Source organism: Vanellus vanellus (assembly GCF_965231255.1).
Source record: "Vanellus vanellus genome assembly, chromosome: 1".
NCBI classification, from domain to species: domain Eukaryota; kingdom Metazoa; phylum Chordata; class Aves; order Charadriiformes; family Charadriidae; genus Vanellus; species Vanellus vanellus.
In genome coordinates, this window is record NC_138905.1 from 12,403,485 (window position 1) to 12,475,573 (window position 72,089).

Sequence of the window (72,089 nt, forward strand, 5' to 3'; positions counted from 1 at the left end):
AACTCTTTTTCCAGGCTCTTAAAAATTGTCATCAATTAATGAAACAATTGGAGATGGGAGGGAAGGAAGATTAGGAGCAATAAAATGAGTACATCGCCATAAATACAAGGAGGTTTCAGCCCACCACCTGTGTTTCATATCACTACCTAAGCAATGTTCTAGTTTTTTATTAAAGGCTCAACAAAAGAAGGAAACAGACAGAAAATAGCTAAACAATTTCCTTACCTTAATAGCTGTTTTGAAGTCTTCGAGACATCCTTATAAAGCAAAACCTCGTAGGAATTTCTGAAGTAAAGTTCCATTCATAGGTAATAAGGTAATAAGACTCACCCAAATTTATTTGCTCCTATTATGAAAAAAACACAGGATAAGACTGACACCACCTACTTTGGTGCCAGTGATAAACCTGAAGAGCAATTAAGAAGTTTGAGATGAATAAAGACAATCCAAACGTTCACTGTCCAGCACGATCAAACTCAGAACCCCAGGTGCCGATGACATTTAGATTTTATGCCATAAGGTCATTCAAATTATCTTGATCAGAGCAGCCACAGAGGTTCCCAGCCAAATCGCAATTCATACCTGAAAAACTGAGCTCAATGTCCAAAACAGAAGGGAGAAAACCCTTCTTCTGTTGTTTTTACTAGTTGGTAAGTGCTGAATAAAAAAGATCTATTCTTGAGTGCCTATCCACTGTTGAGTACCCAACCACTAGCTTACGGAGACACCTTACTTTATGATCTCCTTCTTACCATCTTCTGTTCTTTTTGGAAAAGTCTAAACTAAATTTCACACTCAGCACCCCTTTGGAGAGTTCAGCATCTCTTCTGGAGGTGACAGCCTCCTGCCATTGACTCTAACATGTATGTTGGTGCCCAGTTTCAGCGCTCTGACTCACCTCACAGGTCCAGGCGAGCCCCCCACGCACCAGGGTGGCCAATTCAGATGGTCAGAGTCTGCATTTTGAATCTGCATCAGATCAACAACTGCACACTGAGATAACTAGGCACTCCTCAGTTATTCTGGGTGAATTTCATGCTCAGCTTTCTATTTCTTTGATACTGCTTTGTTTCCTCTGGTCTTCCGTTCGAGCCCTGGAGTCCTGTTAAAAGTAGTGCATAACCACATGATTGGAGGCTGTAAGAGAAATCTTCAGCCTAAAAAAGGTTCTGAAATCCTTGTCATTTTCTTTAAAGTAAGTAAACAGCTATGTTTTAATCTGGCACTCATCATTAAGGCATGTGGTATATTTCAGTGTAACATTCAGGAAGGAAAGGGAAACTATTGTGAGGATCTTTGCAAGTAGCCAAAAAGACTATTTGAGGAAGAAGAGGACATTGAGCAAGCTAAATATGTGTAAAGGCATTCACATGAATAAGGAGAGAAATCATGTTGTTGATACAAAATCTTCAGTTTTGCCCTATTTCTTATAAAGACGTCACAGGTAATGAAATGAAGGAGTACACAGGACATCAAAAGCAGTTCCATTCTGTCTCTCTCAGTTAAATATGACTGGATTTAGTGTGCTGTAACAGTTTCTGGTAGAAATTAATCCCATTTGTTCCTATAAAACAAAGGGATTTCCATAACCTTCATATATAGCTTGTCCCACTGCTTAACTACCAGTACAGTTAGAAGGTTTTCATAAGATGCAATAGAAACTTTCTTTGTTTTAAATTATTACTATCTTTTTTTTTTTTTTTCCTGACCTGAACATCTGATCTCCATTCTCCTCAAAATGCATGCTTTGTATTTTTAGGCTATCATGACCACTTCCCCACCTCATTTCCTTGTTAGTCTATTTGCCAAACTTAAAGAGAGATCTGATTTTTTATTTTTTTTTCACTATGACCACTAGTTCCATAAGCTCATTTTTTCCTAATGCTTAATACAACTTGTCTTGGCTTTTAAACACCCTTGGCTTTTAAACACCATACCCCCTTGTATATTCTTCATTAATTAATAATGGAAAAATGTATCTAAGCTGTCACAACTATTACAAATGAAAGAATTTTCATGGTCATACTTTCACATGTTAGTGTGACATGTTACTTAGACAAACATGTCAGTGCAATTTTGCTGTATGTTTCTTGTAAAAATTAGGACTTAGTGGAGGTCTGTTGCCCGTTACATTCACCTGGTCTTTGCTTGCAAAGCGGTAAGTTGAATGTATACATTTTAGTCCAGAATGCCCCTGACATTTTCAATCAGAAAATGTGTAACAAAGAGAAAGAAGGATATTTCTCGACTTTTGTCTCCATTATGAGCTTCTGCACTTGGCTCTAAGAGGCTTCTCAAAGGAGATGATGGAACTGAGCACTGTCTTACATGAAACTCCTCTTGTATTTCAGCAGTGTAATGTTATCCCTGGGAAGAACTCTCCTTGACTATGTTGACTTGGATATTATCAGCTATGATTCCTTTCTGGTATGCCTGTTATGAAAAATCTTCAATAGGCATCATATTCAGAAAATGTTTATAAATCCACTTCTTTCCCTTAGTATATATGGATAACTGAGGCATTCACCATTTTCCTGACCCTAGAGCTATGTCTCTATCTTTTTTCCATATAATTTCCATGTACACCCACACAGACTCAAAACATTTCAGGACTTGGCCTGTAGTAAACCAGAAGTTTTTGTCATGGACTGTAAGTCTGTCTAGTCAGACACACAGTAGCCAATTTTGCTTGCCTGTAAAGTTTTGTTTTCTGCTACAGAAAAGAGTTCTGTATAATTTATTTTTGTTTGTTTTGTTGTTTGGTTTTCTTTTTCCATTTTGAAAGCCATGAGTTCTGAACAGATGTTTTAATATTCAGACTACAGGCCAAGGCAGCAGGTAGAAATTATTCTAGAGATCAATTTCATTCTTGGTTATTAATTAGATATAATCTCTGACATAGAAATGTCCTTTCAAAAGTGAGACCTAGAGGGATGGTTAGACTATACAATTAATCTAGTAAACTTATCTTGTATGCAGGTTAGGGAAAAAAAAACAACCACCTCACACACAAAAGAGCTCTTGTGAACACAAAGATGGACATGGCTGTCATCACAGGGACACTCCCTGTCTCCCACTGCTCTTGATCACTGTTTCCTCATTTTGTGTTTGTAGATCAACCACTGGACTATTGTAATGAAATATGTGTTTATATCAATAAAATTATTTATCTTGTCACTCCCATTCCAGTATGTTGGAAATTATCACTGGCTTTGGCCGTTTTTCAACTTTCTGACAGTTTTCTGAACTTTTTTGGAGCCACTCATGAGCTTCGCGTGGATCTTTTGCACAGCAATTTTCCTCAGCATTTATGAGGACATCTCCAGAATGACTGCCACTAACCACTGCAAGCAACTTCCAGTAACAACTCAAACATGTTCATGCACTGGTCTGGAAAGGCTCCTAAGCTCAAGACCTTTACACAGCGCTTTCTTAAAATGACAAATTGAACTTCGGCCCTTCGAGTCTCACTGGGCGTTGATGACACTGTCATTTGTCTGATGACTTTGAGAAAAACAGTTCATCCTTAGCTTCTGTGGTAAAGACATTTGCATGGGAGAGGGTCACTATTCAACTTCTCCCTGGAGAAATGCTGAATTTGGAATTGTAGCAGCGAAAAAAAAGAGGGTTCTGATGCAAAAGATATGCTTCTGATGAGAACCATGCTCAGAAGAACCTTTGTGACAATAACAGTGAGAGCACTGCAGGTGGAGATACAAAAGATTTTAGCATTCTTGCTGAAGACTTTTAGCGGCAAAAGATGAGGCCTCTATACTATAAGCTGCAAGTGTGAGAGAGGAAAGTGAACTCTGCAAATGCCTATTATTTTTCATTGCCTATAAAAAGGAGACTAGTCCAGATGTAGACTTGTACACTGTAGGCATCTGCAGGCGGTTGCAACTAATGTCAACAAATATACTTCAACATTGTAACAGCAGTGACAGAATGTAGTTTTATTAAGCATTCATGATTCTAATGAAGTATCAATAAAGAACACACAACATAAAAATGAAAAAAAAAAAAATTTATTTATATTCATTTTTGGTGCCTCTACATACACAACTGTACACTTTTAAAAAATATGATATAATCTACAAACATTGATTTGTTTTCATAGATACAAACTTGTGCAAACAGAGTGCTGAAATGGCATCTTGGGCTATCAAATGGTGATAAAGTAAGAGGATCTTTCAGTTCTTTTTTGCATAGTGTCACATAATTAGAAATGCCCCTGGAGAACATGAGGAGCATTTCCCAAAGCACACACATGTCAGAGAAATATCCTCTTCTGTCTTTGGGTATGTCTCTCGGGAATCTTTTAAAAGCTACATCTCTTCCTCCTTCTCTTACAGTTCTCACACAACTCATGAGATTTTTACCCTTGGCCACTGTGACATCTCTGATATATAAAAAGAAAGAGAGGAAAAGGACAGTATTGCCCACACTGTAGGTCTCTGTTCACAATGATTTATCATCTGTTTTCCTTTGCTATTTTGTGTTCTTGTTCTTTTCCCAAAAACTCTCCTCAGTCTTGGATCTTGGAAGTGGCAAGACATTTTCACAACTTACTCCTACTATACAGGATCATATGATCCAAGAGGATGATACGGGGAGGATGCTGAGCAGTTGGCTGATCAGCACCTTGACCGAAAAATGCTAGTTGTGGATACTGATGCAACCACAGACCCGAGGCAGACTAACAGTTTCAACAGAGTAGCAGGGAGCTCATCATTGCTTATGCACTTCTGAAGGCACCGCTTTTCCAGATGTTAACCTCGAGCTTTCCCCACATATCAGAGAAGGATATTATGAAATAAACTGGTGGGCAAACTAGGAAAGTAGGCTGCTCTGCTTCTCGCTTGATAGTGCTTAGGGATGCGGCAGGAGTGGAAGGAGCTGCAAGGTGCCCAAACAGCACTGAAAGGACCACATATTGTTAAAGAGTCTGTGTTCCTATGGGACACAGGTATTGGCTTCCTCATGTACACAGATCAGCATAGATTGTACTGTAAAATAAATAGGATGCTGCAGCCAACTGAAGAGAAATGCATTCTTGAAAGTGTTTGTCTGTCATTTATTGACTAATTTGCTCTAACAGTTGAAGATATTAATGACGCCACATGACAAATAATGCTTCTACTGACCTTTTGTTTTCTAAGTCTCTTAATTCAAGGGATTTCAGCAGATGGGGAGAGAGAAGAGATGGCTATAATAAAGGTTAAAAAATCCAGGAAGCTAAAGCGTCTTAGCAGTCAGCATCCTGACATAAAGGAACTAAGTGATATAATATTATGTTAGTATCACGTAACATACTGGAAAGACTTCCTCTAAAGTTTGGATCACACCTGTGATCTAAGCGGTTCTTCTGCTGTAAGCGAAACTCCCATCCCTAATGTTGCAGATTTGTGCGTACTGTGGGCATAGACACCACCTCAGCTTCTTCTCACCCTCTAAGGTTAACTTAGGAGGCACAGGAAGGTGTAATGCGGAACAAGGCTTTGAGAGTCAAGATCCAGCATGGCTGATCTAAAGACAGCTTGCAAACACTTTGTCCTTTACATCATGTCAGCTTCAGAACGTATGGTTTATACCTGTAGGAACCGAGAACAATTATCACAGTCTACCTCGAGTATTAATAAACTGTCACAGCCTTCAAACCAAACAGGTTGTAAGTAATATGCCTTTAGTTGTGCCAATTTTCTTTGGCAAGCCAAGTCTATGAATTGTCCAGGGAATGTCATAAACACACCAAATTCTTTACTGGGACTGTCCTAACAATTTATAAGCACAGACAATCCAATTCCAGGATAATTGCCAGGCATGCTTGAATTTACTAATATAGCTGCTGCCTATAAATTCAACAGATAACTGAGCGTAGAGGACAAATACTGACTGAGGAGACATTTCTTTCTGTCACATGCCACAAGATAATCCAGGAGAGGTGGTCATCTGGAAAAGCAACCTTCATTGCTAAGCTATATACGTAGGGAACGGTTCAATTCCAAAGTGGAAATCTGAACAGAATATGGGGTTGAATATATATGAGGAGTTTTATCACAACTGCTTGGAGTCCAGCCCTGCAGTGTCTGCAGTTCAGAGGGACTTAAAAACTGAGCAGGCACAAATGAAATCTAAGACCCAAGCAGAGCACCACGTTGAAGCACGAGGCATGACTGCTCAGCCAGCAGGACCGTGACAGGTATGTGACCCCCCCTCCTCCACGGAGCTGGAATCACACAGGGCAATGCATGGCGTCCGGCCAACACTTCAACCCAGAGATGACTTTCCATCAGGGTGACTCTGGAGCAGCAGAGGGCATGCAGATAAATAAAGACTCTGACAGAGCTGTGCGAAATATCAGTAACGCAGCTTGCCAGCTGCACAACACTTTAAAATAAGGGATGGGCCCTACAATGACTTCTGGAGGAAATCTCACCCTGCACCCCATGAAAGTACTGCCGCAATAGATTTAAAGATACATATGAAAACACAAAATTAATTGCCAGAACAAAAAAAAAAAAAACAAAAAAAAAACACATTTGGGACACAGGACATGATAACATAGGATAGCTCAAGTATCTTAAATAGCTGCAGCCCTACCTTGCAGAATCTCTAATGAGAAAAATGCACACATAAGTAAATGGGAAAACACAGTCACTATCCAATGAACTTTCGGATTCTGGTCCGCACTTCACTTAGTGACAGACTCAGATAAAGCCAGCTTTGAGACATGACAAATGCTGGAAAGAGAAGAAAGTAAGGAGAGAGACATTTGCACAAAGCATCTGTAGACACCAAGAGAACAAGACCTCAGGAGGCTAGAAAGTAATTCTATTTAAGGTTATTTACTACTTTATTCTCAACTGTGAGAATAAAACCGGAAGGATAATATTTAAATCTGGAAATGTGATTTTGAGTACCAAAGTCATCATTCTTGAAGGCACAAACTAATGTTGCTGCCTGAAGGTACACAGGCGTTCCCCACATCAACATGTTATTCTATAATTACCAAATAAGGGTCACACTTCCTTTTAGGCAGTTGAAGTTGGACACCATCGAAGCTGGAGACCCACTCCCAGCTGTGATCTGTTATGGAACAACACTTAGACACTATTGGCATTCACAAAATGTCTGGCTAGTCTTGTAGGCTCTTCCATTTCCTTTGCACCTAAGTCCTAACCTCACTACTTATGAGACCTGAGCATTCAGAGGCTTACTTTTTTTCCATCAACTTATTGTATGTGGGTGGAGTTCTTAACATATGTGCTTAGGATCTCCTTTCCCAAATACCCAGGGAGTCTGATCTGTGCTTATTCCATTCAGGAGAGTAGTAAAAACATTTTGTTTTTGTTTTTCCTTCCCTCTCTAAGAACAGAACATTTTTGGGGCGGAGGCCGGCCCAGCTCAGGAAGAAATGCTCAGCTTTTAAGTTCCTCTTTAAGGGGAGTGGGAGCTGAGAAGAATGAGATAATTTCCATTTTCCCTTGAATTCTTCCCAGGACAATACGTATTTTTCTAGGGGAAGTGTCAGCTAGAGCTGTATTAATTAGAACACTGCTTTATAAGCAGAATGGAAGAATACTAAAAACATCATTAATTATTACAACCCCCAAAGAGTGAAAAGTCCCAGTACTTCCTCCACATGCTGCTATCTCACAGTATTTCAGAATACCATCAAGATGGGAATTCTTTTAGGCATCTTGGTTGAAGACATTTGAAAGTTAAGCAGATCTGACCACAGAAGAAGACAATGCATAGGGCTCAGTTGGAGATGAAAATGGTTATAAGCTACAAAGAAAATGAGAGACAACTTTGCTCCTCTGGAGAAATAACTTTCCTTACAGAAGTTACCCTGAGCAGGTGGCAGAGTTTTCCCAGAATAATTTCAATATTATAGACTGATTTCCCTAGGAAATCTCTCTCTCTCTTTTGCCTTACCACATTTTGCTGCCATGCTCCATTCTTTGAACTAATCAGGTCTAACACAGAGTTACAGTCAAATGTATCTTTAAAAAATTTAACACCACCATCCTCTCTAAAAACCTACCAAAATAAGGATCTTATTTAGTTATTACTATGGACTGGAGTGCAGATGAAAGAACAAATATCATGCAGCAGATGTTAACCAGCTTCCATAAATATGTAGTGTAAGAATCCATATAGAACAAAACAGATCTCTTCCGATACCATGCAGTATCTCAGCAGCAGAACAATCTCTTCTACACACTTTTCCACAGAGATTATTACAACATGGCAACAGCTATTATGGAAAAGAAATTTTGTGGATGAACTCTTCATGCAGCATAGTTCAATTCAGCCGATATCCTGGAAATCGCTCCAAGCTCCGAAGCTACCTACTTACGTTCTCTTCAGTGCTCAGAAATCAGATTTTACCCAGTCGCTACACCGCTCCGTTACAGTACAGAGCTGCTCGTATTCTGCTGAAGGGACTGCAGTCACAGGCTGGCTTAGCTGGAACAATTCTGCCAAACAAAAGGGAAGGAATTCTAGCCTGTTGGGAAAAATGTCTTTTTGTCTTTTCCATATTTTTCCCCATGTGTTAGCTTGACACCAAAAGGAAGGGTTAAAATGTTTGTTATTCAAGGAGTTCTACAAGTTAAATCAGAATTGTGTTTGCTTTTACTCTTCGTTCATTACTGGCTGTGCAAGGCACTGTGGGACTTGGCAGGTTTTAACATATGAGTCCACTGGGAATTGGAAATGTTCAGAGTGGGATGTTGACAAAATATTCTCCATTGTTTTAAGCTTTTTTTTAACGTACTATGTTGACTGTTCACCTTGTACTAGAAATTAAATCCTTTTAGCAGAGATAGCAGGCATCGCCCATTTTCTCGCTAAGATTCCCTTTTTCTTTCCTTTTTCTTTTTTTTTTTATTTCCAAAAATATGAGATGCACTTCTTGCAGGAGTCAGTTGGAATGAGTGTCAGACACTTCAGTGGAAAATACACATGAATCAGTTCAAAGACCTCAAATCATTTATTTATTATAACGCGTTACATTCTGACTGTTCTTTTTAATTTTCTCGGGTGAATCAGCAATAAGACAGGAGAAAATTTTAACTCACCATAGCAGAGAGATCATTTATTAGTCTTTGTAGAAAGGTCAGGCCCTGAGATATTTGCTGTCCTCATATGAGAAATCTGGGAAATCAGCAGTGCTCAGTGCAGTTCATAGCTCTTTCAAATACATCGCAGTCATCCCATAAGCATGGCCTGGAGCTAGAGTATTGGTTCAGGAGAGACTGAAGGGTTTGGGCTTCTTTTATAGCTTTGCATTGGATGTTTCTTTTTCACTGGAGAGCCAAAACTATACATCAAGTTTCAAACTTTTGGAATGACCAGTTCTTAATCTGAACATAGTAGCTCAGCCACACATCTACTGTCACAAAATTGGCACAGGTTCACTGAGAACACAGCCTATGTTCAGCTGAAGTATTTGTAAACATGCCAAAATTATGTGAGCCTTATCTGGACTGATACTCAGCCAGCGAGCCCCCACCCAGCGCTCAATAATCTTTGCTCACACAATGTCACATATTCCATTGCATCAGCATGGGTTGCAAATATAGAACCCAGGATAATGAGTGTACTGAAGCTAGTACAGTTCATGTATCTCAGAGTGAGTCTGACATTATCACAAAAGAAAAAGGGAAAAGAATAATTGGATATGTCAATATTTTGGGAAAAAATCTGTTAGGGTTGAAAATGAAAAAACTCTTTATTATTTTAATAATATTTTCTCTTGACATTTGTAATGTTGTTTCTTCTACTTCCTTTTCTTTGCACCTCTGTAAGTAGTAAAAATGAATGAATACACCATTCCTTTTCCCTTCCTTGTATAACTAAATGGATTTGCAAATGTTACAGTATCATTCCTGTGATACTACTATAGAGCTAAGGGACAAGATTTCCTTTTTTCTCCAGCTATTTGATAAAGTTTCCTCGAGAGAAGATGAGAAACTGTTGTGAGGGAAACCAGAAAATCTTAGATTGAACTCACATATTTATATCCAGTGCAGAAAAAGGAAACGGAAAGATGAGGAAGGAGTAGAGCAAATAAAAAGAAAAGAATCCGAATTTTATAGTTTTTTAATATTTTGAGAAAACCAGGAAAAATTTTCAATTTAAGTAAGCTATCAAGATATTGTTTACATTTCAATGTTTTTCTCAGAAACAATATTTTCCTCCCCATGTTTTTTTTTTATTTTATTTGGAAAATTTCAGGAACCTGCATGTTAAGAATAATATTGCTTATAAAGGAAGCCACAGAGCTGAAGATCCGGCAATCATATCTACTTTTTCCACGTGAATACAGTTAACAGGGATATTAGATCTGCAAAATATTCTTCCTTTGTCAAAATGTGGAGATATTATGAAAAAAAGCACAAAAATGTTAAGTATTGATAGAGTTCTAGCTGTCTCATATGATATTAACCACATCATTTTCTTCTTACCAATTATCAGCACATTAGTTATTCTTCCTTTAATAAGGCTTTTTTCCATAGCATGAAAAATACAGTTGATAGTTCACCACGCAAACATCCAGGATGATATCTAGAATGCTCAATTCAGTTATGTGATCCTACTGAAGCAGCTATGCTAGAGTTATTTTACTTTCTGAAAAATCATGAGGAGAGCTACCTAGACCTGAATTTTTATTTTTTTTTTTTTATTGAAGCAAGAGGATAAATAGCAGGATTCATCAATACATGGAATGTGAAGTAAATATGGATGATTACAGGCACCAGGACTACAAGAAGCTTACCTTTCGTGTAACAGAATATTTAAATCGCTGTGGAATCATGCGGTGCATACAGAAAAGGCTTCACAATGGGTACATAACAGGAATAACATTAAGGAACTGTTAGATCATATACTTGAGTTGCTCTGAGTTTAATGCTCATCTGTTTTATGAGGATATGCTTTCAATTGTGCTTGAAAAGACTCGAGTAACTTGTTAACTTTTTCCAGTGCTGTTGCCCAAACACTGAATTTCAAGTGCACTTGCATATTGCTCTGGGTTAACTTACTTAACGTGAACTTTGGACAGTGCTTATTAGTGGGTGGTGTGCTACCGGGCAGGGCCGCCTTTCAGACAAACCTCAGTAAGCAGTGGGCCAACATGAACCTCACGCAGCTCAGGGGCAAATGCAAACTCCTGCATCTGGAGCAGAGTAACTCCATGAAACACTACGAGCTGGGAGCCGACTACAGAGAAAGTGGCTTTGCAGAAAAGGACCTGGACGGTGGGCAGTAAGTTGAGTATAAATAGCAACATGCCCTTAGGCAGGGCCAGCCACATACTGGGCTGCCTTAAGAATACAGACATCAGGTCAAGGGACGTCTCCACTGAGCTCTCCTGAGGGCACATCCAGAGAAATGTTTCTAGGTTTCGGATCACTAATTTAAAAAAAGAGATTGTCATGAGCCAATGAAGAAGATTAGAAGGCTGAAGCACATGGGTAAGATGGTGCTGGGTTTGCTCAGCCTGGCTAAGGAGGGGATGTAACTGTAGTCTTCCATTCCGAAAAAGGGGAGCTGACAGAGCTAAACTCCCCTGAGAAAAGAGTCAACAGTCATGTGCTCCAGCAAAGGAAATTCCAACCAGAGAAATGGAAAAAATTCTTCACACTAAGTGTTTAAGCGCTGAAACAGGCTAACTGGAGAGGCTGTGAAACTTTCATCTTTCAATACTTCATAATTTAGCAATGCAAAGCCCTGAGAAACTTTAACTTTGAACTTTTCTCTGCTTTGAGGTGAGGGTTAGACTAGAGACCTCTAGAGATCCCTTCCCACCTAAATCGTTCCATTTTGTTAGAGAAGCTCAACTAATTTTACCTTTAATTTATGAAGCCGGTCTATGAGTTCCTAAAACCTCAAGGAGTTTGACATGACACTCTGCAATGCTTCTTTCTGAAGGAATCTCTATATTTTAATATAAAATCATTTCAGTAAAAGACCACTTACCTGTGTGTCTGGAGAAGGGGGGGGGTAGGAAAAGATGAGCCATCTTTGCTGGTGAATGATATATCTCAGGTATCACCTGACTTTCACATCAGTGTATTCTGTTTTGACTCCTCCAGCATAAGTACCTGAAGCATAAATGGACCTCCATCCCATAACATCTTGACCTTCTCTGTCAATAAACTCTGTGGATCCCACTTTATAATTGTGCACATTCACAAACAGAACTACTGCTTCTCCGGAACAGAACACAGGAGACTGACCTGCGAACTTGATCTGCAACCACAAATTTCAATATATTCCCCTGCTGTGGTCGACAGACGGTCCAGAGGGGTTTTCCTGATTACGCCACCTGATCTTATAAGATATCTGAACAGGGGGTAGTAGCATGGTAAGATCTAAATAGTCACTGCTCCATCAAATCTTGTGGCCAAATTCTAAAATGTAATGTGCCCAAAGGAGTATGTCTGGATTCCTCAGAAGGAAACTGAGGAAGTTGGAGCTCTGCCTACCCTCGAGTCAACAAGATTGAGTGTGTCACATATGTGCACTGGCAGAACAGATGGCAGTAGTGCTACAGGGAAAACCAGGGAACCTGGAGAACCTACTGCCAGGTAGGTCTGGAAGGTCTGCTTCCATCATGGAAACAGAATGATGAATAACAGAAGAATTAATTCAGTCTCCCACTGTCACTTCTATAAACATTTACAGTAGTACAAACCTGGCTGGTAACACCAGTTTGATGGTTGTCACATTTACTTGGTCTATGCCAGATATCTCAGTGCCACAGTACAGTTGGTGTTGAGACCGATACATTTCCCTTTGGCTTGAGGTATATGGATATGATTCTTAAGAGGAGCTAGATACTTATCTGGACAATTTTTTGTGGGCTTCACATCACACTCAAGCTTCAACAGTTTCAGTTTTGCGACTGAGCCACAATACCTTGGAAGTAGATCAGAGCGGTAAGAGCAGAGAGAGCTTGAGAAGCACTCCATGGCCAATCTACTACCCAAAGATTCTCCAGCTGTTAGACTTTACTGCCAGGATAGATGGCCACTTCTGAAGTCAACCCTAGCAGCTTCTTCCAGGTCCATTTTACATTCTTGTGAGTCTGAGAGCTGAAAAGCTCACAGAAGGATTAATATCCACCTCATATATCACCTATAGCAGTCAAGCAGTATGGGCATGCCTACACCGCACAAGGCAGATGACAATCCAAACTAGACACCACATGGTGAAACATGGCCCTCTGCGGACATAGTACCTCGGATCCACAAACATTTCAGCCCCATGACTGTGGCCGAGTGCCAGAGGTAATAAACCTTGACTCTTAATAGGTTTCAAAAGTTCTGGCTTTGTGCCAAGCTAATGCAGCTTGCCATGGATCCAAGCTAATACCAGTGCTGACTGGGAGCATATACGGAGTCTCTGTACTTGCTTTGTTATGTCTCTAGAATATTGGTCATTCAGCAGATATCTCCGCACATCAGTAGTTACAAAAGTCTAGATGGGCTGGTCAATGTTCAGGGTGGAAGGGAAACTTTTTTTTTCTCCACTAAAATGTTGCCAATGAGCAACAGAGTAATTCGGAGCTGTTTTGTTTCTTCTTGTGCATCGGAAACAATTTAGTAGCCAACCGAAAGAGCCGAAGAGTTTCCTTTGATTGTAACAGGCATTGTACTGAAGATTTTTCAGACTTCCTTTATTTACTGAAGGAAATGTATTGAAAGTTCCTAAATTTAGAGAATTCTATTCTTACTAAAACTTCCTCCTTTTTCAATGTCATTCCTCCAAATTTTATCAGGGAAAAGGGAAAACATTAGTTATAGTGAAACGTGGAAAAGATGAACAGACTCCAGTTGGAACAGTTTGTAAATGCAAAGACCTAGAAAGAAAATAAGAGAAAAAAACTTAGAAGGTGTGAATTTCCTAAGCTATTCCACTTTCTTTGACTGTGAAGTGTATAGTACTTTCAGAAGAAACCAAAAAGGAAAACCTAAGTTAATTGAAAGAAAAAATTAACAGAACAATCAATATTATTTGCCAAACAAAAATCCCAAACCAGTATACCTTTAATATATGTTCCAAAATAAGAATTTGGAATTGGAATCCAGAATCTCAAATCTATGACTTCTGAACAGATCATGTGAAAAAAGCCTTCCAGAAAGTCTCTTATAACTCTTACTGGCTACAGCCTGCCTCTGGTTTACACTCTATATTATCAGCACCACCTAGAGTGCATCACTAGAAATAACTAATAATATAAAACTAATATTCTTTACAAAGCGTGACTGCATTTCAAAGGAGCATTTTCCAGACTTAGTCTCTTTCAAAGACTTCCAGATCAAATATACATGGTTAATACATTAGAAGAGGCACAGGGAGAGACCATAATTTTATTATTGCACCTAGAAGAGATGGAGAAAAGATAGCACAAAACTTTAGATTCAGCTGAACCCTGTAAGGCAGTGTCTATTGTTTCCGGCTTAACCATCAGCAGAAATTTCCTCAATCAAAATATAGTTAGTGATGATGATGATGACGGCGGCGATGATGAAGTTGTCCAAAGCAGAACAGAATCCTGTTCACTTTCCAGAGAAACAGAAACAGATTGCTGTGTTTTTTCAATAACTATTTAGTTAAGAGTTTGAAGGCAGAAATGAGTAAATCAAATGGAAAAGATGTTAGAGATATTGCATGTTTATGAGGTTATTATCTTTATTTCTGTACACAGACTGTTTACAGCCTGCTTCTATCAGACACCTACTTATTTAAAGCCAATTCCTGTATGTAGTCATTATAGCAACAGAGAATGTTAGGAAACATGATATGGGACGCACATTTGATTTTCCATTGCTTTCCATCAAGGAAAAATTATGTAAAGCTTTCATCTTGATTTATTTACACTCATTTTCTCCCAGTATAACTGAATGGGACCAGTTTACCACTACACTATTCCAGTTCGATACTGTAAAAACTGAATGCAAAATGAATAGAGTTATATTAGTATATGTCTGGAACAACTCAGAAGTGAAATGGGCCCTTAATCTAGAGATTATGTTCATCTCCGTGATTTATGACTATATCAGTTAATTTGTAAATTCTGTTAGTGTTCACAAATGCTCAAACAGACTTTCTTTTCAAACCCACTGAAATCCATGGGAGCACTGGACTTGCCTACGGTTTGGATAAAGCGACACCTGGCACTGATATCATACTTCTGAAGCTGCTTATTTTCATTTTTTAAACAAACCAGTTGTTACTGTGGCTGCATAAAGATCTTATTTGAGCCTATGTTAAAGAATAAACAAAGTAGGAATGCAGGCTTAACAAAACATTTTCTTGCATTGTAAAGTGACATGCAAAAATTCAGCTGTTAACAAGTACTGATTATTCATTTCTGGCAAAGCAGTGCGAGGGGATTGAAAACGGGGCTTCCAGCTCTGCTGATTGAGAAGCATATACTGAAAAACACAACTTCAGATCTTTATTGCAATATATAGTCTGAGAAGACACTATTGAATGGGACGAGCACAGCATGGACCCGTCTTCTCTGAGAAGACAGCTGTCTCCCGCTCTAATGGCACCGAACTCATTAGTACCACTGGTGATCTTTATTCCTCTCACTCCCACCTTCCCCATCCAGTACCAGTTGCCCTCCTGTTACATCTGGGGTCCACCTACCTCTGCCATGGGAAAGCTGCTTTTCTATAGGACAGGATGAGTTAAATGCTTTGCCTCTTCCTCATTTATCTTCTGGCCTAAAAATATGTCTAACATCACTCAAGCTGACCTGTATGCATGTATTTCCCTTCAACATTATTTCCAGGCTAAACTTTATTTGCTTACATACTGTAAAGTCAGGGCGTTATTGACTATTACTAGTCAATAATTTTAAAATTGTAATATCATTTGTATGTTTTTAAATTTTATATAATTGAAATACTTTATAAAGTGAATACGTATAACATTACAATTAAGTATAGCGTTGCACTCTAATAAGATTTATTTTATTGAAATTCTTCACCTAAAGAAAAGGCACAAAAACCAAAGTATATTGTATCTTTTAGTCCTGGCAGTAATTCTACTCTTACACACTATCACACTATTACAGTAGAGTATATTTTCTCAATATACTGCTGACACGACATGCAAAGTAATATTTCCACCGAATTGCATAAAATACTTCTATATTACTATTGCATTATGAAGAAACTCAGAACAAATTATTACATCAGTGGGGAGAATCTGACCTGTGTCCTGTCTTACACAAAAATGCTATGGTGCCGTCAGCCAAAACTTATAACTGCTAAAAACATCAAAGAAAAATGGAAAAGGCTATGACATTCATCAAGGAATGGCTGCACAAAATTATCCCAAAGATGTTACAAATTGCAGTAAATTGCCCATTACAAGAAAATAAACGCACTTATAATACAAAAATGCAGCAAACATTCTGCATGTTAACTAATAATTCAAAACAAAATATGTCTTAACTATATAAATCCAAATTCTGTTGTTTTAAAATAAAGAATACATATATTTAGAGCTACAACCACTGAGAAAGATTAAAAATAACAAATATGCAAATGTCCTGAAGACATATAAACCTGGTTTTGCTTCAGGGCACCAACACTGATTCACAAGCTGAAATTTTTTTCCTTGAGCTGAGTTATTCCCAATTTTATTGTTTCAAGATATTCTGCACATTTCTTTGAAGCATGTAAAGCTGGAACCTGTCTGAAGAAGGAGAGAGATCTATCCGGACCTTGGTTTTGCTCTTGAATGCATCATTTTAATTCTATGACATCACAATAGTATGTTTTTACATCCTTATATAAATCCTTGACTGTAGCATCCCCGGATCATGTGACAGGTGAAAAGGAACTGTTTGATTTGAAGGCTGAACCCAGAAGTTGAATGGGATTTTTAAATTTTCTTGAAGCACAGGCTGTTGTCCTTCTGAATTAAAGCAACTGGTCTGATAAGAAGCAAATCAGCTGGACAAATCGAGGAGTTTTAACACCTCAAGATGGGCAGCGGAGCCAGTTCTGAGAGCAAGGAGTCGGCCAGGAGATCCAGGGAACTGGAAAAGAAACTCCAGGCAGATGCAGAGCGGGAAGCCAGGACAGTCAAACTACTGCTCTTGGGTAAATAGAATAAATATTGCTCATAATGCTTTTCCGTTGATGGGTTATCTTGCTCTGGAATTACATTTCAGTACTGTCAATTTCCCACCTCTCACTATTTTATTTGAAGAAGACAATCCTGTAATAATTGTTCAACATGTTTTCTAGTTATGAACACTTGTGAAACAACTAATTAAATCACAGTGGACAGGCTGGAAATGGCCATGTCATTGCATGTACTCAATTTTAAATATTATTAATCATTGACTTTGAAAAGATTTGAGAAAATAAGAACCTACTGTTAGAACAAATGTTATGATGCTTACTTACACAGCATGTAGCACAGACTTATCTTTTTTTTTTTTTTCATGGCTCTATAAGCATTCATTTGCAGCAGGATTAAGTGAGATAACTAGTTACACAGAAAATCCACAGGTGTCACAATGTATTGATATTGTTTATTTGCCAAACTGTTGCACTTCATTTTTTTACAGAAGCAGAAAGTGACTTAGAAGGGCTTTTTTTCAATGTATAAAAATGACACTGTGGAGAGTGGAATAGAAAGTAATGAAATAAGATGAAAACAGATGAATATGCTCACAGACTACTACTTCTAACCCACACTATGATCAATTTATCAGCAGCCAGCGGGTGTAATGGCAAAAGAAAAACTAATTTTTTTTCTTGATACAGCTTTATTTTTCTCTCTTTTTTTTCCATGGTACTGCGTGGCCTACAAGAAATATCCAAAAGCACAGTAACACTGCCACTGTCTTAATATTTTTCTTCTAACAGTACGATGCCTTCTATGAGAGTACACATTTGTTTCACCAAATGAGTAGAAAAAAAGCCTTTGATCATTGAAATGTTATTTTTTTCTTCACTGTAACTGCAATGTTTACAAATGCTTTTAAACTGACATTGATTCACACTTAGCTAGATCCCTTCAATAAAGTAAATCAGCTTAACTCTGTTGTATCTTGTGCAAAAAGTCTATTTATACCTGCTGAGAATCTAACTATTATTAATAAAGAAATAAGAGAAAAACACAAGCACGCAGGTTTCTCAAATCATAACAGGAAAGTAGCAGTTTGATACCCTTTATATACTCTCACTATTCAGATTGAAGTTTACAAAGCTTTTCAGTCCAGTGGAGAATATGAAGATTTTCTGTGCCACATTAATACAAAATATTGCCCCTACTGAGACAAGCTTGAGTTGGTAAAAAAAAAAAAAAAAAAAACCAACAGAATAATACTTTCATTTGAACTTTCATAAAGTTTCAATACTTTTCTATCTACTCTTACAAAAAGGAATTGGCATATTGAGTTAGAATCAGGGTCCGTCTACTCCAGCATCCTGTCTCTGACCTTAACTAACACTGATCCATGAGGAAGATGTAAGAAATCCTTTAAGAGGAATTTATAGGATAAAGATGAATTTATAAGATAAAGAGGAATTTATAAGATAAGCAGTTTCATGATGTATTTTGATCTTCAAGCCTTCATGTCTCGGCACTAGCACTAGAGCCTGTCTTACAGTAGGACACAGACTAAATTACCCCTCCCAGAACACATGCATGTATTTAGTATTAAGAACTTCAGTTCTTAATGTTTCCGAATGCATATTATCAGTCTTTTTCTGACACTATTTATATCACATTCTTAAGACAACCTTAGTAAAACACTTTGAGATTAATTGCAAGCTATATGAAAAAGACTTCTAGTTCATTTATTTCAAATCTGAACATGTTTCAGTTTCATCAACCATACAAGCACTATTTTCATGAGACAAGCATCAGAATCTAAAATACTTTTGCTGAAGTCTTCTTTATAGTATATATTTCTATAGTATCTTCCTTTATTCATGTCCCACATGATAAATATTAAAATTTGTCAGTGGGCAGTGTTTTGGAAGATCTTTTCTCCTGGGAACTGTTACGACAAATCACAAGGAACAAAAGACTTGGCAAAAAAGCCTGTTGGGGAAAAAAAAATATAGAGGCAACAGCTTGAATTTTCTTATTCTTAAAAAGGCAAGAGATGAATAAAATGTGAATCCGTTTTGAGCCTATTGCACATTTAGAGTGAAAGTGTCTCCTCAACACCTGGAATCACAGCTGCTGAAGCAACGTATATAAGGGGCACCATATAGCCCCTTCCATAGTCAACCAGTGAAATGGCCAGGTAGGAGAGGATTAAATTGACTACATTCAGATCTCGGCCTGTTATCTTCCCATACCTCTAAGGTGATCTCGGAAATGATTCAAATTTTACACTTCATAAATCAAGGGCAGCTCCAGTCAAGCCAACCAGCTTGGTAATGCTGGTTGGCTTGAACGAAACCTTCCTACTTGAGTTGGTTTCTGCTCATTCAGACCGTATGTTCCCTCTGTATTACAGACCAGATGTCACCATTGCTTCTTTTGCTGTAGGCAAATTGGTAGAAAACGCTCAGAAAAAAAATGGATATGTATATCATTATTTTTTTCAGTGTAATCATTATGCTCTTACCCTTAAAAATGTAAAAAAAAAAAAAAAAAAAAAAAAAAGAAAAAAATGTATTCTGACCATTTCCTGAGAGGATTATTTAATATCTGGTCTGGTTTCTCTGCAACCTTCAATAGGTCCCTTTGCAAAAATGAAATTACATCCAGAAATCAAAGACACCACATTTGTTTATGTTAAGGTCTGTGATCTGAGCCAACACATTATCTGTGTTGAGGTGATAATTTACAGTTTATATGACACGCACATAAAAAGTGCACATATAAACTGGAGGAGGAAGAAAATTATGTGACGTCCCTCACAAGTTGTCCAGGAGCCAGAAGGGTTAAGTCCTCTGTGTTAGGCGTTCCTATGTTGTCAAGGCCACCCCACCCCCCCGCCTCATCCACAAATCTAGCCTCTACTTATTTATACTTCCAAAAAATCAGATTGCTTTATGAGTCTGGAACAAACTCCAAGGCGGAAGTTTTATTTCCTTTGTATCAATCAGGGCCATATCTTGCCTTCCACATCACACGCAGTTTATATACTTTTTAGGAGGCCAGCTTGCAATTTATTTGTGTGCAAAGTACAGCGTGCATTTGAAATGTGGCCAAAACAGCTGGTGCTCACAGTGATGTTTCACAGAAATATGAACCTAGTTCAGTTTAAATAAACATTAAAACTGTGAAAGTATTTATTTTCAAAGTATTGCTCCGTGGCATCATCATCTACGGTTTTCAGTGGCAGGACAAAACTCACCCTCATTTGAGCTGCTCGTCCTCAGCTTGCTTTACTGAGAAATACTCACTTTTAGGTCACAACTCACCCAATTTAATTTAAACATCTGCTTCAGGGTGACAAAAATTGAAAGTGTTTCAGTGTTAGTAGCAAATTTTTTTCTCCACTGACTATAAAAGGTCTCTGATAAGTAGTCTGTAGAAGTTTAAAGTATAGGCATCTCAAACCCGTTAAATGGATCAGTTACTGCAGTATTGAAGTAGGGTTTGAGTTCTTGTAATTAACACCTGTGCTGGAAGGAAAGACATTGAGCACAAAGATGGCCTAACAGTCCTATTGACTGGAATACACTGATTTTCTTTTTTGGGGGGTGGGGCAGCAGTTAAGGACCTCATTCCCTCAAGAGGGTTAGATCTTAGATCTCTTCTCTAGTTTCTTTCTCCCATGAAGAAAATTTGTTGAGTTTTATGTCATTGTCAATGGCTTTTGTCACAGTTTTCAAACGACATTCAGGCCGTAGGGTTTTTTGTTATTTTCTTATCTTTACTTCTGGAAACTTTCCTAAACCAAACCTCTACTTTCACATAAATAATAACTGTAAAGAGATAATAGCTCTTGATCTAAGACACAAAAGCAGCTTAATATACAAAAGCAACCTTCTGTAACAGCTCAGCAGATGCTAAACTTGAAAGGTGCTTCTACTCTCCCCAGTTCCCACAACTATTCAAACAAATTCTGCTTAGAAAAGCAGTAATGTCAAGTTCCAGCTGAGGTCCTGGGTTCTGTTCTCCTTTGAATTTGAGAGACTCTCACCGGCTTTCAAGGCACCTCCATTTTTTTCTCTATTTCTCCTCTGTCTATAAGCCTTGGTGGCCTGCAGGGAAGAGGTCAGGCAGTCCCAGCGCGGTGGGGCGGCTCATGTCCGGCTGCTGGGGGGTGGCTCCTCTGCAGCTCGGTGCCGTGCGGCACTTCTCCAGTCTCCTCTGCAGCCCCAACGTGCCCAGAAACATAATGGGCTTGGGACTTGGGGTGCCATTCAAAATATGCAGAAGAAGAAGAGAGGCGAGTTCTAGTTTGCCAGAGTGCTGTGCGTGCAGCACCACGCTGAAGGTGGAGGTGGCATGGTGAACGTGATCTCTGGAAGAGGTGTGGGAGCAAACTTCCATCGACCTTACTGGCAGTGGGGACATCTTTCAGCTCCCAGGAGCAGGGCCAGAGTTTCAGGCATTGACCGAGATTTCTGTGCCTCTCTTTTCTGTGCCTTTATCCATCTCAAGGAAACTTGGCATCCAAACAGAGGTAGGGAAATCAGAAGTAAATTTGAAAAAGCAAGATCTTAAATCTGTGAAATGTGAAATACAGGCTATGACGTATTATCCCTGGTCCCTACCAGGCTGAGCTACAAATCTTCACAGTGACAGAGAGTTTTTCAAAAGCCAATTAAACTTTCCAAGCTTCAGGATAGAACTAAGTTGGGCCGAACTTCTCATCTTTTATTCAGAAAATCTGGGCTTGATGATAATTGACCTTTTCACTGCCTCCTAAAGGGAAGCTGCCCTCAGCTCCCCATGCAGTCACATAAGGGCTGTCACCATGCACTCTTGCTGCTGTTCCTGTAGCGGGAGGCTACCGCGGTGGGTGGGAAGGTAGCCCTGTCCCCGCTGTCCCCTCTGGGCCTGGCTGGAGGAGCAGGCTGCGCAGGAGCAGGGAGGAAAAAGGAAGCAGGTGCAAAGTAAATTGTTTCTGACCCATTTCCTGAGGTGCAAATGCTGCTGCAACTAACACGATACTCCGGAGGGAAGCCAAAGTCTATCTGTTGTTTAGATAAAGGCATTACTGGATCATAAATTAAAGATGAGCAGAGGCAGAAAAATGCACCCAAAAGATAGAAATTATGCCTCCCACTCTATTTTAACTTTGCCTTTCAGATCTGGAAGAGAGGCTCATTTCTATACGATGTTTCCTGGCTCTTCTCCATCAGGTGAATGTATGAATTCTCAGCAGAGCCTGCTCTCTTCCCTACAAAAAGTGTAGCAAATGCCACCTTACCAACAGGGTTTTACCAAGTTCTTCAGAAGGGCATTGAAGGGATAAGAGATGATCTATGGCAAATTTGCATTTTTTCCAAACTGTGGCAGATGGCAGCATCAGCCCATTTTGCATAGGCTCGTTTTTCTCTTGCACTTTCTGCTGTTCACATCATGGGCTTTGGAAAACATTTTGCGTATGGTTTACTGTCTGTTGTGATTCATTTGAGTAAATTAATCCCTGTCATTTGAATGTTATTAGCTTTACAAAATCTGTTTGGAAAGTCTGTAATCAGTTTGTTCCATTCACTGAGAAGCCCTCAGTTAAAATATCTATGCCCCAGATTTCCTCTTTTGTCAAAAGTATTTGACACCGTCCAGTGAGGTAAACAATAATCTGCAAAGAGAAAAGCAGTGATGAGTCCTGTCCCGTGGATTCACAGGCAAAATTAAATCCTCTCTTCAGGTGCTTTCAAAATCCAGCTCTTGTTTGGCAGTTCTTGCCAAGCCTCACCACTCTCACTGACGGACGTTCAGATGATAGTCACTGGCACTGAGAAGGTTTGCACTGTGATTACTCACTTTCCATGAGATACGAAGGGCAAATGAACCATACATAATCTGACCGAACCTATGCCCCAGTTCTGCAACTGGCTGTGCCAGCAAATGCCTGAACCTCCCCACCAGCTACGGGGATTTCTTGCAGAATCTTTCCCAAGCTGGACCTGTTGCATTGCTCTGTAGGTTTCCCACCTCCAGCCACACTACTTCATAGCAGAAGACCACGGGGCAGAGGAACCAACACAAGACCGGTGTCAAGACATTTGCTCATGTGCTGCCTCTGCCTCATGCGCTACACCACATGCAAGTCTTCACGCTCTGTTTTTCCAGTTGCTCAGAGGCTGCTCAAAGAGCGTGGAACTGGCTGGCTTAGCTTACAAAAGGTCATGAAACACATTAAATGAGCAGCTACAAATCATGTAATGAATTGGACACTGTCAGAAGCTGTAGTTTGCTCATGTCTTTGTGCGCGTCTGCCAGGGATGAAATCAAAATATGACCCAGATTTTATTTCCTGGCTAATTAAAGAGTCTATATTTTTCTACTGAAGTTTCCTTTCTTTTAAAATGTCCCTTTCCTTTTCAGAATTAATACTTTTACTAAGATTTCATTCTTTTTAAGTCTGAACGGACACTAGGGAGGGTTATAGTTAGTGCAACGGGGATCTGTGTGTCTTCATAGATACAAAATTCTGTGTTCCAGAGAGTTATCTTTAATACGTGCTACTTATTCATGTATCAATCAAATCTTCTCAACATTCCCCTTCTGCAGGTGCTGGAGAGTCAGGAAAGAGCACTATTGTAAAGCAAATGAAGTAAGTATATGAATATTCACATCAGTTGTTGAATTTGGTATTTGTAGTATAAGCTATCTAGCTAATGTCTTATTACAATATTTATGCTTATTTGAATAAAATGCAAAGAAACTTCATTCAAATCAAGTTCTCGTTCACCACCACATAAAGAAAAACACAAAGTGACTAAGACACACAGCTGGATTGGTAATCAAGTCCGTCTGATCAAATCATGCACTGGTCCAGCTCCTTATTGAAGACCCGGGGACCTTCTTCATTGGCTTTGGTAGGAGTTACAGTACTGTAGTGAGAATATGAATGTATGAGACAACCAGGCATGGCAGGTCCACCTAGCCTCGTCTCTTGTTTCCTGCAGCAGCTAATGAAGGATGCTAGCAGAAGACCAGACAAGCAAACACACAGTAATACTTACGCTGGATACTCTAACAGTATCTGCTGATCTGTGGCCCAGGCACAATCCTGAACCAGAGACAGCATCACTGTGTTTAGCAGCCCTCAGTTAATTCATGCCTCCATTTCTCCTGAATCTTTTTCTTAACCAATGTAAACTAATAACCTCCACAATATTCTACGGCAAGTAGTTCCACAGTTTAATTGCATATGATGTGAAGATAAAATATTGAAGGATTCACATTGCATAACAGTGCAAAGTTGTTTTTTTTCTCCAAAATGACCTCTGTAGATCATTCTTGGTCTCCACAGTCTTATTCCAGCTCCTGCCGGAGGTCAGAAAGATTGTTCTCAGGTCTCCCACGGGCCAGGTGAGAGCATATTTAGCCACCAGCCTACACAGTCAGCAGCTGCTGCCCACCATCTAGCATGGGTAGGGACAGTCATGAGAACTGCTTTTAGCAAAGAAAGTACCACCCCAAAGGGTTTTCATACAATATTCAATCTGGAAAAAAAAAAACAGGCTGTAGAAGCTCAAATGCAGAAATCTCTGTTCAAATTTGGACTGAGCATCTGGTTAGGAAGATCTTGTGACTGCACCATAAATCTGCTACAAGAATACTTGCACATGTTTGTTCAAAGTGCACGTGGTGCCTCACAGATTGAAGTCAGTAGCTTTATTTCCCCTGGCTTTAGAGGAAGGTCAAATTTTTGTGTGTGTTTGTGTGCGTGTGCGTGTCCCCATTTACAATTCACTATCACAATATTTTCCCATAGAGTAAAACAGGAGAAAACTAAATTCATTCATGTTATTCTTTTAAGGGTAGCCAAAATACTAATCATGTATCTTCTTTAAATAGATAATCCACCTGAGTTCAAGAGATCATACTTACACAGGCAGCAAAAATCCTCCTTTACTGTGTAATCTGCTAAAATATTGCTGTTGTATCTAGCCTTATTTCCACAGAAAGTATCCAGGTTCTGCTTCCTAGACCTGTCCAAATACAGAAAAACATTACACAGGCATCGCAACTGTTTAGGCATGACCCCACTTTGTATGCACCAATCTCTTCCTGTGTAAAAGTCAAGCAGACTGTTTCACAAAATCAGTAAGACTATTTCAAATTTAAGTTCTCCTAACTACTTCATATCTTCACCAATACATTTTAAAGAGTTAAGTAAAAAATGTTATGTCATAAGGGCAACTTTCTACTATTCAAGCAGTTCATTTTGTAACAAAATAGATTCAGAACCATCCATCAAATACTTTGCTAACTTTTTTTGTTCCAGTTAAATAGTGGATAATTTTATTTCTGTTTTGAGGTTCAATCAGGAGACCCTCCCTATTCAGCAAACCATTGAAACGTATTGTGATCAAAACTTCCTCAAGTAGGAGGAGATTAAAGATGTTCCTCTGAATTGAGCACTTTAAGAAGGCTGATAACCCTTAACAGCATTGAGGAGGGGGCAAAAAAACTGCAAAACTGAGAGTTATCTGTAAAGCCTTGTGCATTTATGAGCTGTCAACCTGATCACAAATATGAACTATTTTACAAGAAAACTGTTCATGACAATTATCATTTTTTCATATAAAGTGCCATCTTGCTGTCACAACCAAGGACTTCTTTAGAAAGGGGAAATTTTTCATTAAAAAAAACCACTTTCAGTTATTAATTTTTTCAGTGAAGCATAAGATTTTCTAGAGAAGACTGATAGCCGATTACAAAAGAAACAGTTTTGCAGAAAATAAAATTTCCACCAAAATCAGGGTAGTTTTACTCCTATTAATATAATTTTCTCATTCATAAACCTCATTCTTTCCAGACTGAAGATTTCAGTCAAAGTTAAATGCTTCCACTGAGCTTTGCATAGTATCTTCTGATGCTCAAAATATAGTTATGCTGTGAAGCCCTAAAAAGGCTAGAATGGTTATGAGGGATAACTAAAAAGGAAAAAAAAAAGCTTCTCTGGACCTCTGTGCTTCTCACTAGATCCTTTCCACTGTGCGATATAACCTTTTTAAAACCAAGTTGAGTATTTCTGTGCTATGCTCTACATTAGCAGTACAAACCTACTATAAATAATTCAGCGAATGAAAAGCAGGAAACAAAATATTTGGTAATTTATCATGCCTGCTGAGATTGAATTAACACCACCTATCTGCTAAGAAGCCCTCCTTGCATGAAAAAAAAAAATATCCAAAAGCAGGAGACTAACTTTTTTCCTCCAATAGAAACATAATTTAGATATTATGACTGGTAGCCTAACACCTCATGCCTTCAGCATCCTGCATTTAGTTTTCAAAGGTTGTTTATTTTTTCAAGGAGGATCAGGGAAGAAAATTTTCCATTCGCTAAAATGCTCCTTCTGGCCATGCAAGCTGTCAGGCTGTTTTACAATCCTTCCTTAAGAATGACAGATCTTTAATAAAAGCAGCAAAATTCACTACTGATTTAACTAACATACTTTCTTCCAGACAACATAAATATATTATCTTAAAAAAAAAATAAAAACCAAAAATGAAACAAAAAGAAACAAACAAAACAAAACATGAAAAGCCTCCAGCAAAACCAAGTTTTCTTTCTGTAATTACAGAATCTACTTTTATTTCAGAATCTTATATTTTCTTCCTTCCTTTGTTCTTCAAAGGGAAAGCATGAAAAAATAAAATAGCCATTTACGGACTGTGTTAGGGCCTTTCCTTCTCTCTCATACCAGACTTTTGCAGCCACAAGCGAAACACCCATCTTCCCCAGAAAGCCTGTTATGGCCACCACTGTGAGACACACAAAGTAGGTAAACCAAGTTAATGTACTTCATGGGGTTTGAGTTTCTATATATTTCATTCAATTATTTGTAGAAAAGCTGCTGCTTTCACAGGTAGGGAGGGTAAAAGTGAGAAGAATATGCTTAAGTACCAGTACAAGGTTCAACATTGATGGCAGCTGAAATTATTTCTTGTTAAAGGTGATCTGACCCATTAAGAGAGGCCACCTACACCAGTGGGAAGCTCTAGGCTCCGTGGTGTTTCATATAGAGGACATTGCTTAATGTTCCGTAGTGCTCAAGCAGCAATCCAGACTATCCAGCACACTGTCAGGGAGCTACATTAAACATCCCCTCTAAACAATTCTTATTATTTCATTCAAATCACTGTGTTGACACAAGGATACGTGGATAATTCAGAAGATGGCAAAAGCAGGTTCACTAGTATACCAGGCTGAATAACACAGCTCCCCTTTATTTTCCTCCCAAGTTCAAGAGGATTCCTTCAAATCTTGCAGATGTGCTTGTGTTCATGCTGAAAACAGCAATCAAAAAACCAAAGCTTCAAAACACAGTTTATAGATCTGCCTGGTCTAGAAGTGACTGGGGAAACACTTAGAGATCCCTTTTTTCCTACAGACACTATTCCTACAGATACAAGAAGGCAACTTTCGAGTTTTCTGACATCCGTAAGTCAGAGGGATGTTAATACTCCTGCACATTCAAGTATGATCTGGGTTTTGTCTGTGTGTGTGAGTGAATTATTTTCTGACAGGGCTGACTTCTCCCCTTGAATGCGAAAGTCTCCCCGAGACACACACCTCTACTCATTCTGGGCCAACCTGTCAGATCCTTTCGCATCATCCCTTTCTGCTCATATAGCTCTTTCCAGACTGTATCTCTGGTCAGAGACAGGGAAAAACAAACCCCAAAGCCCAGAAATTATTTATTTAATAACCTGGCCTTTATCGCTGAACAACTGAGGTGAGGAGGAAAAGAGTTTTGGTTCCAGCAGCAGCTAAAGCAGTTTAGTGTCTGTTCATTGAGAATGCACGCCACCAAAACAGATGAAGGTTTCATCCTTTTTCACAGCTCATGGAAAAAGTTGTCTCTGAGTCATGATATAATCTGCACACTGATCTTGGAGAACTTTAACCCCATGCCATTCTCCAGTCAAGGAGGATTATGAAATTATAATCCCTCTGTCAGAATCAGTTTAATTGAATTTGACTGCTAAGGTTCTTTGCCCTCTGGAATACAGGCCAAATCCTCTGGAGTGATATGTATGTCCCCAAAGCCTACAGATAATAACAGTAACACCTTTCAATATCTAGAAATTGTAACTGCTGTACAAAGAAATATTAAAGATTTGTTTGTTGTTGTTTTCTTGAGGAAGTAACTCACAGTGTAGAAATATTTTTTTCAGTAAGTTTTCTACTTTAGGTAAGATTCTGGATGAAAATGAAAATGATTAAATAAGCAATGTGACCCCCCAGGACTGACATCGTAGATTCCCATAATGGAAGATTTGGGATCTAAGTCCAGCTATGCATCTTGCCCTGTATCCACAGAAATGGGAATTGCTCTGGATTCATACATTATCTTATATTAACCCCCCACAAGGCAAAAAAACAACACCTATTCACTCAGACTGGGAAGTCAAAACCTAACCTCATAAACTTAACCTTACGTAGTTGTAGAAACTGTTTACCTGTTCCAGCAGAAGAGGCAGATCAAGCATTGATAAATGCTTTTCCAAGGGCCAGATGGATTCAGTTCTTTCTCAAGCTGACCAGAAAAGCATATGATCCAACTTTTCATTACTTTCTTTTTTCTTTTTTTTTTTTTAATGCATCCCATAAATCTTTTGTTTTCTATTTTTGCACCAGGATCATCCATAAAGATGGTTTCACCTACCAGGAACGCATGGAGTTCAGACCTGTCATTTACAGTAACGCAGTGCAGTCTATCCTGTCTATTGTGAAAGCAATGCCCAAGTTAGGAATCAGTTACGAAAACCCAGCTAGAATTGTGAGTATGACAACCTTTCTCTTGAAATGGGCATCAGAATACAATTTTTTGTAATATAAGAGTAGAGACTAGTAGAACAAAGAAGGTTCAGTGTTTGCTTTATGACAGTGGAAACTAAGTACTGCTTGAGTTTTATGTGACAAGATGTCCTTACTTAATTTTATTTTCTCAAGACTGATGCCTGATGTCCAACCTTTGCATAAACTGCCATTTCATTTGTTACAAAAGAAATGTTCAACTTGCAAAGACATAAGAATGAAAAAAAAAATAAAAAACCCAAACCTTTTCTTAGCTGCTTAGTGACTTATTTATCACTATTGGGAAATGCAATAAGTATTTCCCTTTTATGAACAAATCTTGGGGCTCCGCCATGTAAGGAAGGGTCATGTAGACATGTTTGGAATAGTTCAGTTTGGCATTGCTCCTGGAGCAGAGACCTCCCCGTTGTACAGGAGCAGCACTGGCGCATTGGCACTGCAGAGAAGCGGAGTCTGACCTCCCCGACACGGTTAGCAATCCTACGCACAAGCACACAGAGGAAGAGCCGCAGTAAGAAGCCCTGCTATCTTCTGGCAATCACGCTGAATTTTCAGGGACAGAAGTAAAGGAAAAACACATACCTTTCTTCTCAGTGCAATGATTTAATCTATTGCCTGTAATTCAGACCTTTCTGAGAATTTCTCAAAGGCCTGTCAGAATATCAGCTGGTTCCAGTTTTGGTAAATTCTGCCTATTCCCTAGAGGTTTATTACATCTGCTTATCTGAAAGAGCTTTTCTTGTTCCAGAAGTCTACATTTCATTACAATGACATGTGGTACTTTGACCTAAAAAATGATAAATAAATCCTTCAGAGGTTACTGAAGCACATATAGTCATCTGACAACGCAGAAACTAAATTTTTTCTTACTGTGTTCTTTTAAGGCTCCATGAATGCAAGTCATTCAAGCAAACGTAATGGTGCCCAAAGGCAGCACATAGAAAATAGGCCCATGTGAATGTGCTGCTACTTGGTCCGGTCTCCTCAATTGTGATAGACAGGATAAGGACCCATCTACCAGTCCACATGGCCGAAGACAGCTGAACCTTGCCGCACCTACCCACGGGACCTGGCTCAGCCTCTAATATCCACTACCAGGTCCAAGCTCCGTTTGCCATCTATACCTGAGATACGTTCTGCCTGTGCCCCAGTACTTCAGCCTCTTCTCTCAGCCCTACCAAACCTTCTGAGAGGTTTACACACGTTCACTCATCATCTATGCCACTTTTACAGACATTATTTTCAAGGGATTTCACACCCTGGGGAACCGTGATTGAAATTTTTTGTTAAATAGCCCAGTTTGTTTGTTAGCGTTATATACAACCTAGGGCAGAAAATACGGCTTTTGTAAGTTTATCATTTATAGCACAGTAAGCCTGCTCTTACTGTCATTGGCAAAATAGCTTCTAGAAATACAGTTGAATACACCTGTATAAAATATTTGCAGTGCCTGCCTCCTTTTCCCCCTGAAACACATAAAAACAACCTGGATGTGAGTTTTTAAGAAAACAGAAATTTTGGTCACAGTTATTTGAATCACCACTAAACATTGCCATCTCTTCCAAAAACAAACTTAGCTTGCATTTTCTGTAAAATCATAAGCCATTTATAAGCTTGAGTTGCTTTGATACAAGCTTTGATTTCAGCTGGACTTTGTTCTTGCTGTGTTCTGGTCAGATTTAGCTGCTTAAAGTCATTTAGCCCAAAGATTGGGCTTATCTAGGGCCTGAAAGCAATGGGTTCATCCATTTTCCAGGACTGCCTGTAAATACCTCTAAGTGGTCCTGGGGGTGCCTCAGCACGAAATTTCGAACAACATCTGTTCAGGTGAGAGAGGTATTTTTTTCTTCCTAAAGCCCCACTGCAATCTATTTTTAATATGCAAATCATCTGAAGTCTGTCTAAATGCCAAAGAGAAATGAAACATTATATAAACCAGGGCTATGATAACCTCAATCTGCCGCTATCTTCCTTTTTTACGTAAGCATCAAAATCCACAGTTGCCACCTTTTGCACAATAATCAATGAATATTTACCATACACCTGGAGGGTCTGAGCTCAAGGCTTCTCACTGCAAGCTGTTCAACCAACAAATCCAACATTGTAGGAGGATAGCTATAATCATTAAATGATATGTGATATCTTGAAGGAGAGAACATTCCATCTCTTATCTTGAAGCTGAACAAGTGTGCGCCCTGGAGAGCAGCCCTGGAGACAAATGAGGGGCAGGCACGAGAAAGCGTGACTCAGGTCTGCTGATCCCGGCACCAAGCAAGAGGACGGGAGTGTAGAATGGAGTCGGTAGTGTTTAACATAGAAGGGCAATTGTGTGCCTGCCCTCCGTTCTCTTTCAAATTCTCCAGTGGATATTTCCCCCCCTTTTTTTTTTTCTTTTTCTCCATGCTAACTCATTTTCTCCAATATTTTAGAAAACCTGCATTGTTTCACTTTTGCTTGGTCTCTGACTTTTCCAAAGTTGCCATAAACCCCAACTTCTATTGAAACATACATAGTTTCTATAAACACATATAGTTTCTTTGCAACATATATATATAATGCATACCTAAAATAAAATTGCTACACATTATTGTGTAGATGTTTTCTAGTTTTTAATAAAACATACTCCCTGCCAAAACAGTGCCTGTCAGAATCCATTTACACTTTTGCAACTATTGATTGCAAGTCACTTCAGTTGTCTACTTATACGGCTAGGAAGGAATTATATTCTATAATTATCCACTGCTGTGACAGTGTATCAAATGACCCTATTTTAATCATGCTCTTTACTTACAGTACATTCCTAAGCTGTTAAACACTGAAAAGAAACATTTTCAATGTAATAGATTACTTGAAGTCTTTTTGGATTGACTGCAAAAGGAAGAAATTACAGAATAATACATTTAAAGTATTTGGGATTTTGTTCAGTTACAGGTTTCTTCTTCCCAAAATGAAAAAAAAAAAGCGTATGGGAAATGTATCCACTAGTTATATCCACTTTGCCACATTTCTCACTGTGGCCTACAGCTAGAATTTTTTTTCTTCCAAATACATTCAAAAATATATTTAGCCATATATTTCTGCTTTGATGTAGTTATAATATGTTTAATCTTTAAATACCCTTTTTTATTTAGTTTTTGATACCCCACTACTCTCTCTTACAATAAAAGCCTTCCTTCCAAGTTGGACCTTTTGTGAATACCTATGGTAAGATGAAATTGAGCCCTTGTACAAACAAAACAAGACAACAAAAAGAGGAAAACTCCGTGTATCACAATTTCTGTGTAACCTTGCCCCTAACTAAAGCAAAGTGAACTTGTAAAAGGATATTCATGTGCACAGGCGAGTACAGCTCCCTGGAAAAATCTGTGAAAATCAGAAATTTTGCCCCTGCCAACTCATTGCAAACCAAGCGCATCTTCAAGGAGGTGGAAGTGTGCTTCCACAATATTTACTGAAATTTCTCTTTAGGAAGATGAAAGGAAGCTGTGTGCCATGGCAACAACGCTGGAGGATGGCGACATGTCTTCTGAGTTGGTTGAACTCATCAAACAAGTGTGGAGCGACGGCGGGACACAGGCCTGCTTCGCAAGGGCGGCGGAGTACGAGCTCAACGACTCGGCAGCCTAGTAGGTGACGCCAGCTGCAGATGCTGAACAGCTGGCTACTACCCTAACAGGCAGCACAGGAAGGCTTGCCACAAGAACGCCTCCTCACGCTACGAAAATTATTGCTCATTAACCTGAAATGAATGAGGTTTTTTGCTAATATTTATAATATATTTTTAACCGAAGGAAACAAGTGAAAACAAGGAACAACTTGTTTCTGTGAATTGGTTTAAACTGTAAGAACCAAACAGTCTATTCTCTCCTTGGTACTTACAAGATTGGCAAAATGAGGGAAAAGGAGAATTGAAACAGGTTTTACAGTTTTTTAGAGCTGCACTTTGGATGTATATATTTCAAGCTGTTAAACTTAAGTCCGGAGAAAGCTATAAAAACTTTCCTCTAAACTAACCCGGATGCATGGATGGGTGTTCCCTGGGCCGTCACCATCTCAGCATCCGGCTGGTCTTGGCCAGTGGTGCTACAGCCGCTCTCCAACCTGACGGCCCCAGTTCCCTGTCTGCGACCTAGGAGGTGGCAGGGGACTAGGGCTGCTCAGCTTCTGCTCCAGGAATGGTCACCATTCCGCTGGAGTACATCTCCCAGCTTAGATGTTGTCAGTAAGCTTAGACTTTTCTGGAGTCCCTGGTTTGGTTGCTCCTACAGCTGTTCTTGCAGGCTACGGTGGTCCTGCTCTGCTGTTTTCTCCACAAGTTCATACAAGATGGAAAAGGGAGGTGTCACCTGGGTCAGAGTTTTCCTACAGTGCCCAAGCCTGACTCTAGACCTAGGGCAGGGGGTTGTTCCAGCTGAGGTCCATCTTCCAAGATTTGCAGCTGGAGGTTTCTCTGCTCCTGCAGCTCCTCCTACAGGCTGAGGGCACCTGCAGGGTGAAACCTCACAAGGTGTTGGGTGACCCTTCTACTCGGCAGGGCAAGGCACGATGGGAGGCTAGGCCAGGAGCCAGGCAAACTGAAAGCAGTAACAGCCCACTAATTGTGGAGAGTAGAAGGGATACACCATGAAAATATTAAAAATTCTTTATCTCTTTATATGTTCAAAACTAGAATGAAGACCTTTCTGCAAGATATGTAACCAAAGCAAATATTGCCTGTGTCGATTTGTGCCCGATTTGGCAGTATTTTATGGCAGGCTTGTATTTCTATAGGAACAGTACAGAGCAATCTTTTGTCTCTTAACTTATCCTTTTAGACAGGGCGCAGTGCAGTCCCCAGTACTAAAATCCCATAACAAGTCAGTCATCATCGAGGGAGGTCATGTTCCCCCTCTACTCTGCGCTGGTGAGGCCACAACTGGAATACTGTGTCCAGCTCTGGAATGCCCAATTCAAAAGAGACAGGGAACTACTGGAGAGAGTCCAGTGCAGGGCAACTAAGATAATTGAGGGACTGGAGCACCTCCCTTACGAGGAAAGGCTGAGAGAGCTGGGACTCTTTAGCCTGGATCCGTGATCATAATTAAAAGGAAAAACACGTCTTGAAATACAAAAACCAAACCAAAAATAATTATAAAAAAATGCAGAAAAAAAAAATATTACCTGTTCACCAGGTAACATTCTAGTGCATACACTCTGCCTCGCAGATTAGGTTTTGCTGCCTGATAAGAAGATAGGATAGTCTACAGTAATTCCCTCTCAGCATTACGGGCTGTGTCATGTTTTAACCTGCAATAGGTTTCAGTATTTAAGGGAGCTAGTATAGACTGTAAAGGAGACAATAATCATTATTTATTGCTAGCATTACATTAAAACAACAATATGTTTTTCATCTGCTTGAACACTTCTGAAAATCTCGTTAATCCTCTGTCTTCATCTTTCAGTACCTGATGCTTCTGAAAATCTAGCCTTTGGCTCTGAACCATTAAAATCAACTTAAAATTTGCCCTTGCCACTGGCCTTCTAATGATCAGTTCAAAACCAGCTAGAGTCAGTCAACCTTCTAATGCTACTTTTCAACTTCTTTCAAAACCAACCCCCTATTTCTCAACTCCTGTGAATCAGTTCCTACACACAGTATTGATTTACTGCGTAAACTCTGAGGTTTTCTTTCAGTCTTTTCATTATAAATTCATGCTAATGAAGTTTGATCATTGCCTTTCCCCTGTGTCTTTTAATTGAAAAACAAAATGAGACCATTTGAATAACAGAAAATCTCCTTTATGCCAAAATTGGCTGGAATTTCTTCCTTAGGCTCAACTGGAATTAATCTTGTTTCAAGATGGAGTGATGGGTAAGGAAGAGGCAAAATCGGGATTGTAAATCGTGACTTTAAATGTCATTGTATAACTACATGGTGCTTCTCGCTTGCTCAGTCGTTTGCCTCTCAGGGTAGGATTCCTGTCACCTCATTCAAGCCAAGGAAAGCTCAGGCGTTTAGACCAACCTCCTAGTTTGCGTTCCCTCTTTTGCCAGTGGAGAGCCGGCCTGCAGAGGGTCGCCTTGGAGCTGCCTACAGGTCTAGGAAGAATCTGGAGATGACTCTCTTGCACCATTAACTAGATAATTAACCTGGTCAAATTGTTAATGCAATTACAATTGGTTGCGTTGAATTGAATTTAGGCATTTGTGACTAAGAACTATCAGATCTTTATAATGAATTTTATATACAAGTGTTTACTTTAGTACTTACATGTTTTATAAATTGCAAAATGTCTTTTGTTTCAGCCTTCCACAAAGGTGAGTTAATATGAGTTTGTCTCAGGCCCTACTCAGAGATCCAGAGCTATATTGTTTGGTTTTTTTAAAAAAAAATTATTGTTACCTGGACTTAAATAATGGGCAAACATTGAATTACTCAGATCAACTTCAGCACTCCTTGCTGAGCAGATACAGTTTATTCAATTTAAAATAACAAAATCCCATTTTCAAGCATTACTTACAAATCTTCATATGGAAGATTCTAGCTTTTTAAAAATTTATTTTATTTTATATAATCATTTAATTTAATTTAATTTAATTTCATTTCATTTCATTTCATTTTTTTACTTACAGATGTATTAATATTGTAGACAAGGATGATGAGCTGTGAGGTTTGTTTTGGTAGTCATCTGGTTAAACTGAACAGCAGAATGTCATGCTGGGCAGACTTTGTGTTAGAGAAGAAAAAAAAGGCATGAAGCCTAACAAACATTAGCGAGACCATGTTTTTTTTGTCAGAGACAAGAGGCTACAAATGGAAAGGTACCAACTGTGACTCCGAAAGCTTGGAAATTCTTCAACTATTGTATGTGGTTTCTTCCTTTTGACTTTGTTATTTGAATATTAGTAGTGAAAATGTAGGAAGCTCCCCAGACATCACCTCTTCTTTTCCTTTTTTCAATTCATAACCTCTTTACACAGATTCCCAGACCAGCCAGAGGGATTCATAGGTTCTGCCCAGCCATTTTGGGAAAACTGCATGCCCCTAGAAGAGACGGGAGAAGGGTTGGTGGTAGGACAAGAACAGGCTTCAAAGATCTGGTTTGGATTTTCCTTTCATGCAGATTTTATCTCTGTATGCCAGACATAAAACCAGATAATGCACTCTTTACCAGGGGGTTGTGAGAATACTAACCTAGGGGGTCCTCAGCTTCATTGAAGCTTCTGGTTTTGATTACAAAATATATTTCTTTTTAAATTATCATGTACCTTCCTCTTGTAAACTGATAGGTCTGCAGGAAAAACAGCCCCTAAATGTGAATTCCTCCAAAATATTATGCCCTCCCTTTCACTTAGGAAGGAAGATATTGTTACCACAGGTCTGATAAGATGCAATAATTTCTAGTCAATCTGCTTCTGAAAAATGTTTGCGGTTTTTCCCCTGTGGTGGTAATTTCCACTTGCTGAAAGCAAATCGACAAAACCCCTTTCCTGACAAGGTGGGGTTTTAGTACGCCTGAGGAAAATGAGGATTTTCCTGAACTGAAATTCTCAGAAATATGTTTATTATATACAACTAAATTACACTTCAATATACAAAGGGGGTGGGGGAGGGGAGGAGAAGAAAAGAAAGGCTCTAGATTGTGGATCTAGACTGTATAGTATTGTATTTAAATGTGTAATTTACATAAAATATTTAAAAGCAGCTCAATATGAAATGATTCTGTAATGCTCATTTCACCTTTTGAATTGACCAACCACCGTTTCTTTTTAATCTCCTTAGTTACCTCAACGATTTGGAGAGGTTAGCAAGGCCGGACTACGTGCCTAGTGAGCAAGATGTTTTGCACTCCCGAGTGAAAACAACTGGGATTATAGAGACTCAGTTTTCTTTCAAGGATTTGAACTTCAGGTACGAAAGCCACATTTGACAGTTTTCTGTGGTTTTGTCTTTCTTAAGTATTTCCTTTCAAAGGTATTGACCTATTATAATATTGCTAATCCCATTGTGATATCCTTGAATCCCCTCTTACTGGATATTTTGAAACAGCCAAAAAAGCAAGATATTTTAGCACCAGTACTCCAACTTGAAGCATATAATGGACTGTTGTTAAGAGACCTCAGAATATCAGGTTCTAAAAGACATTTTTACATATGTAAGTGTCTAAAAAGCATTATTTGTATCCTGCCATTTGAATAATTGTTTGTGACATTTATGAAATTTGCTTACCCAAATGTCCTTAACAGCATGCAAAACATTTGATGACTACTAATTTGCATGCACTCTCAACCTTTCACTCTCTTGAGAACAGAAATAACTGCTCTTAACACGGGAATGCATTACGGTTGGCAAAAAAGGTAATAATTTCTGTCCCATGGGAAATTTCTGTATTAGCATGCATGTCTTCATGCTCATTTAAGATGAAATCCAAAATGTTCAGAAAAAAATCTTGAAAACAATGTATCTGAGAAATTTGACTGAAAATAATTGATGATTTCAGATACTCAAGATTTTGCTATGCTTGGTGAACCAATTAAAAGCATCTAATTCCACATGTATTTAAATGAATTATGATGGTTTCACTGTTCTATAATGTTTTTTCTCAATGGACTGAATTCCATTCAATTCTTAATTTAAAAGCTGGGGTGCATATTGAAGAATGTAGTCTAGACAAGAAACTGCCTATAGAGATAGATGGATGTATAAACCACCAGGATTATAAATTTTACATTATTCATGGGGCTTCTATTTTTCTCCTCATGTGGCAATTAAACATCCCCCAAACTATGTATGCTACCACACAGACAGTTTGACACAACAGAGATTACATATACAAAATAGAATTCTGAAGTAGATGCCCTACAAATAAATTATTATCACCTATTAGTACAGTGATCACTTGTGAAAGTTCAGGACTTACCCACTTACCCACTTACCACTTGCTACAGTGCAATGTCACAGACATCATCTTCTTCTCTGATTAACACATTTCCAGACAGCTTTGCACATTGGAAATCTGAGCACCTTCATTTACAATCATAGTTTTATGTAAGAAATAAAATCAGGATGGAGAAAGAAATCATCAGAGTGCAAACCCTCTTTGACAGGAATGTTATCGCTGCTGAAATTCCAATATCAGAATTAGTTTCTAGGTCCAACTGAAATGCAGCACAACTGTGAATTAAGTTACCTGAGTGTCTGCAAACAAAAGGAAGGCTCCTAATGCCACCACAAACACAAAACCCACTGTGTTTAGCCTCTCTGCTATGCATCACAGTAGTGTTATGTGAGTACACTCATTAGTGGTTTTAGGCACTTGAGTAATACGAGGTAAAATCACTAGAAAATAGTTTGAGGGTTTTGAGCTGCTGTAGGGGATGCAGAGCAGCTATAAATACATCTTAACCAGCCAGTTACTGCTACTTTGCATAGCCAGAGCAATGCAAAACAGCTGGAGTATCTTGATGACTCCGCACTTAGGTTGGTAAGTACCATAGAAACACCTATAAAGAGAGGAACACTTCCGCATTCAGAGTGAGTTTTGGTTGATGTACTTAAATGAGGCTTGGGGTCACAAGCCCTACATGGATAAAAAGAAAACATGAACAGATGCCTCATTCACTAAGCACTTGTCCCTCTTCTGCACTGAATGAGGCAGAAAACATTTTGTATCTGTGCAGTAAAAGTCTAACTCCCAGTACTGCTCCAGGGACCTGAATTACAGTGCACAGAAAACATCTCTCTTTATCTGCTACCTTCTTAGTGGTTACTTTGCTGGTTTAGTGTAATTTAGCTTTCTTGCGCTCTTCAATTTATTTCACTAATGTTGACTTTGATTTCCAGAGCTCAGAACACACTTAAGTATTTTTAAAAGGTGGTCTGATCTCCATAGATCCTCTCCTGCTGTTGTTTCCATTGATGTGCTCGGGAGAGTTTGATTGCAATCAGGCAAGCTTTCTTTTAGTCTTCAGGTCTCACTATATGTACCATTAGGACAAATGAACATACAGATAGTCCCATACCTGTAGCTAAATTTTCCAAGACCAGTGCTGGGAAAATATAGAGCTTTCAAGACTAATTTTGACTGTCTTGGTAAAAGAAAAAGATCATCTCAGAAATACATTTTCTACCACTCATAGAGGGAATTCAGTTTTACACATGCATATGTTAAGTTCTGGGCCGACATAAGAAAAGCTAAGCAAACTAAGGTTAATACAACGAAAACTGTCCATAAGCATTGCCTATGGCCTTGATCTTGTCCTTTTTTAACTGACTTCTCATGAATATTCACAGGGCCATACGCTAAAAGCTTGCAGGAAGTGACTACAGATTCATGATTTATGTATGCTTGTGAAATTTTACCACAGACTAAATTTTGAAGCTTTTTTCCCCCCTCATAACCCTGATTTCAGAGTTACATACCACAAATTAAGGAAAACATAACAGCAGGTGACTTTTGCACAATAATCACAGCCAAAAGTCAAGATGCTTTATTCATACTGACCTCACTCTTCAGTAGGCATATGGAACTGTGAAGATATGCTTGGAAGAATGCTGTTACTGTTATCAACATCTTGCTCCACAACAGCTTCCTGATTCCCTAATAATTCACATTTATAGACACCCAATGATCAGACAAAGAGATGAAATGTACTAGAAAAAAAAAAAATCATTTTCTCTAATTACTCCTCAGCTGCAGAAAGAGTTCATCATGAGAATTGGGAAGGTTTTCATTTCTTCTAAGCAGGATGAAAAATTATAAACAATAACCGTTGTTTCCATCAGCTGCATTGCTGATGGTGAAGAAAGCAGGACCAATATACCACAAAAAATGGTGTTTCACTAACAAATTGTTCTTTCTCTTTTTATTACCAACATGATTTTTTTCATACTGAATCCCAATATTTTCATTGTTATAAAAATTGCGTTGTGTTTAATTTTCAGATACTGCAGGAGATACATCCAGAAAATAAGATCTAATGCAGTTTCTTGAAGGAAGGGATAATGCAACAGGGGATTAGGTTTTACAGTTTTAAGTTCAACAACAGGCAGCACAGGGAAAAAGTCATCATGCATATAAGGAAACAGACTAAGTAAGGGTAGGATAAATTTGATTTTTTACATTTTTTCTCCTTTCTAATGCTCTTGAAAAATGTTCAAGTTTGGCACTTTTTATGCCAGAACAATAGTGAAAAGAAAGCCCTATCTCTTTTCACTGACGAAGTGCAAATGTAAGTGGGAATTTTTGAAAGCCAGTGCTAAGCAGAACAACTGTAGCTTTGATGACAGCTCCATCTCAGTTGGGTCCTAACTAGGGCCTGAAGTAGGTCCCAGCTAGGTATGCTCACTTGGCTTTGGACCTCATATAAAGAGTCCATAAAAAGTTCATACGACTACCCAAAGGCAGTAATTTGTGGCAAAGATTGAAGGAAATTAATGCACAGGAGGACAGCCCTACATTTTCCTTTCTACAGATGGATTCCAGCTCCCCACGAACTGCTGCTTAAATAGCAACTAATGAGATTGATAGGGCTGAGACACTCCCCCTGCCAAACGCATGCTGCAGGTTATATCGCTAGCTAAGCAATCGTGCCAAGGCAATTAATAGATGACTAAATATAGATCTACATCAGCCCATTAAACATAACCAGCGGGTCAACCCGTGACCAGCTTCCAGTCATATGCCCTATTGATCAATGTGTCAGTTCACTACAAGCGAAACTATGAAGTAACAAACGACTGGGGATTTGAGGGTCTTTTTTTGATGTTTCATGTATGGATTCTGTCCTGAATAAACCCACACCTGCAGGGCTTAGTGCTGCACTGAGCTCTTACGCAGAGCCCCACTTCCTCAGCACAGAGTGCCACCTGAAAGTACTGAATGTATTATATGCAGGTATTTAAGCCTTTACATTTCATTTTATGCCCACTACAAAGCCATACGATACATAGTACTCCTTGACCTGTTGGGATAGAACCAGACCAATATTTGGAAAAACTGGATATTTGCTTGTCATTCATCTCCAGTTGAACTCTGCACATTAAGAGCATGGCTATGTCCTTATTAGTTAGTGCTTTACATCGTACATATGCTATCTTTTCTGCAAAGGATGTTTGATGTGGGTGGACAGCGATCAGAGAGAAAAAAGTGGATTCACTGCTTTGAGGGAGTTACTTGCATCATATTCTGTGCTGCACTCAGTGCCTATGACATGGTTCTGGTGGAAGATAAAGAAGTGGTGAGTCAGAAGAGACAAACAACCCTTTTTCCTGCTAAGTTTTAATGTAGTCTCTGATGGCATATCAGAACTATTCCTGTTCCCTAATAACAATTTAAAGGCCATTATGCTGTATTGGTTCTTGCCAGTAAAGAACATTACAGTAAAAATGACATATGGGGATGAGATTTGTCAGTCTCTCATGTTTGACTTTTGCATCTCAACAGAACAGAATGCATGAAAGCCTTCAGCTGTTCAACAGCATCTGCAACCACAAATGCTTTGCAGCCACTTCCATCGTGCTGTTTCTAAACAAAAAAGACCTCTTTCAAGAGAAAATAGCAAAAGTTCACCTGAGTATCTGCTTTCCTGAGTATAGTGGTAAGTTTTGGGAGTTTCAGAAGAAAATACATTCAGATGATGTGCAGGCCATGCATTAAAGACTGAGACTTTGAGTCAGGTCACCTCTATATAACCATTTAAATACTAAGTATCTTATCGAAGCATCTAGCCTTTCTCTTAAAAGAATGGTATGGGACAGACACAGCCAGAATCCAATTCATCTCACCTACTCATATTGCTTAGCCTAGACTGGGGTTGTCTTTCTCTGGAGATGCTTATTTCTCTCAATTGGTGGTAGAGGAAGCTGAGAGAACGAGAAGTTTCAGATGGCTAAAGTGCGGTGTGACGAACCCAGCCAATGTTTCACTACAAGTCAGTGGCTTATCCCTCACACATACCATAACTGAATCTAAACTTTTTGTCCCTATTTTGAAAACCCATTCCATAAAGGAAGTCGGCCTCTTGTCACAGTAGCGTCTACTGGAAATAAAAAGCAGCAGCTGTTCCCAGCTGATGCAAGAGAATATGTGAGACTATGTCAGAAAGTGACAGAGAAAAACCAAAATCTGTTGGCATTTTAGTATTAACCTAATGTATTTGGATAGGGAGTGTCCAGAATTAAGCATGTTTAAAGCAATATTATTATTAGAAGACGAGTTCTGTCCAATTCCTGAAAACCAGCTCCTTCACTCCCTTTCTCGGGACACAGCAACCCAAAATTGCTCAGTGCTTCACTGGGATAATCAAACACTGTGTGCTAGACTCAGGGGAGTGGCGCCACTTTACGCCGCCTGAGGCTTCAGACAGGCTGGGAGCCAGCAAGGGCTCTCCGCAGCAGCCTGCCTCCAAGAGTCTCCTGCCGCTCCGGACATTCAGCAGGTGCGCGGTGCCAGTGGTCACACCGGCTGCTGTTCTAAAGGAGCGCTGCTGAAAGGCAGAAAAGCTGCACTAAGAAATTATGACTGAATATATAAGCATCTGAATGTTTCCCCTTTGTCATTTCTTTATCTCTTAATTTTTGTACTTCCCACCAATTTTGTCTGCTATCTGCCCAATCCTCTTTGAATTTATGCTCCTTGCGTTTTTCTTGTGTTTCTCTCACTTTCTGCTCTAAGGTCCTTAACTGTTTCACGCTGACTTACTCAGGAGCATTTCACTTCAGAAATGAGGACTTCTGGTTAGGCATTGAAATTTAAATTTAGGTGGGCAGTTTAGATACAAAATTTTCATACCTAATGCATGGAGTTAATTCCCTTTAGAAAAAAAAAAAAAAAAGAAAAGAAAGAAAAAAAAGAAAACAAGAATTCTTGTTTCTTAAAAGCTGTGAAGAAGTAACAGCTGAAATGTCTTCTGTTTCTTTTACTGTTCTCTGCTAGGACTAAATACATTTGAAGACGCTGGAAATTACATCAAGAAACAATTCCTAGACTTGAACATAAGGAAACAAGATAAAGAGATATATTCTCACTTGACATGTGCCACGGACACTCAGAATGTCAAGTTTGTATTTGATGCAGTCACAGACATAATAATCAAAGAAAATCTGAAAGACTGTGGGCTTTTCTAGCCATCCATTCCCTTGCTCACAGCCTGATTTCATCTCAGTCCACTTTCCTCTCTTCACCCTCTGTGCTGACTGAAATAAAAAACTCTAGGGAAGAAACAATATCAATTAGGCTTTCGTTAGCTGTCAGTTGAACCCTGGGGTATAGCCTGAGCATTGCAGACCAATGCTGACTTTCTGTATGTCATAAGAAGTTTGAAAAAAATGTTCCTGCTCCACAGAGATGCCAGTTGCTGATAAATCCTGCTGGAATCAAAGGGGAATTCCTATTTTAACAAATATGATTTGAAGAACAAGAGGGAATGGCTTCAAGCTCCAACAGGGTAGATTTAGATTGAACATTAGGAAATAATTTTTCACAGAAAGAGTGGTTGGGCATTGGAATAGACTGCCCAGGGAGGTGGTTGAGTAACCATCCCTGGATGTGTTTAAGAGACATTTAGATGTGGTGTTGGGGGACATGGTGTAGGGGGGAACTTTGTAGAGTAGGGTAGATGGTTGGACTCGATGATCTCAAGGGTCTCTTCCAACCTAGACAATTCTATGATTCTATGATTTGAAGGTAATCAGCACTTCTCAGGAAACTGGGGATACCTCAGTAGCCTGTGTTTTCTAGTGATGGGAAAAAAGGTGGTATATAACAGATAACTGAGTTTTGTTTATATTTGAAGCCTTAAGAAAGCTACAGCATTAAACAGTATCAATAGATAACTTCCATTCAGTACTCTTTTGTTTTCATTTTACCTACACAACTCAAAATGATGTAACATTAATTCAACAAAGGCAAACCCCCCAGACTTAACTGGTGTATGACAAAGAGTAAATGTATGACAAAGTAAATATTCATGTTTAATTATACTGTTTTGTTTGAAGAGCTGAGGTGCACATACATAAACACTGCACATGTATAAAATTCACAAATGCAGCTATCCAGTTTGGAAAAAACAAAACACAGTAAAATGGAGGCAAGTTTTTTGAAACCCTAAGGGAGAAAAAATATCACAGTAACTATCAGTTCCTGCATAGAGCATAAAGGCAAGTTGAAACATTATTTTTTTTTTAACAATTAAAGATGAGACTTGGGTTTTTAATAATAATTAATAGTCCTGCTGCTGGACAGATCCCCCAGTGCCCTGTGACTGCAATAGTCGTTTCCACCAGTGCAGAGCAGATGGAAACCCACCAGTCTTTGTGGCAAAAATATATCCTTGGGACTTTGGCACAGAGATCCATTCTCTATGCAAAGAACCTGCTAATGAAGAACTGCTCCCCTTTAACACCTCCTGATTTACTGTGACTATAACTACAGAAAATATTTAACTGTGTTAAACAGAATGGGAGTTCTAAATACATTCAACTGAATTTTTAAATTTGGTCTTGAAACAACACTCACTTTTGAAACCTGATAACTGACAAAATGTTTCTTTCATTTTTTTTCTTTGTTGTTTTCTTTTTTTTTAATATATTGCAATCTAATTTTCACCATACACTCATTGCGTTCTGGTTAATCTAATTATTGCAAACACTGGAATAGGCCACCTGGTCACTGAACACCAGAGCCCTGCAAGCTGTGCACATGAGCAAGGCCACCGGTGTGCACAGGTCTCCCAGCAGTAGTAGGAAGGGGAGAGCTAAAATACATTTTGCACTTTCTAGATTTCTATTGCTGCCTGATCTGTAATGCTTCACTTGATTAATTCCTTGTTTGTATTTAAAATAAGGGATTTCCAGTGGCAAGGTTTCTGAATGCATCTCCAGCAACAAATCTAATCTAAAATGAATAATTTGAGCTATAGTGACATCAACATTCATTTCTGGATGCCTTAGAATTGTTGAGGTTGGAAGGGACCTTGAAGATCACCAAGTCACCACTTGGCCAAGCTGGACATTCACAAGTCCATGGGCCCTGATGGCATGCATCCGCGAGTGCTGAGAGAGCTGGCGGATGTTATTGCTAGACCACTCTCCATCGTCTTTGAACGGTCATGGAGAACAGGAGAGGTGCCTGAGGACTGGAGGAAGGCCGACATCACTCCAATCTTCAAAAAAGGCAAGAAGGAGGACCCAGGGAACTACAGACCGGTTAGTCTCACCTCTGTCCCTGGGAAGGTATTGGAGCGACTCATTCTGGATGTCATCTCCAAACACGTTGAGGAACAGGAAGTTATTGGAAGTGGTCAACATGGATTTACCAAGGGTAAATCGTGCTTGACCAATCTGATAGCTTTCTATGATGTTATAACTGGTTGGCTGGATGAGGGGAAAGTCGTGGATGTCATCTACCTTGACTTTAGCAAGGCTTTTGACACTGTCTCCCATGACATCCTCATTAGGAAGCTGAGGAAGTATGGGCTAGATGAGGTGACAGTGAGGTGGATTGAGAGTTGGCTGCGGGACAGGACTCAGAGGGTTGTGATCAGCGGCACGGAGTCTAGTTGGAGGCCTGTAACCAGTGGTGTCCCCCAGGGGTCAATACTTGGTCCTATTTTGTTTAATATATTCATTAATGACCTGGATGAGGGGACAGAGTGTATCCTCAGCAAGTTTGCTGATGATACCAAACTGGGTGGGGTGGCTGACACCCCAGAGGGCTGTGCTGCCATCCAGCGTGACCTGGACAGGCTGGAGAGCTGGGCAGAGAAGAACCTAATGAGGTTCAACAAAACCAAGTGCAAGGTCCTGCACCTGGGGAGGAAGAATGCTAGGCACCAGTACAGGTTAGGGGCTGACCTGCTGGGAGATAGCTTGGAGGAGAAGGATCTGGGGGTTGTGGTAGACAGCAAATTATCCATGGCCCAGCAATGTGCCCTTGTCGCCAAAAAGGCCAATGGAATCCTGGGCTGCATAGGGAAGAGTGTGGCCAGTAGGTCGAGGAAGGTCATTCTCCCCCTCTGCTCGGCACTGGTGAGGCCACAACTGGAATACTGTGTCCAGTTTTGGGCTCCCCAGTTCAAGAGGGACAGGGAACTGCTGGAGCGAGTCCAGCGAAGGGCAACTAAGATGATTAAGGGCTTGGAGCACCTCCCTTATGAGGAAAGGCTGAGAGAGCTGGGACTCTTTAGCCTGGAGAAGAGAAGGCTGAGGGGAGACCTTATTATGGCATACAAGTATCTAAAGGGTGGGTTGAAGGAGGATGGAGCCAGGCTCTTTTCATTGGTTCCAAGTGACAGGACGAGGGGCAATGGGCACAAGTTAGAACACAGGAAGTTCCGTTCAAATACACGGAAACACTTCTTTACGGTGAGGGTGACAGAGCAGTGGCACAGGCTGCCCAGGGAGGTTGTGGAGTCCCCTTCCCTGGAGATTTTCAAGACCCGCCTGGATGCAGTCCTGAGTAATGTGCTCTAGGCAATCCTGCTTTAGCAGGAGAGTTGGACTAGATGATCTCTAGAGGTCCCTTCCAACTCAGATAATTCTGTAATTCTGTGATTCTGTGAAGTCCAACCATCAACCTAACACTGCCATAAACCACCACTAAACCATGTCCCTCAGCACCATGTCTACCCATCTTTTAAATACCTCCAGGGATGGCGACTCCACCACTTCCCTGGGCAGCCTGTTCCAGTGCTTGATAACCCTTTCTGTGAAGAATTTTTCCCTAATATGCAATCTAAACCTCCCCTGGTGTAACTTGAGGCCATTTCCTCTTGACCCATCACCTGTTACTTGAGATAAGAGACTGACTCCCACCGCACTACACCCTCCTTTCAGGTAGCTGTAGAGAGCGATAAGGTCTCCCCTCAGCCTCCTTTTCTCCAGGCTAAACAACCCCAGTTCCCTCAGCTGCTCCTTGTAAGACTTGTGCTCGAGACCCCTTACCAGCTTCATTGCCCTTCTCTGGACACCTCAATGTCCTTCTTGTAGTGAGGGGCCCAAAACTGTACACAGTACTTGAGGTGGGGCCTCGAGTGCTGTTGGCCTTCTTGCCCACCTGGGCACACTGCTGGCTCATATTCAGCTGGCTGTTGACCAACACCTTGATGACATAATAAAAGCCAAGGTCTTTCAGAAACAAATCCATGAACAAACACGTCTCAAATGTATTCTTCAAGCAAACGCCTAAGAAATGGGGTGGACTTTACACCGTAGCCTCGAAAATAGAGGTGAGACCGTACAGATTGGGTTTCCCGCTCCTGCTTTGAGAGTTGGGCTGGCCTAAATCTGCCCGATTTTTTGGCAAAGCAGTGACCGGCACGAACTGCGTATGGGCTTCGCGACTTCCTCCCCTCCGTCCCTCCCCCCCCGCCGGGAGAAAGACCCGCGGGCGGTGCCGCCGGGCTGCTCGGGGGCTGCAGGGCCGCGCTGTGACACGGGGCGTGGGCCGCTCCCTCAGCCCGGCGGCTGCCAGCGAAACCGGCGGTGCTGCGGCGCTCTGCCGGGGACAGGCCGACCGACAGCGGCGGCGGGATCCCAAATAATCCCCGCCGGGCCTCCCCCGGGGCCGCCCGCCGTGAGCGGCGCCAGGCGCGGCCGCCAGGGGCCGCCATGGCACCGCTGCGCCCAGCGGCCGCCGCCGCCTGCGGGCTTCGGGCGGGGGGGGGGGCCGGGGCCGGGCGGGCGCAGCGGGACAGGCCGCGGCGTGGAGTGCGGCTTCAGCACCCCCTGCGGTGTCTTTCCGCACACCGACACAGAGCTCGGCTGGCAGGGAGAGGGCGGGGAGGGGGAGCCCGCTGTCCTGCTGACAAAGCCTTCATCTTTAATTCCCTTTTTTTTTATTTTTTAAGGGAACCTGGCATGTCCAGGTGCGGCAGCTCTAACTGCGTGGGGTGTAATCCTGGTCACCTGCGTCCCGCTTGGGCTGGATTACCCCAGTCAGTGAGCTGGATTGCTCTCTTCTTCAGACAGGCTAATCCTTTAAACTCATTAAGTATCTCCGAATTTACCGTGGGGAGCCACTGAGCACCTAAATTCCGGCAGTGACCCGTGGTTGGCAGTGCCAGGCCTGCCCTGCACCCACTGAGCACTGAAGTCTGACCCTGCTGGAGGCCTGCAGCCACCCGAACTGCCCCTGAATTCCCAGGCGGGGGCACAAAGTGTGGCAAGAGGAGGGTGAGAGTGAACAGGGTGTATTGGACATGAGGAGGAAGAGGGAAGGCCATCGTATCTGCCATGTGTTTTTCATGCATAATAGACTTTTTATATTTTTTTTTTTCTGTGTACACACAGAAAAGTCATTTCCCATTTTTTTCTGAAAACAGGTTATTATTCACAAGGGAAAAAAAGCTTTGAGACCAGATGGAAACATGAAACATGACTTCCAGAGAAAAGATAGCCGGAAGTTTCCAAAAATCTTCCTGGAATGTGTCTGCACTCACCATAGAAAAAGCATTAAATAATAGAAAACTTTCCCAAACAAAACTTTTCCCTACTTTCCAAAACATGAGTTGTAACCCTGATCTTGGTCCTACCAACTTTCAAAATGTAAAGGTAGGCATGAGACAGGAGTCAGCAAGGGGTTAAGGAAAAATGGTTTTGCAGAAAATGGTCTGAGTCTTCTTCCCAGCTCCAGGGGACCTCTGAGATGCAGCAGGAACCTGGGTTCTTCCACCTGCACTTTCCCAAATTCTAGCCCTACTCCTAGTTCTAAATCTACCCTAAGCTAGAAATTGGGTCCAGTCCTTGAGAAGTGAATGACAGAAGGTAAAGTAGCACTTTAAACCAAGATGAGCCTTTTTCCTTTTTTCTCAGTGTTCTCAATGAGGCATTGAGAATTTAGGTTTCTCGAAATTATTCTTGTCCAAACCTTAACTGTATCATCAGCTGTCACCCTGACATTCACTCCAAGTACTGTACGTTTCAGAGATGTAAAATTAATCATTAAATAGTGAAAAAAAGACTGAATCCCTTGGAATCACTTACCAGATCCCTTGGAATCTCTTATCTTTCTCAGTTAGGAGTGCCCTTGTAGCCCCATGTATTAGTAAATACAGTATTGCTGTTGCTGGTAACAAGTCACGGGCTTTGTGTTGCATCAACACAGGCCTGAGGGTTTGTCAGGCTTTGTCTGGACTAGTCTCAACAAGCACGGGAGCTTTGTTTCAGAGTGTTTATCTGTGTCCGCAATTGTCTAAGGAGCAGGTGGCTCTTACCTTTTTGGTTTAGTTTTGCTTAGCTTGGTATAATTGGCGTAATGTCTGTTGTTAAAAGTTGTTATATAAATAGGAATAACAAGTAATTTGGCTGTGCAAAATGAACTACCTGTGACCCTAGACTAATGACAAAGCATAAAGAAGTAAAGTTATGGTGTGATAGTGGTGGCTGTAAAGGTTGGAGCGTAGGATAATACTGGAGGCCCCAGGGCTGTCGGTAAGTCACCAGTGAGGGCACGGCAAACCTAGGAGCTGGATAAAACCAGTTGTAGGCATAACAAAAAAGTGTCTTATGTGTATAAACTGTACCATAAATAGTGAAGTCAGGTGCAACATAAGAGATGCGGACAAAGGAAGAAAACCCAGGATATAGAGCATGTTAACAAACATATTAAAATGAGTCCAAGTGGCCTCTAGAGCAAGGAGGAAGCAGACATCAACATCAGCATCATCCTCCTCCTACCATGAACACCATACTTCTCCCAGCAAATATCTCAGGAGGACAGCTTGCTGTCACACCTCTTCCCTCAGAGAAAATCCTTCAGCGTTAGCAGGTAGAGGAGCATTGGAGAGGTAAATGTAACACCAGAGAAAACGCATTAGATACTAGAAGGGAGGGTTTATTACAACTTTAATTATTGATGAGATATATTTTTTTAGTCTTGAAAATTTAAACTGCATTTAAACTAACTAACATTAACTGTTTTCTGTATTTTGGTTATACATTTGGTTTAAATTATATTAACAATAAAATTTTGGCTTCCGGTACAAGATGTGGTCCTTCCTTTGCCCATAACAAGATGCTTAAACACAGCATGTGTGGCATATACAAATACTCAGAGGTAGAAGTGGTATCAATCTGGTAATCTCATCCCTGCCCTTGTACTTTAGATGATCTCCAGGAATGCATGCACTCCAATGGGATAAGATGACAAAAGATTCACTGTGTTTGTCATCACACCTCTTCGTAACTCTCTTTGAGCTTCTCATTTCAAGAACTACGGTTCTGATTCTGTGTATTCCATTTCCTAAGTGTTTTCAGCATGTATTGTGGATATGGACTCTTCCAGGAAGCAAAAGAGAAAAGAATGGATTTGTTACAAAGAACATTATTGCTTTTGCTTTGCAAACTCTTCAACAGGCAGCATTAACCTACGGAAGGAATGCTCAAACACTGCCACCTTTCAGTGTATTGCCATTATGTTGTCTTTAGTTTGTACCGTCGTTATGATATTGTACATTGTCTTTGATAGTCCATGAAAGTTTGGATGACCCATCTTTATTTTCATTTGAAACTGGCATCCAAACCCTTGCAGAGCAGCTTTACTTCCCATAGCACTGCAAATCCAGCCCAATTGGCTGCCTGAGATCATTTTGGTCATGCATTGAACTTGTATTGATGGTGTGTCCTTCTGTTACATAAAGGACATGAAGCTCTGTGCATCAACCTTAAACATCATTAAGAGGGCTTCTATATAGGCAAGGACACCAGGGTTTTGTTTTTTTAGGTCTGATTGCTTACTAATATTATTATCCCTACAATTTCAAGAAATAGACTAGACCTTGACTACTTCCACCTTTTCTGAAATTCAAAAGTTACAAGTGAAACATCCATGAGGTCTTATCTGGGATATGGACCACTTCAGCAACTAGCTGTCTCTACCTGCATTCTAGATTTCCCTTTCCTAGGTTTCTGTCAGTCTTCTTCCTCTTTTCTCTTTTAACTGTTTGCTTTTACTGCATCCCCATTCATTCTTCTGTTTTCTTGCATCTAATCCCAGGAGGCATTAAGGATCATAAAATGGGTTGGAAGGGACCTTTAAAGATCAGCTAGTTTGACCCCCCTTGCCATGGGTAGGAACATCTTTTACTAGATCAGGTTGCTCAAAGCCCTATCCAACCTGCCCTCGGACACTGCCAGGAATTGGGCATCCACAACTTCTCTGGGCAACATGCCTCAATGTTTGACTCCTTTTATCAAAAGAGATGAAAAAAGATCTTAACTCTTCCCTTAAGAACTGGCAATAAGCAAAGTCTTAGAGAAGGAAACAAGTCATCCTGTGACGTGCTCACTTTTGCACTGCTTTATCTTTGAAGCTGAAAGACTTCCCAAAGCCCTGATTTAGCAAAACCAGCAGTCACTGAGAACATGAACAGAACTGTTTAAGCAAGTGAAAGTGCTGAACTGTAGAGCTGCTGTACTGGGGCCAAAATGGCCAGAGAGGCCACTCAAGAAACACCCAAAGAATATTTTACTCCCTGGGGTTTACAAGGAGTTTTTCGATATTGGCCCTAGGAGCAAACGACTGATGTGGAAAGGTCATGCTCCTTCTCAACTCTGAGTCAGCCACTCATTCTAATAAATTGAATTAAGGACTCTGCAGTCCATTCTTTTGTCCACTGGGACATGTAAATCTTATTAGTGCCAATGAAGGTTGCAAGACACTCAGAAAAGATAATATACCCCCCTTATAACATGTGTCTGTAAGATACATTACTTGTCCTAAAGCCACTTTCTATAACATTGAGCAAACCTCCCATAAATACAGCCCTTTTCTATAACATTTTAAAAGCACAGGAATGGCATATAAATCACAGGACAGTGAGACTCTCATGATGAGCATCGTGAAAGCTTCTTATCCTTGGTACAGCCCATTAAAAAAAAGTCATAAATTCTAAGGAAGCACATAGAAAGATCATCTGAGACCTAAGATCCGAGCACACTTACATGCTGAACATGCATCGAACAAACCCACTAACTGTGTTTACCCATGGGTGTAAATCCTGTCCACACAGGAGCACAAAGCTGTAAAATGAAACTATACAGCCAGGTGATGCAATCATATGGGATCTTACTCAAAAGACACAAAACTACAATGTGCTACCCAGCAGCACTGTTCAGTGGCTGGTTTTGTGGCAGCAGGGTGTGTGGAGGGGAAGGAGATGGGCTGATACTCTGTTCAGTTCATAGAATCATAGAATCATGGAATGGTTTAGGTTGGAAGGAACCTTGAAGATCATCGAGTTCCAACCCCCCTGCCATGGGCAGGGACACCTCCCACTAGACCAGGTTGCTCAAAGCCCCATCCAGCCTGGCCTTGAACACCTCCAGGGATGGAGCTTCCACAGCTTCCATGGGCAACCTGTCCCGGTGTCTTACCACCCTTGAAATAAAGAATTTCTTCCTAATATCTAATCTAAATCTACCCCCTTCCAGTTTGAAGCTATTCCCCCTTGTCCTGTCACTACATACCCGAGTAAAAAGTCCTTCCCCAGCTCTCCTGTAGGCCCCCTTTAGGTACTGGAAGGCCACTATAAGGTTTCCCTGTAGCCTTCCCTTCTCCAGGCTGAACAGCCCCAACTCTCTCAGCCTGTCTTCATAGGAGAGGTGCTCCAGCCCTCTGATCATCTTCGTGGCCCTCCTCTGGACCCCCTCCAACAGGTCCATGTCTTTCCTGGCATGGAAAGGGGGGCTCCAGAGCTGGATGCAGTGCTCCAGAGCTGGATGCAGTACTCCAGGTGGGGTCTCAGCAGAGTAGAGTAGAGTAGAGGGGCAGAATCACCTCCCTCGACCTGCTGGCCACACTTCTGATGCAGCCCAGGATATGGTTGGCCTCCTGCGATTGTTCATGAGGGGAAAGAACATAGGAGAGCTGAGCATATTGTTACAAGTTGTGTGTGTTAATTGAAGATGTGATAAAGAGCTGCAGCTTAAGGGGACATCATGTTGATTCCTATTATGAGAAGAGATTTGTAAAAAGGAAAACCTTAATGTCTCTGTTAAGTGTATTTTATCCCTGTAAAACAGGCGGTTAGTTGTAGGTGGATCATGTCACGCCACTGAGTTTTGATCAGAGCTCACTGTGAATTAAAAGTTAGTGGATTGTTCTGTTTAACATCAATAACATGACGTACTATAGGGGATAGCTTTTCCTCATCATTATTTTGATCTGATAACTTTTTTCTCCCTTATTGCGCTATTATTGGAAAGCCAATACAAACCTTGTTTAGGAATTCTGCTTAAAATTGATGTTCACTATGTATTGCATAAGTAATAGAACAGCAATTAGTTTATATGTTGGCTCCTTGAGAATTTCCCTTGAATTTTTATGTATACGTGTATGTCAATGTCTATTTCCTTCTCTCTTTCCTTGTTTTTTTTTTACGTGGGATCAATAATAACCCCATTGAATAATGTGTCTTGTTTATTCTAATGTGCTTCAATTCAGTGCTTAGAATAGAGAACAGTTAGGAAAAACAAGGTTTCTTCCATTGAAAAAAAAAAGCCATTAGTTAAATAGAGACTGTAAGTAGCACTTACATGAAAGTAGAATGACAGCTAGATCTTAATAAAATACATTACACCTTTTATTTGGAATAAACAAACTATCATTTACTTTAGAGCTCATTTACAGACTGTTTTTCATACTCTAAGTAATCTGAAATCCTAAATAAATCTCCTTCTGAAAAGCCACAGGATGCAGAGGAAGTACTTGTATAACAGTTTGGGGGCTTCAGAGAACAGGAACCAGAGAAACAAGGTGAAAGTGGCTGGGCCCAAAGGAAAGGGAATTAAATGAAGGACAGGTACATTTTTCAGACACCCATTTTCTCCCTTTCAAAACCGTTTTTATTTTTTTAATTTTGGATATTATAACAAAAAAGTTTCAAAGCTCAGACAAAACAGTTTGTTTTGTCAAAATAAGATCTTTTGATAGATCCCAACTATTTTCCTTTTCACGTGTGAAGAACTACCGGCATCTGTTAAAAACAGAAACCAAGACAAAGGTTGAAAATCTCAGAATCTTCCCTGGTAGGGAATGCCCGTTCTCGCATAGCTCTGGACAGCGGCATTTATCTTCTCAGAGCTGCTTTGCTCTCAGCAATGTTGAACTGAGCCTGACTTTGCACCAGCAGAGAGCAGCAGTTCCCCCATCACGAAGGGCTGGACCCTGCCATATCTAAGTGGGTTGTGCTTGGCTTAGGTACACATTTGGTTTAGGTACACCCTTGGTCTAGGCACCCAGTGGGTCCTGTGGGCACTAACGGGTGGCATCCAGAAAGCTCTCTCCAAACCAGGTCTGCCTGCTGTGCCTGAGACCTCCCAGCTCAGGCTCTGCACAGGTGATTGTGCTCGGTATTCTGCTGTTCACGTTTATATTTTTCTTTAGGTTGACAGGAACGGTGAGGAATTCTGCCTGTAATATTTGCTTAAACTTTTCATGCCTGAGCTCACAAGTCTGAAGGAGCTGCTGCTTTCCCCTTTCAGTATTTAATATGGAGTTGCTTTTAACTTCTATTTACTGAGTTTAGGTTTATTAAATTTTCTTCCATAAAATAATGTTTATATACATATACCACAGTGTTTATATTCTAAAAAGATTTCTACCTTTTAAAAAGACTGTTCGTGCAAACAGAAACCTTCTGGTTCCACCAGGCCACAGTAAACGCCTGTTTACATTATCTCTCTGATCTGTGACAACCCAGCACCCAACTGAGCCCCGACAGATTTACAAGTGCAATGAATCCTTGAGGTTAAGATATCAAACATCCACTTGCTAATTGTGACATTAATCTCACACTGTCTGCTGCTGAGATGTTAATGCTGTACTAGTGCCACGTTGCCATTTAAAGTCATTTCATCCTGTAGCGCAAGTCATGTGGTTCTGACTGCTGGTACAGATCCAACAGATGGATTGTGAAGGAGTAGGAGGCAGAAAGCAAAATGCAAACAGACTCACTGATTTTAAAGTACAGCATATTCAAAGATTGCCTTTGTTTTTAGATTTCTCAGTTCTTAAGCACCCAGAATAAGGTGGCGGCACTCCTTGCAGCGTACTAAGGTAGCTCAGACATCCAGACCTGGGTGCTGGGAAATGCTTCTGCCCTGCAGTTTACACAGGGCATTTAGACACAGACAAGCAGCTCTTGAAGAAAAATTCACTCCCCCGAGTACAGTGGTGAAGTTGCCTACGAAGTGAGAGGGAAGAGTTGAGCAAGTGAGAGCGAGGCAGCGGGAGCCAGCGTGCTGCGAAGGAGCTCGCTGCGGTCAGCAGGGGATCCTGTAGAGAAGGTTTTGCTGCAGAGGTTGACCTTTCTAAACATAAGTGGGAACCCAGACGCCTCTTTGAAGCAGAATCTAACACCAAAAATACCTTGCTACCCAGGTCCCTTTGTGAAGGGACTTGAGCACTTTGCTGGAAGTACTTAGCGCTTGATAGAATTGGGCCCTGAAATGTTACTTGCTTCATAAATGGGTTCTGCAACAAGAACAGCCTGTAGGATTTGTGAAAATAAGCAAAAGTGCCAAAAGTCTGAATGTGCCTCAATGTTTCCATTTTCTTAATGTCAATTGAATGCTAAAATCAAATAACATCCACCTAATGACAGAGAACAGCAACATATCATGGAATTTACATATACAATCAAAATAAGTAAAAAAGCCACACATTAAGTAGTTATAAAGAGAATATTGAAAAAAAAAGGTATTACAGAGTACACATTTCTGAAGCAATGGAACATGTGGTAGCTTTAAAGATTATTGCAAGAGTATTTTCATAACTCCCCCCCAAATAAAAGGCTTACATATGCTTTTTAGTGGAAGTTTGTATATCAGATTCTGGCAGACGTGAGGCCCAGAAAGAGAAGTCAGGAAAGCTGCAGCCTGTTCTCGGGAAGCAGCTGCTTTCATCTGGAATTGACTGAGAGCTGTCATGACTGAAAAGATGTTAGCCAAGAAAAAACTTTCACTTAGCATCTTGTAAAAGGTTCAGCCTGTTCTCTCGCTCTTTCTCCCTCTCTCTGAATAGTTTATTAGGAAGTGGATCTTTCCTGCTCAGGTTGCAGGAGCCACAGGTCAGAGTCTTTTAGGTTTGTGGAGTAACGGATTCTTCTTGTTAGCCTCACTGTTTGGCTTCTGCCTCCTCAAGGTTTTGGTTTTATATAGTATCGTACAATACAAAAGAATAATGTTGATATGATCAGTGCTGTGAAATGAGATTAATAATGACTATTCAATCTGGCAGGCTGAAGCAGAGGATTCCTCAGGAATAGGAGGAATTGCTAACACCGAGCTTTCCTTTCCCAGGTTCATTAGCTTTGTTTTCTTCTTCAGACGAAAGTGATTTGCAGTGAAACATTCTGCACTTTGGCAGTTTTGTCTGATGAGGGGAAAAACATGCGATGTAACAAGGACAGATCTCACCTTCAGTTCCTCCCAGACAAGCCTGGAGCCTTCAGCAGGACTGCATCAAATCTTCATTTCGTGTTTCCAAAGGACTGTATGAACATTTGCCAGGTAACCCTTCACACTGTCTGAGGAGAAGTCGTGGTCAGCAACACCAGCTGACCCCCAACAAAAAGAAACTTAAGCAGAGCATTAGGCTGGTGTTTCTCCCCACACCTTGTGGCAAGCAATCCAAAGGCTTTTGAACCTTCTGAACCTTCTGGAAAGGATTTTTTTTTTTTTTTTGCCTTTACTGTTTTCCGAATTTCCTAGGGGCAAAGTGACCTGGATAATCTTGCTGAAGGTGACCATACCTCAGTGCTGATTATACAGAGAGTGTCTGGAAACCATACTTTTTTGACCTCTCAGAGTACTAGCTGAATAGAAGTGAGGTGAAGAGGTTAGGCCAGCTCTGTCTGGAAAAGAGATGGCTAAATCAAACTTGGCCCACAAGATGAAGTCAGAACAAAGTAGTGTGCCAAAATGTGCATGTGTGCATACATGCAAGCATCTTTATATGAGAATATGAAAATTTTATGGGTTGCTTTTGATATATTCCATTTCACAGAGCCCTCCTGGGGGTAAGAAATCCCAACCCTTCCATCTGTATGCAATAGATATTTTCTCTCAAACAGTTCTGAACTGCAACATACCATTTTCTGCAGTTACAAAAATTACAGCATGGTTAGGAAGCTGCTAACCCAGTAGCATGAACGACATGAAGCTTTAAATTCATAATGATTTGAGGGCTTTTCTTAGCTGTAGCAAAGTGTTTCTTGTGCTTCTAGTAACCTATAATAAGGACTCAAATTTTATCCCCCAAAATTGTGGGGCAGGCATTTAAAGAGACAAAGCTGTCATTTGCTGTAGGACTTTCTATTTAAGGCTCTGCTCTTCAGCATTTGCACAGAACAATGCAGATTCGTGTTTGCCCTCCAGCTCCTTGAAGACCAGGATTTCACAGGAACTTGGGCTGTTATGAGCGGTATTGTTTATGAGTTCGTCTCGCTGCCGCTATAAACACAGGCCTGCCTTTGTGTGCATCAGATCTTTATGTACAGACTGTGAAGAATGGGGGGTTCTCCTTCACAGAGCAGTACGGGCCAGGGGTCTGTGGGAGGTGGGTCTGGGGATGTGGGACCTGATGGCTGGGAGGCTGTGGGAGGGGAAAGGGCAATCTCTATTGCTGGAAATCAGTAGCCTTTTGAGACATCAAGATGACACAGTTCTCTCTCCTTCCTCCCTTCCAGGCCCTTCAAAGGTTCCCTGTCATTAAATCGGCTGCCCACAGAGAAGTTCATCATGATACACACTTAATGGCTGAACAGACATCATCTGGTAAATTCAGCTTCCTTTTGGCTGCAAAGAAACAGCTCCCGGAAGAGGAGTATGGGGGGGTTGTAAAGGTGGGGACTGGAGAAACAGCTCCCTTCAAAAGAAAGGGCAAGAAACTAGGAGAGACCTTTTTCCTTCCTCCCCAGTTCTCCCAAGTGCACACAGGTGCTGTGAGAGGCAGTGGAAGCAGCACAGTTCCTCAGGGCAGGTGTTACACACCAGCTCTTGCAAACTCCGTCGGAGAAGGGGTGCTGGGGCTGGAATTGAGCCTGTGGGGGACACAGTGACCAGCTGAGGATGGCCACTCTTGGGAGAGACTGGGTTGCAGAGCTGTCCCTTACCTGCTCATTGCAGCCTGCCCCGGGAGAATGCTTCCTGCAGAATGGGTCTTCCAGCTCAGCCACTAGTCACTAATTTTAAAGGACTGATTCAGTTCTGTTCTGATCGGGGTTGCATCAAACAACAGGAGGAACCAAATGTCTTCACCAGGGCTCCCATCAGGTCTAGCATTGGGGTAGGGTTAGCTGTGCTGGGAAATCCTTAGAAAAAAATCCTTGACATAGAGTAGCCTGCTGATAAAAGAAGGGAGAGAGGCGTCCCCTGCTCACCCTCCATCTGTTCCAGTGAAGCACAGTAACTTTTACCATTGCTACTTCAAGAAACAGGAGACTGTCTATATGTTCACTGACTTGTCTTTCCTTTAGTGATTACTTTGTAGCCTGCAGTGCTGGACTCACAGGATTTAATTTCAGACTTCAGGAACTACATAAGAGTGATGTCTTGGGTAACCTTTGTTCAGGCAGTTGGTGTGATCCCTTGTCACGGAGCGCCAGCCAGTGCCTGTCCTCCTGCTGCAACACCCGCCACTGCTGAATCGGATCTTTTAAATACAACCAGAATTAACAATTCACAAGTGGTTTTATAGGAAGTCCAGGACCTTTCATCTTCCCTGACAGTTGCTTCCAAAAAGATTTGGTGTTATGTGTGTGAGTCCAGATGAACAAGAATTACAGTAGTACATGAATGGCACCAGTCTGTAGCTCCACAGAGCTGAGAGAAAAGTATTTTTACAGTGTAAGACTGGTATATCATTTGTCCAAAAGCAAGATAAAAGGAATAACTTGCTTTCACTGGAGCCTGGGGGGTTTAGGATGCCATGGAACGGATTTTCAAAGTGGACAACCAATCCTGCCTGCTCATGGAAGGATGGTGATCGATGCCTCCTCCTGAAAAATAGTTTCCCTGAACCTACTTAGAGCTCCCTTAACATCGGCCTGAGATAGGAGGAAGCAATGAAAGTCCAGTTTAGTACACACTGTAGTAACCACAAATCCTGGTACAAATCCCAGCAGTCCTGGAGGCACTGCATGTAACATTAAGGATTTGGGAGCTGGCTCTAAATGATAGACAGACAGTCTGAGCTGGAAATGCTTTTGGCTGATACCGGTAATCAGTGCTATTCCTGTCAGTGATTATACCCAGTGCTGCCATTACCAAAGGCAGCATCTATCAAAAATGTTTTCAAATTCCTGATTTAGACTATTGCAGCTGGAAACATTTTAAGCAACCAATGCATTTCCCTCTACAGATGAGCAGTGAGAATGGAAGTTGCATTTCAAAAGAATTTCAGGATTTTAGTGTTTGACTTGATTCTAATAGGAATCAGTGTTCCAGATTTTTCCTTGAAGATGAGTTTCAAAAGTACACAAACAAAAAAGCTGGAGTTATTCTCAATGTTTACTTTTGACAAAATTGAAATATTTTCACACTGACTTTTTAAGATATGATATTTGCGTAGTTAAAAAAAAAAACAACCTTAGGAACTGAACAGAAATCAAAATGTCTTCCTCTGAATCCATCCAAATAAAATGTTTAAGCATTACTGGAATCTTTTTCTTTGGAGAAACTCCGGAGAGATCAATCTGATTTTACAATGTGTTTTAGATCCAGTTGAAAGCATATTCAAATGCAAAATCAGTCCATCAGAATTGCTCTCAGCAGTTCTACTTGGGATACAAAAGTTCATCTAATTGGCATCCGCTAGGAGCTTATTTGCTCATTCAAGATGAGAGACCAATTTACAAAGCAAAATTACATCCTCTGAGTAGAATAGGAACCCTGACATGAGACTCAGCTTTTCAATAAGTATTTTCAATGCAAATAAGGTTTCAAAGGACTGTTCTGAGAAGAAAAAAAGAAAAGACACACACACACACAAAGAAGTGAACAAGCTTCTTCCTGTCTCATTCTTGAAGTACGCTGTATGACAGTTTGAATTACTAATATGAAGTATGAAGGTAAAATAAATGTTCTTAAAATTGTAAGGACCTTTACACATTACCTCTCTGTCTCTCCCCCTATTCAGAAAATGCAAACAAAGAGTTGTCAGTAGGTTCATTCATTTTGAAATGTGAATGGAGGTGAGAGGGCTCTGGTCTGGCCCTGGTCAGCAGCAGAATAGGGGCTGACTGAGTGGAAACTTTAATTAAAGCCCTGTCAAGACAGCATAACTTACTGTGAGCATCTTTTTATGAGTTTTACATCATGGAAACCACAACTAAAGCATCTATTACACCGTGACTTGTGATTACTCTGTGGCTCATGACAGGTCTGTGCCTTTCTACAGAGACTGTGTATGACAAAACCGTATAGAAGATAGACCGAGTACTGCAAGTAGTATCTCTGAGTATCTTACATTTAAGTACCCTTTGCAATATAAATAAAGCAGACGGTGCTCTTCTGGGAGGAGTTAGCCATTTTATCGACAACACTTCTTGTGTTGCTACATCACACTTAACCTTGTAGCTATACTTAAAGAACTATTCCTTATATAAACACCCTATAAATACCACAGTCATCAGCTTGTTCTCATTGGCACAGAGGGACCCAACGCAATGCATAAACAGAACAGAAAACAGACTGGAGAATGAGGTGTTGTATCTATGATAAATCTCTGTGCTCTCCTTCTCGGCATACTGACATTTTTAGAAGACTCCATGCTAGCTGAGATAAAGTGCCTGTTTTGCTGATGGGGGGGGAAAGAGGTAGTATTTCTTCTTGCTTGGAAGGCATTCAGACGCTGTGCTGACAGGCATGATAGAAATGCCCACATAGATTAGAGCAAGAGAAAGAGAGAAAGACTACAGAGCCAGAACTCTGCAGATAGTCATAACATAATAGGAATATTAGATCACTGCAAATTTTTCTCTCTGTTACTGTCTGCTGGACTCTTTCTCAGGGCAGAAGTTTTTAGGTTGTCATCCTCTTTTTCCTCTCCTGAATCACAGAACATAATCTGAATCACTGGGAAGGTGCTCTGGACAGATATCCACCCATCATACCTTGGGGATCTTCTTTGTATGACATAAACCACACTGCCTTAGGGGACTATTCTGGGCACGGTGACAAATGTGCAGCTATAAAGTCTGAGCTGATTGCTGATGTCATTTTACAGCCAGACTGTAGAAAGCAAAATGTGAAACCGACCTTGCATGAAAATATTTCAAGTCTATTCATGTTTTTATTTTCATGCAGTTTATCGGGGGATTTTGCTGTTGCGGTATTTTCCTGAAGCGGAGGATGCTGTGTGCACGGTCTGCTGCTTTTTCTCATCAGGAGCGGCCCCCGGGGTTGTGCTGGAGGCACAGACCAGATCGCAGGGACCTGCCACCCTGCCCACCGCCCATGTTTGCTCCTCTCTCTTCTCATTGCAGCACTGCGTGTGGGCTCCTCCTGTCACCGGCATCAGTGAAGTGCTGCCATTCCCTGTACACTCTGGTGTAAATCCCAGGTGATTCCAGTGGACTTGGGAGGTTTCTTTTGGATTTACACTGAATTTGCTGAGAGCAGGGTGCTCTCCTTAGCCTCTAGTATAAAAAAAGTGGTAAAGCAAATGGATTTCTGAAGAAAGTTCAAACAGGTGACAAACTTTACATATTCAGGAACTTTCCCATTGATTTTCATGGGATAACCCACATGCACAAACATGGATGAATAGGCATTTGCAGGCGAAACCTCTGATGTGTTAGTAACGTAGTAGCATAGAGGTTAAACTGCATAACTTTTCATTTGCAAGATAGAAGGCAGCCGACTACCATTTCAAATCAATAAAAACAGGGCATATAATAAAAATAACTGTGTAAATTAAGAAAATATTTTGTGTTAAATTCTTTTAAATCCTTTCAAAATATTTTTATATTATAAATTTAAAAATATATGACTGACTGCCTAGCAACTGAATTCCTTCCACACTTCCGCAGATCTCAAGGTTTGACCTCTGTCTTTCCATTTCAGTTCTCAGAATTTCAGTCATCTGAAGTCCCAAAGGCCTCTATGTTTTTGTAGGCATCAAGGACTTTCTATAAATTATTTCCCACTTTCTTCAAGGAATTTGAAAGCTTTTTTGTGAGTCAAGGAATTTTTTTGTGTATTTGTCTGTTTTCTTTATATCTATTCGAAACTCGAGAAAATAACAATGAGCCAAAATAACCAGCCTTACTTTAGCTCTGTGTGCTTAAAAAGATAAATCCTCTGTTGGGTGATTATTGTTATCCTTAACACATAACAGTGTCAGAATTCTGGGAAAGTATTTCCAAAATAACTTGTGTATAAAGAGTGGGATATTGCTTACCAAATTAACACAATGAATAAGAGGAGGTACATCATAATAGAATTTTTTCACATTCGTATTTTCCATGACCTCCAAACTGCACACGCAAATACACGCACACAGGAAAATACAGGTTACAGACGGCAAAGTAAAAACTTCTGCTCTGCCTGTTTTATAAGAAAGGGAAAACGATTGGCCCTCAGAAACACCCTCAAAGCTAGCAAGCCATTAACTGAAAATAAAAGTAGGAACATTCAAATGATGTAAAAGAAGTAAAGGCATACAGGGTGTTTTGGAGATCCAAAGTCACATAACAGACGTCCCTGAGGTTGGGTGGGGACAGGTGCAGAGGAGAAGCGGGTCATCTGTATTCTGGACTGTCGCAATAAACACCATTCCTCTGCTAGTAAAATCCCCTTTAGCATGGCTAATTAGGTCACACTCTTCAGCAAATTAACTGCATTCACACAGCCTCCAGCTCTCAAATTCACTTTTGCTTGTTGTATGGATGGGGGGAGCAATGTCAACTGCAACTGCACCTAAAAATATACCTTACAAGCCAAAATATTTATATGGTTTTGTGAAAAACAATATCCTTCAGCAAGATTTAAAAAAAAAATAGCCCCAAACAATCAAAGTCTGAGAGAAGATCCAATCTGTTAGGTGATCTGCTTCATTAGGGGAGCATTCCACCTCCAACTATGAAAAATTGGAAGCAAGCATGCTGTGGGCTATGTTAATCCTGCTGTTGTCCTCTGTAGCTCTTCCTCGAGCTTGCCTCAAGGTTAAAATCACAATATTGGAAGTAAGCTTCCAGTTTAGACTGAGGCTCACGTGACCCAAAATAGCCATTCTGCTTCGCAACGTGAAGCCTGGTACAGTCAATGGAACTGACCTTGTTAAGTTCAGCCCTTCTCAGGGAAGGTACCCCACAGGAAAATCAGTGGCTCTTCTGTCCTGTCTACAGACCAACAATCAATGAATGAGACTTGGGCTGTTAATTTCAGGTTCTAAAAAGTTCCATCCCCAAGGCTCTTCTGCTGTGCTGGTGAAACCTCTGCTGCTGGATGTTGGCGCTGTTCCATCATGCCATTTCCCCGCTTACCCATATGAGACACGATGTTTCTGGGCAAGGAATTGATTTAAAGGTGAGTCAAAAAAGCACTAGGAGCAAAAAGTCTAATGGAAAGTGATACCTGCCATATTTGTCCAGTTAGTTATAACTATCTTGCCTTTCATTAACTTTTGTGCATATATATATCAATGTTAAACTTTTATACATATAAATGTGTATACGTTAAACACTAATTACTTTATCTGAGAAGATATAAAGTATATTGTCATATGCAGGTATTTGCTTGTTACGCAGTTTTATAAGATAAACAACAGCCTTAGAGAGTTTGTTTTCTATTGTGGTGCATTTCCCAGAATCCAGTGCTTTTTATTAACTCTATTGTAGAGTACATCATAATGGATTTTCTTCATATTCATATTTTCCATGACCTCCAAACTACAGAAAGAAAAACAACAAAAATAAAAAACCTAAGAAGGGCTAGTGTGAATATTCAGCTAAGTTCCAAACTGTTTTCTGCTGGCAAAAAAGCAGAAAAGCTTTCTCTCTTTTATGACCAGTTTCATTTGGCAAGTCCTGTTTTAACTCTTCCCACAGTGATTAGTAGACTCCAATTGAAAACAATACTACAATTGCATATTAAAATGATAACACATGACCTCAATTTAAATTTAAATTGGATTTCCAAAGGTAAATTCACTTTGCAGTCTGACACATTTGGATCTCAGGGTACAAGGGCTTGCACGCTTTATTTCTCATTGACAGAACTGAGTTTTTTAGCTAGTACTTTTTTTCCCTTTGTAGATGAAGAGAAAGGAAAAATGAAGCAAAGCTCGCACTTCAATCAAATATCTACAATGACATGAATGATGCCACAGGAGACAGAGATCATAGTCCTAGTGACATTTCACTTAAGCTCTACATCTATATTATATTCTTCTATTGAAAAAAGACTTTCATGAGCGTGATTTACTGATGTCTTCTACCAGATGTGTTTTTACCCAATGTATTTAACATTTTCTCCTGATCATTGAAGAGCTACGGCCATTAAATAGTTCCTGGCATGTTATTTTGGCTCTTTGATATATCAGTTGCAGGACCTGTGTGAGAACTTTTATCAAAGGCTCATTAACACATAGTCTTCAGTCTCTTCCAGAGTTTCAAGCTGTGGTATATGCACTATTCAGAGCAAGGTATACCAAAACAGTATGTAAAAGGCTGTTTGAAGAGCTGAATTCCTCTTTGAGGGCAGGAGTTCAGCTGCTTTATCATTCTTTATCTGTTTCAGCTAGGGGATAAGATGACATATGAGGCTGATTATTTCATTTTGCTCTAGTCCAGATGCAAACTGGACCACTAGAGGTAAGGAAAATAAGATTCTCACTCTCTTCTATTTCTATTGGCAAGAGCAGGGTTTAAACTGTTTCTTACTTCCCATCTCCCTACAAAGGTATGAGGACCTTTTATTCTTATCAGAAGACTAAAATCAAAGAAACACCAACAAATACTGGAGAGGGGAAAGGTCACAGTCTCAATGTTTTCATTGCCTAAGCAAAATCATCTGGAGCAAAGCAAGATGCAATCAGCAGATATCCTGTAACATTTCCTGGGTTTGAAAGATAACCCATTTCAGCACAATTCCTCATTGGAAAAGGCAAATCTTTTCAGACACAATAGGGTTTTTTACTCTGGCAGGAGATACCTGTGTATTGCAAGGCAGTCATCCTGAAGATCCCTAAGCAAAACAAGTAAATGAAGATGGAAGGCAGCAGCGTAATATACATCACAAAAGTTTCAATTTTTGCGCTAGTGGAAAATATTGCTCAGTCCACAGAGGTCTCCACGTTCCACTGCATTTCTCAGCAATATCATGCTCCATGGACAGAGATACCAATTCTCAATTCCCTCTCAGAGATCTTTTTCTGTGTTAAGATACAAAGATACATCCCAAATTTCTAAAAATTAAAGAAGTTATCTCTTTGGGTGAGTTACACTTTATATGGTCTTAGGCCTAAGAAAGGAGAGAGAGAGAGATGTATATCAGAATTGAAACAAGCAAGCTAATCAGTTCTCAGACTTCATGTGCTCAGCTATCTCTGCTAACACAAGGAAAGAGCTCAGACCACTTAGTTCTCATCCGACAACTTTCTGGCAGTATCTCTGTGAGTAGGTCCCTGCTTAATGCAGCCTTAAGTGAGTAGTTTTTCGCACATTCATGCTCCAAGATTACAGTTCTGGGGAGAAAGGTACTTACTTCCTAACAAGATCTGTAGTGTGGTCTAATTTTAGCAGGCAGCCGTCCACAGATTCTACCTACATGTCCATCAGCCAACCATCATGAAAAAGCCTTGTCCCAGAGGAACCGCTTGTCCATACCATCAGACTGCAGTGAGCAGTAAATAAGAGATATAGAAGTTTCCAAATTTCTGTGTGTCTTGCTGAACTACCTGTCCATCCATTCAATTATCAAATACTTTCTGTGGCTCTCTTTACTCCTGTTATGCTTTCATCAAGTATCATTCAAAATGAAACCTGTTTCCTAATCACCTTAATAATAGAGGATGTCGCTCTGGTTGTGCCATAAGCCATAAAGCAATAGCTGCTCACGACCATCACCATGTCAATCCGGTCCATGAAATGCACTGATCCAACTAAAGACATTAAGGTTCTTAATCGTATTGGGATATCTGCATGTGAACTAGACATGGCAATATCACTAATTCTGTGGTTTCCAAAGGAAAAGAGTGTACAAAAGGAAATATTATCATCCAGGATAAATGCAGCAGGTAAATGGGATGTGTTTCCTTCTAATTTTTGCCAGAGAGAAGTTAAGCACTTCTCATAGAAACCAACAGTGATTTTAGCCACTTTTAACTTGCTAACAAGAAGAAAGCACATCAATGGCCAGGAACGAGTGTGAGCAAATCAGTCGTCTTCATGTGACTTTTCCTGCTGGCGTGTGAGGAGGACAATGGCATAGGATTGCACTGAAGAGGTTAGAGATGAGGGCCGGCAGAACTAATGGAGTCTGACAGAAATCTTCAAATTTGTCCAGGTTAGCTAGTCAAACACTCTTGAAGCTGCTGAAGGAATCTTGTCCACCTACCTGCCCTGAGATCTCTTTATTTTGAATTGAAAAGGACTGGGTAACAGCGTACGGATTATTCATACACATTCTAGTTGTGCCTGGAGGGGAAGCAACAGCTTTCCTGAACGGGGTTGGTGGTGTTGCCTGCAGGGTGCAGGCAAGGAAACAGTTAGGAAGAGGTGCCTGGGCAAACAAGGAGCCTGAGCCTGATGAGGAGGTGAATTACTGCATGCAGAGAAAGTGAACACATAGTGAAGAGCTCTTCCCTTGAAGCAGCTGATTGAAGTAAAATTATGTTGCTTTTATTACCTGCGTTATCAAGCCAGTGTATCTTGAAAGCTGTACAGAAATAGATGAAACACTGATTTTAGAAATTTTAAAACCCCCTTTTGATTTTCACTCCATTCCTTTTATTTCTGTATGAGAACTTAACAGCAGCACAGAAGCCAAATAGACCTTTAAAAGAACCTTTGTCTATAGGCCTGCTAATCAGCACGACTCATCCACAATTCCATCGCTCCAGCTAATCGTGCTCCTGGATGGTTAGCATGCTTACGTTTCAGGCTGGCATCCCATTTTAATGGGGAGGGGGAGTGCTTCATTACATTTCCTGACAATGGTAATAATAGGCATTTCTCCTCAGTTCTCCTCCAGGAATTGCTCTTGATTGCTGCTTGGGCTTCCGCTTTGCATTCAAAGAATGTTCACACCTTACAGGTTAACACGGGCTTGTAGATTTTTAATTCATCAGGGATGGGATGTTTCACTTCACGGCTTTCCTGTACTCACCCATCTTTTCTCTTTAGCCAGTCAGTTATAAGCAATTCTTTCTGTGCCATGCTATATGAAATTACATATCTGCAGGCAGATCTACTACAGAACTTGATTTTTTTTTTTTTTTGTATATCAGAAAACTGGAGAGGAGTAATCTATTTTCTATCAGTCACTTAAATATATCTTAAATTTCTCTAGGTAAATACTGAGTTTGGGAAGAATTTCAGATTCAGTCTTACTAAGTAGAAAATACCTGTTTAATTCAGATTTCTATCAAGCAGTATGAGCACACCAAATAAAGCTCTTTCTCCCTTCACCCCCTTTTATTCAATATAGCCAATATTGTTACATTTCTCAGAAAAGAAAAAAAACATGGCATGAAAGTACCTCTTTACAAGACCCGCTTGTAGTAAGTATATTGCCGATAAAAACATAGATTTTAATATGATGTTGAGTAGAGCACATGCTCACAGAAGACTCTCAACCTTTCAAAGCTCAGACCTGAAGGACTGTCTGATTAGACAGAAAGTATAGAAGGAAGTGGCAATGCTAGCCTTCACTCGGGTACATTTCAGGCCTCCAGAATTAAGGAGGTAAACCTGAATTCCCCAGTTCACTGATATTGCTGGTATTGAAGAGCCTGGTTGGTACCTACTTTACAAGATGGGGGAAGGAACATAAGACTTTCTCTCCCTGTTACCCATGGAGTCAGGCTCCTTATTGTTTATATTACAAAATCATTACTGTATCTGCATCAATAAAATACACTAGAAAAAAGACTAAGAGTCTTGTGCACTGTGCAGTGTAATATACAGTTTCACTTACTGAGGTGACAGTGAGGTGGATTGAGAGTTGGCTGCGGGACAGAACTCAGAGGGTTGTGATCAGCGGCACAGAGTCTAGTTGGAGGCCTGTAACCAGTGGTGTCCCCCAGGGGCCAATACTTGGTCCAATTTTGTTTAATATATTCATTAATGACCTGGATGAGGGGACAGAGTGTATCCTCAGCAAGTTCGCTGATGATACCCAACTGGGTGGGGTGGCTGACACCAGCGTGCCATCCAGCGTGACCTGGACAGGCTGGAGAGCTGGGCAGAGAAGAACCTAATGAGGTTCAACAAAAGCAAGTGCAGGGTCCTGCACCTGGGGAGGAAGAATGCTAGGCACCAGTACAGGTTAGGGGCGGACCTGCTGGGAAGTAGCTCAGAGGAGAAGGATCTGGGGGTTGTGGTAGACAGTAAATTATCCATGGCCCAGCAATGTGCCCTTGTTGCCAAAAAGGCCAATGGAATCCTGGGCTGCATAGGGAAGAGTGTGGCCAGTAGGTCGAGGGAGGTCATTCTCCCCCTCTACTCTGCACTGGTGAGGCCACAACTGGAATACTGTGCCAGTTTTGGGCTCCCCAGTTCAAGAGGGACGGGGAACTGCTGGAGCGAGTCCAGCGAAAGGCAACTAAGATGATTAAGGGCTTGGAGCATCTGCCTTATGAGGAAAGGCTGAGAGAGCTGGGACTCTCTAGCCTGGAGAAGAGAAGGCTGAGGGGAGACCTTATTATGGCGTACAAGTATCTCAAGGGTGGGTTGAAGGAGGATGGAGCCAGGCTCTTGTCAATGGTTCCCAGTGACAGGACGAGGGGCAATGGGCACAAGTTAGAACACAGGAAGTTCCGTTCAAATACACGGAAACACTTCTTTACGGTGAGGGTGACAGAGCAGTGGCACAGGCTGCCCAGGGAGGCTGTGGAGTCCCCTTCTCTGGAGATGTTCAAGACCCGCCTGGATGCAGTCCTGAGTAATGTGCTCTGGGCAACCCTGCTTTAGCAGGGGAGTTGGGATAGATGATCTCTAGAGGTCCCTTCCAACTCTGAAAATTCGGTGATTCTGTAATATAACAGGTTAAGCTAATTGTTACCTTTCCCTCCTATCTCCTCTCATGGCAGGGTCACTGTCAGGCACAAGGAGGGGCAGAGAGGAAACGTGGTTAGAAAACTGTGCACTTAGCTAACCCACAGCTCTGAATTTTCCACCAGGGACTCTGGCCAGCAGATGCACTTAGGAGCAGTGTCTCAGGTGCCCGAACCAGCTCACAAGCCAACACTGGGCAAAGGACCGGGAAGCCGTAACTTGCTGGATACAGCTCTTGCTGATGAAGTAGAAATTTGGCCCATTATATTAAAAGATGATCTATGTATATTTTCAGTATCATTATTGATTGGAAAAGTTACTGATGAAGCATGTTTAATTCAATTAAAGAAGTCTTGAATAGCACCCTCCATCTCCTTTATCGGTGCTGTTTTCCTGTGGGTTTTTTCTATGAAATATTCTCTTGATTACTAATAGGTTCTTTCCTGAATTAATACCAGTCACATACTGATGTGCTTATCCCAGGGACATACGTGCCCTTTTGCATAATTCAGATAGACGAGAAAAATATGGCAATGTTGATTATAGGTTTTACATCGCACCCTAAAATTTGCACACCCAAATTAGCTGCTATATTGGTCAAGTGAAATCTTCCTTCACGTTGCCTTCCTAAGCTGGAGCTTTCAGCTGGGTTAAGGTGGCATTTTGGGTTCCCTTTGTACCGTGGGCAAACAAAATGTGTCATGGCCTGGTCCTTAAATTAGAGGCAGCTGTTACACAGCTAGCAGCAATGATGTAGTCACCTTAGTTTCACAAATCGGTATTCTAAATATAGCTCTCAAGGCCTTGGACTGTGCGGAATTATTCCATTAACATGTAGAATACATCTTCATACTGTTTTGAAAGCTTTTTCATTGTGACAGTGGCATCTCTGGAGGCTATTTTGGGCTTGCCGGAGACGCTAATGATAGTGTTTGTTTTAGATAACTGGCTTTCTTCCAATTAATTAGGGCTCTTTATGATTCATTTTGTTTAGAAATCTCCGATGGAGGTTATATGAATATGACAGAAGGTCTTCAGATGGAACATAGCAATTATAAATTGCCAAACGCTATTAGAACGAATTGTCAGCATCCTTGCTACAAACAGATACGGTCTTTTAAATGCACCTCAGCAAGGCAACAGTCTGGTAGTAGTCCACCTAGTGTGATCTTGGTCTTAGTGAGAGAGAATTAGGGTTTTAAGTTAATGTAATAGAAAATGCTGTCATTGTTACTAGTATCTAATTCAGGCATTGCTGAATGGATTGTTTATGACAGATGATTTCCACATGTAAACAGTAGTTGCCGGAGGAACTGTTCATTTGGATTTTGGTACTGTATTATAGTCTGAAGCATTTTCAAATCTACAGGTAGTTTTGGGAATCAGTTCAAATCCCTCGAGTAGCATATTCCATATTAATGGATATTTGAACAAGAAGAATGAAGGTTACTTGATCACAGCTTGAATGTTACTGCTAGGTAAAACAGAGGAAATTAAAAGGTCTTTCATGTCAGAAGTGTGGTATTCATGCACTACAAAGAAATACAAATTGTGATAAATCTCAACTGCAGGTTGCCTGACAATCTTTTTTATTTATCTTGTACATCACTTCATGTAGGCCAGCAATATCAACTTTCCTATCCATTTTGAAATTCAGGGTCCAAAAATATCAGAATCTCAATTTACCATCACTAAATTTGACTTCTTTTGGTGAGAAAAATTAGACAGAAATATAATAAAGTTTATGAAAAAGCTGAAAGGAAGGCTTGTCGGATATGGCACAAAGGGGATATTGGAAAGAAGACTGACAAAAAAGCTGAGTCTGTAGGCAGGTAAGCTTATTAGATGCTCCCCTGCTTACCCCAAATTGCGCTGGAACTGGTGGTTTTGAGAGGTCTCTGCTACCTAGAGAACAGGGTTGTGATTCCAGGCTGGGCACACAGAATCTGGATACCAGATAGCTCCCTAACCTGCACCTACCTTTCCCTTCAACCGAGTAACTGTTGTTTTGACCACTGGTAGCTTCTTGTGGCAGATGGGGATGTCTGTGAATAGTCTCAGTACATCAGCCTCCTCGTTAGGGTGCTGCTCTGAAACGGGGCAAGTGTAGGTCCAAGCCCCCTCGAATAGCAATGTCTCCCAGGCAGCTACAGAAATGACAGCAGGGGACAGACGCAATTTCTTAAAGCCAACTCTCCCCATTACGCACCTGTTTTCAGAACTATGCTGACTGGATATCGCACCTAACTTTTCACATTGGTTCACTACACCCTCATAATTTAGGTGAACCACATCTCCCACTGGACATCTGCTGAGGAGCAAACTTCTCGCTGTGACAGCGTGTGGAAATTAAACGCTTACACCAGGGCTGAAGTCGCTGTTGCCCACCCTCTGCTGCGGCCATGGCTGTGAGGAGGCAAATTTAAAAATTAATGCTTAAATTTGGTTCCTGTGTTAGGCTCACTGTGTCCTTTCCTATCCCTCAACTTCTCTGCTTTCCAGGCCGCCAAGGATATGTGCAATGAGGAAAAGCTTGCATGTATTAAAGGGACACTGAAGCAAATAGCCAGTGGGCTCCCTTCTGGCAGTGAGCTCCAGGGGACCGTCCAGAGGAGGGAGAGGGTGCCAGTTGGCGTGGGATCCCTAGTGATACAGCTTTCCAGCTCTGTTCTCCTCCACGGGTTATGCTGAGACACAAGGAAAATACAAGTGGGGATTTACCTGAAATTACAACATCCTTTTTAAACTTACATGTGCAACTATGAAAATAATCTCTACAGATCTTTTAATCCAATATTTTAATTCCCTTATCCCTTTTAAGTCCCTTTTAAATCCCTCAGTCACTTGAATTCCCTGAACAAAGCACTAGGATTAGCAATCCTATGCCCTAAGACACAACACAGACAGCAACTCTCTTC

At 40.6% G+C, this 72,089-nt stretch overlaps 1 protein-coding gene across 1 annotated transcript; it reads left to right on the forward strand.

Moving 5' to 3' along the window:
* Nucleotides 1–16,978: 16,978 nt before the first annotated feature.
* On the forward strand, nt 16,979–43,078 carry GNAT3 (G protein subunit alpha transducin 3; the record flags this gene model as incomplete). The annotated part of the gene is made up of 8 exons (XM_082498340.1): nt 16,979–17,138; nt 23,704–23,746; nt 28,792–28,933; nt 32,440–32,597; nt 36,734–36,862; nt 41,061–41,190; nt 41,397–41,550; nt 42,888–43,078. The coding sequence occupies exons 1-8, from the start codon at nt 17,021–17,023 to the stop codon at nt 43,076–43,078; spliced, it is 1,065 nt and encodes a 354-aa protein (XP_082354466.1). The 5' UTR covers nt 16,979–17,020.
* Between the last annotated feature and the right edge of the window lie 29,011 nt (nt 43,079–72,089).